General features: G+C 43.3%; 3 protein-coding genes across 3 annotated transcripts in view; all 3 read right to left on the bottom strand.

The window, feature by feature from the left end:
- The window catches only part of LOC145410602 (TWiK family of potassium channels protein 7-like), an 18,496-nt gene extending 10,934 nt beyond the window's left edge, over nucleotides 1–7,562 (bottom strand). Inside the window, exons 1-3 of the mRNA XM_080280717.1 lie at nucleotides 7,454–7,562; nucleotides 4,279–4,439; nucleotides 1,333–1,480 (exon numbers count right to left, since the gene is read on the bottom strand). Of these exons, the coding sequence (XP_080136843.1) occupies nucleotides 1,333–1,480; nucleotides 4,279–4,439; nucleotides 7,454–7,562 (418 nt within the window). The remainder of the gene's footprint in view (nucleotides 1–1,332; nucleotides 1,481–4,278; nucleotides 4,440–7,453) is intronic.
- Nucleotides 7,563–25,677: 18,115 nt separating this feature from the next.
- LOC145410601 (vitellogenin-like) lies at nucleotides 25,678–45,200 on the bottom strand. The gene is made up of 15 exons (XM_080280716.1): nucleotides 45,146–45,200; nucleotides 44,661–44,909; nucleotides 40,883–41,070; nucleotides 38,700–39,797; nucleotides 38,434–38,581; nucleotides 36,577–38,319; nucleotides 36,186–36,443; nucleotides 35,394–35,554; nucleotides 34,686–35,275; nucleotides 34,136–34,517; nucleotides 32,958–33,623; nucleotides 32,316–32,843; nucleotides 31,726–32,101; nucleotides 27,704–27,984; nucleotides 25,678–26,667 (listed from the first exon to the last, which is right to left on the bottom strand). Exons 1-15 carry the CDS (start codon nucleotides 45,198–45,200, stop codon nucleotides 25,678–25,680), a joined length of 7,713 nt encoding a protein of 2,570 aa, XP_080136842.1.
- Nucleotides 45,201–53,442: 8,242 nt separating this feature from the next.
- Nucleotides 53,443–67,406, bottom strand: LOC145410600 (vitellogenin-like). Its single transcript, XM_080280715.1, has 15 exons — nucleotides 67,352–67,406; nucleotides 66,889–67,116; nucleotides 66,273–66,466; nucleotides 64,063–65,176; nucleotides 63,813–63,953; nucleotides 61,954–63,696; nucleotides 61,563–61,820; nucleotides 60,116–60,276; nucleotides 59,274–59,863; nucleotides 58,724–59,105; nucleotides 57,546–58,211; nucleotides 56,904–57,431; nucleotides 56,260–56,677; nucleotides 55,201–55,481; nucleotides 53,443–54,432 (listed from the first exon to the last, which is right to left on the bottom strand). The coding sequence occupies exons 1-15, from the start codon at nucleotides 67,404–67,406 to the stop codon at nucleotides 53,443–53,445; spliced, it is 7,749 nt and encodes a 2,582-aa protein (XP_080136841.1).
- Between the last annotated feature and the right edge of the window lie 4,683 nt (nucleotides 67,407–72,089).

Here is a 72,089-nt window from a genome sequence, read left to right as displayed (position 1 = left end):
TCTGTTATACTCTAACCAACGCCAGAAGATTTTGTTAATTTACGAGTGAGTCACAGGGGCCGCGAATGTTAATACCGGTACCAATAACCATCACTTGATCAGGACTGTTATTGTTTTACACCAGCTAACGCCAAAGACTTTATTCAGGTGAGTGCGTCATAGGAGCTTGAGAATTGTATTAGGAGATGTAGCCCAAGGTCTGTCTGAAGCTTGATCCTAGTGAACTGCAGGCTGAAACTGTCCTCCTCCTGCATTCCACCATCCTTCTTTTGAGGGATAGGGAGGGAACAGAGGGACGTATATATAGCCAGGCAATCGAGTCACCCAGTTATATCGGTGCCACCACGTAAAGGCGTCCCTCTGAGGAAATTAACAGTGCCTTGTATGCTATCTGCTACGGTGCTGGAAACGTACTCTAGTGGCACCTTCACTACTCGGTTATACAAATGTCTCTCAACTCACTCCCCATCCCTATCCTCCGAAAGAAGGCTGGTGGACTGCAGGATAAGGGTAACGTCAGCCTGCAGTCCACTGGGTTCACGCTTGAGATGAACCTGTGGCCACAACAGGTGTATATAATTTAAAAAACAAACTGCAGAGAGTCCCGCAAGCCCACGCAGGTACATCTTTGCGAGTCCCATTTTAGTCGTATAGTGGTTTAAAAAGGTCCTGGGTGCTGGAGAGGGGTGCCTTCATGATTGCCGGGTGACTCAACTGCCCAGTTATAGAAACGTGCCTTCACTACTTCCCTATCCCCGGAAAGGTGGATGGTAGAGTGCAAGAGAAGAGCAACTTGGGCTGGGAGTTCACCGAGTTCACGTTTCAAATGAACCTTGAGCCACAACAAGGTCTCATCGTACTGAAAAGGTAAGTGGACATTGCTGTTAACCCCTTCACTACGAGAGTCCTTTCCTAAGGTGAGATAAAAATTATTTTGGGGGTTTAGGATAGGTAGGGTAGAACTGGATTAGGTAAGATTAGATCAGTTTAGGTTGGGTGGATTAAGTGAGGCTACCTTGGGTAAAGATATTGTTTATTGCTGATGAGCTGAATTAGGGGAAAAAAATGAAATAGGCGCGAACATACGGACGTAGTTGACTTATTCACCGTAATGACGTATTTTTCAGCTTATTCTTGCAACTTGCAGACACTTATATCTAACTTAAGAAAGGCCTCTCATACTGAAGGGGTAAATGCAGGCTATAATCTACCTCCTCCAGCTCGGAAAGTCACTCATATGCCGAAGAAAACTGGCGGTGTCAAGACTAAAACAGAATTTACATCACCGGACTGAAAGGAGTTACACTGGACTGAACTGGTGCGCGGCCTTACCAATGACTGCCATAGTGGTGACGGTGAAGAGCAGTGACTTAGGGAAGGTCCAGTCGTAGTCCCAGGTGTTGAGGTTGCCGTCGTACTTGATGTCACTCCTGGCCTTATCCACCACGAAGTCATGGAACACCTTTATATTCTTCATCACCTGCGGACAGACGTGAATTTTAACACCCTGAATTCAGTCACCTTGGGAAGCAAAAACAGAATAATATTGATGCCTACGTGTTGTAGGGGTTAAGCTAGGGGTATAAGCTACAAGTGGAGGGCTAGGAATGTTTGATTTTGTTTGGCTGGGTTGGGTTGGGTTAGGTTATTTGGGCTGGGGCAGATTAAACTGGAATAGGTGAGGTGAGGTTAGGTTGGATTGGGTTAAGATGGGTTGTATTTAGGTGGGGTTGCTTTGGATGTCGTTAGGGTAGGTTAGGATAGGACGTTTGAGTCATTTTAATCTTGGTTGGATTGGGTTGGTTGCTATGTTTTTGGTTGGGCTGGATTAGGATAGGTTAGGCTGGGTTAGGTTAGGTTAAATTGGATCAGGTTAGGTTAGATTGAGTGTCATTTGTGTGGGTCAGATTAAACTAAGTAAGGCTGGATTAGCAAAGGTTAGGTTGGGTTAGGATGAATTTGATTAGGCTGGGTTAGTTTAGATTTGATTAAGTCAGATTTGTGTCACCTTAGATATTAATAGGTTAGGTAAGGTTATGTTTGGCATAATTGTTTGAATCAAGTTGGGTTTGGGTGGATTAGGCTGAGTTAAAGTAGATTAGGGTTTATCAAGTTAGGCTAATAGAATGTTGATTTGATTGGCATTTGTCATGTAGAAACTAATCTTAGATGGTGCTAGTCTTGGTACGGTTAGGGCAGGCCAGACTACTGTAGGTTAGATTGAGTTGGGTTAGGTTTGGTTACATTAAGTTTGGTCGGGTTGTGTGGCTCTGTGTTGATAGGTTAGGACTAGAGTGATTAGGTTACGTTAGGTTAAATTTGGTGTGGTTAGGTTTGGCTTGGTTTGATTACGTAAGATGGGGCTTGTGTTGCCACATGTACACGACCATGACGCTGTTCAGGCTTTGTACTTTAACCAATTTTCAATATTGATGTCTTTTTACATTTCAGTCATCCCGAACGCTTTACTATTCTTAGGACTCTTAACACGAGATGTATTTTTTAGTTTAAGTAAAATCGTGTGGAGATTAATAATAAGAAAAGAAATAATTTTGTTCAAGAGGTTCTGTACGTTGACGCCTTTTGTACTTCATTCTTGCTCCCTCCAGAAGAGTTAGTTCAGTTTAGGAAAGGTCTCTCCTACGAAGGGGTTGACGGAGAATTTATAATCCCCACTGTACGAGAAGCCTGTCCTCAATTAAGTCCGTCTGGGGATAGGAAGACTAAACAAGAAGCGGCAGCCTGAGAGAGCAACACCCACGCTCACCAGTTTGGCCCGCACGATTGCTGTCAAACTCGAATTCCTTCATTTTTTTTTTTTTTTTCCACCGAGTTTAGCCCAGATCGGATTAAAACAGTTTGAGTTGACCTTGCCCTGTTGACTAGAATCGTTTGGTGGTAGATGGCTGTAAACTGCGCCACCTGAATGAGGAAGTAAATGGCTGTGTACTTAATCGTTTGGCTGCGAAATACCTGCTTTGGATGTTGACCCCGCTAAAAGTCAGGCGATTTATTTAAGATCAAGAGAATCACTGAACACTAAAAAGAGTAGAAACCATCACGATTATTATTTTTATTCTGTTTGTGAATGGGCGATAAGTTCCAAATTTCTTGACGATAAATTTCTGACGTAAGCGAGGAAGATGAACCGTGCCTGGCCTCTCTGTGTTGGTCATGATTTGCACCCCGTGAGAGGGATGCAGGCAAAAAATAAATAAATAAATAAATAAATAAATAAATCCACTAGCTCTCAGCATTCTGTAAAATGTCTATCATAAATTAGATGCTTCGTATTCCCTTGACCATTTTAACCCATGAATTCGGTGACGCCTTTATTTTTTTTTTCTTCTTATCCTCCTCCTCCTCCTCCTCCTCCTCATCATCATCATCATCATCATCATCATTACCCTTCTCTTCCTCCTCCTCCTCATCATCATCATTCTTCTTCTTCTAACCAGCTGTATCCCGCTTGGAGGACACTTTATATTATTTATAAATTGAAGGCGTAAGAAATAGCCTCATGACCCCCTCCACGCCAAAAGATCCTTCCCAAGACGCAATAAAGGAATAAACTAAGACATACGGCCAGAATTTTTACCGTCACTGGATTTATTTCTTCCGTAAGTAGCCCACAGGTGTTACGGTGCAGTACTTCTCCCTGCCTCATCCCCCCCTCTCATCTGTTACTCCCTCATTCATTTTCTCCCTTCCCCCACTTTCTCCTCCCCTCCATCCCTCTCTCCCTCCCCTTCACCTCTCATTAACCCTTCTCCTCTCCTTCTCAGTTCCCCTTCCTTTACCCCTCTCACTTTCCGTTCCCCTCTCACTCTCACTCCCCCCTACATTCTCGCTCTCACTGACCCATCCCTATTCCCTCTCATTCCCCTTTCGCCTTTCCCTCTCCTTCCCCCTCTTCCTCATCCCCTTTTCCCTCTCCTTCCCACTCTTCGTCTTCTTTTTCCCCTCTCCTTCCCCGTCCTTCCCTTCCCCTCATCTTCCCTCCAAACCCCTCCCAAAACACCTGGCTGACGAATGTAAATTGCAGTACCGTACCTTTGATATTTCACGACAGGTAACACCTGCTACCACCACCACCACCACCACACGTGTAAGCACTTGATGGATGGCAAAAGAGTGTCCCCATCGATCCATTTGGGTGTGTGGTGGTGATTAGCTTACGGTACCTGTGTCCAAGTTAACCTACCTATCTGAAGTTAATCTCTCTCTCTCTCTCTCTCTCTCTCTCTCTCTCTCTCTCTCTCTCTCTCTCTCTCTTGCCATGGTGTGATAGTCCTTCTTGGTCATCTCCTCATTGTTCTTGTACCACAGCAGGCCGATGATGTAGTTGAGGGAGTCGTTCACGTCTTTGGTCACGCGTCTCTTGGCTGCACGTTTGCTTTCCTCATAATCCTTCTCCAGCTCAATGAAGATGTAGGCACCTGGGGATGAGACGAGAGAGAGAGAGAGAGTGAGAGAGTAGTTATGGGGATCGGTTGGTAGATATGCAGATAAATATACTGTATTTGTGGATTGACATATAGAAGTGTAAATATGTAGGTATGGGCGATGGCTAAATCAGTAGGGAGGTGGCCTGCATTTCTAATAGACCCAGGTTCGCATCCCGGCTGGGGCAGGGAACAGTTTAAGGAACTGAATTTCATTAAAACAGAATTTACTGATATAAGACCCGCCGACGTAAAAATATCCCTTCTAGTACCAATACACCAGTCTTGCTTGATACAGCCCTAGCTTGTATTCAGTATGGACAGTGGGTGTTAGCGCCGAAGTGGTGACATAAGGAAGTGTATGGTATGTAGGAGGACTACGGCCCTTGGGAACGGGCTGTAAAGCTTATGCCCAGAGTTGGACACACAAAAAAGGTAGACAGGTAAATATATAAAATAGGTAGGTACTCAGGAAGACTGATATTAATCTATATAAGGACAGCTATGTAGATAAATGGAACTGCTAGGTAAATGGATCAATAAGGTAGGTAGGTAGATAGGAAGATAGATATATTAACAGAGATAGGCTATACAGAAAGGTAGATACAGTAAGAGCAGATAGTGAGACGGATGGAGTACGTTGGTAGACAGACAGACTTATTAATCCATTCAGCCCAAGGACGTCTTACTTCTTTAATTCAGGGTGGCATCAAGCGATCCTGTTTTTGGGTGAGGGAGAATCAGTGGTGGTGATGGGGTTAATTCTCTGTCACCTCCACCAGTCGGCTGAGTTGCCCTTCACGTGCATGTCATCGTGTGGGTAATAGCATGAATATGACGTCCCTGTGATGAAGGGGTGAATGGATAGTTAGGTAGGTAGATACATAAAGATAGATAGATAAACACATTGATAGACAGGTAGATAGATAAATGGTTCTACAAGAAGATGCACCTGGGGAATGCCACACCTGCGCCGTACAATCATTTTAAATGCCTAACCAGACGGTACGCGGACACCTGTAGTTTGGGTGTACTGTACGGTAAAAAAAAAAAAAAAAAGTAATAATAATATTGGAAAACCGCCATATATTGGTGATGACGCACCTCGCCCCCTCCTAATCCACTCTTTACAGCGTCCTTCACCACCATGCTTGGACACTGCTGACCACTATGCTTGGGAACTACAGGTGCCCAGTCATCGTAGTGGTCCTGTGCGTTTGACCTTGTACCAAAGTAGATAAGTTCAGGGATATTTCAGTCAGCTTAGTTCCCATCGAGTCACTTCAGGTTCCTGAGTTTGATATTGTTCAGTAAAGATTGATTCGGGTTATTCCTGTGAACACGTGTGCAGAAAATCATCCCTGTCAGTGCAGTGATTTATGAAATATGATGGTTCACGCATTTCAGGTCTTTTATGCTTTATTAAATCCGTCATATCGATTCAGATCAATACAGGCCGTTTCAGGTGATGCATGTAGCGGCGTGTGCCAGAGATCAGCACTGTCTTCCACTGTCCGTATTTCCCACAGCTATGACCTTCAGTCCTTCAAACGCAGTGTGTCCAGGCATCTCGAAATGAATAGATCTTGAGTTTGGCTGTCTGTTATAATTTTTATTTTTCTTTGAGGGAACAATCTTGCGGACCTCTGGCCTTTGGTACCTTCTTGCTTGCACAAAAGGGAAGATTGTTCTGAGAAGTTTTGATTTAGGTCCTTTAGGACTGGGTGGAATGGATAGGGTGGATGAAGACTAGTGGGTGGGTTGGGCCGAGGTGGTGGTGGGTGGTGGGTCTCGCTGAAAGAAGCATATTTTGTTAATATAGACGTTATAGGTAGGCGGGTAGTCGATGAAGTCATTTGTTATGATATACACCACATCATGAGTAAAGATGGGTGGGTGGGTGGACTGAAGTGGGCGTGATGGGCTAAGACTGGTGGGCGGTAGGACACACCGGGGGAACTGTGTGTTGTAAAGATGGTTGTTGTAGACAGGCTAGTAAAGTGGAAGTCAGTGGTAGGAGTGCAAAATATGGATGGAGTGGACGGAAAGGAGAGGGTGGGGTGGGCGGGACAGGGTAAGACAGTGGTGGGTGGTGGGGTAGGGTGGGAAGACTACATTGTGTTATGGCGGGCGATGTATTTGGGATGTCCTCACATAATGACGTATTATACATGGCCATTCCTTGAGGCCTATTAGTCCTCCTACCTGCCACACGCCTTCACATGTCGCCTCTTTGGTGCTAATACCCACTGAGAAGTAGTAGAAGAAGAAAGAGGACGCTGGGCTAAAAACAGACAAGGAAGAAGAAGCAAGAGCAGTATAATGAAAATGGCAAAATAATAGCAATGTTAAAAATAACTAGAATTCTGAAGTTGCTGAAGCAGTATTCAGAGAACTCCAGATTCCAGATGAAAATACTTTCATTATCATTGTAGACCTGATATTAAGGGACTTTTAGCATGAAAATTTTTTTACGGATTTTGAACTATGACCTTGAGATCAAGGTCAAGGTCATTCGTACTATGCAAATCATGTCACTCATGACCCACTACATTTCCACCGAGTTTGGTCAAAATCGGCCAAATACTTCCCGAGTTAGCTCCTTGAGGCATGAGGCGGCCATTTTGATTTTCCTTAATATCTAAAAAAGTATTTATTGGATCTCAGTATCAATACCCAGGTGCACTAGTGTATATTGACGACTACTCGTACATGCTGAAACATTCGCAAAGCAATCGATTCTGTAGCTTTTGCCGTGCTGGAGAACAAAAAATGAAAGAATGACATAGAAGTAGCTAGTGCGGCGCTAGTGCTAGGAAAAAAAAACGTTTGTGCCAAGAAAAGCCTGCAACCATGATTCATCACTCCTGAACATTTCATATCTCAATCTCGAGCGGTCTTGGAATACGAGCCTTCTAGATCCCCCCCCCAAAAAAAAAAAAAAAAATCATATCTACAATATCATTAAGAACTCCACAGAATGGAGAGTGCCTAATAACTTCCCTTACCTGCCACAGCGTAAATAGTGACCAAGAGAAAGAGTCCCACGTGTGAGAAGAGAAATCTGGCTATAGTCTTACAGCAGTTGCCGCTGCCAGCTGGCGCGTGCTGGGCCATCCTGGATTGCAGCGACCGGAATGCCTCTGTGGCAGGGGGGGAGGGTGATAATGATTTTAGGGAAATAATGGCGATTTTATATATATATATATATATATATATATATATATATATATATATATGGTATATAGACAGGTAGATAGATAGGTACATATATACATACATACTGCATACATGCATACATAAATACTACATACATACTTAGATACATACTTACATAGAGATACATAGATACAGCCGCGTAGATATTAACCCATTAGGTGACACACCCTCAGTATTTTTTTTTTTTTTTAGTCTGGCTACCCGCCAAGCGATTTACTTCAGTTGAGAAAAAGTGTTGACTGCTGGGACTTGGTTTTGCAATATAGCAAAGTCAGTTGATATTACCTAAAAGAAGCTAGGTATGTCAGTGCCAGAGAAATGGTTACTCGTGATAGGTTTTGAAGCCCTTGATAACCTAAAGTATTTGTCTTAGTAAAATAAAACCTTCTAGTATTAATGATGTACCCAAGTGCACCATCCGCAGCCAAAAGGTTGTAGGGCTTGGATATATCCATACCTACCTTGCTTTGCCAGAGATGTACCGTAATTCAAATAGTAATCAAAGGTTGCCAGCACTCCAGAAGGAATGCAGGATGGCCTCCACACAGCAGTAGGACACTGACGTACTTGTGTGGAAACTGCCATGATGACTGATGAACATACAAGAATACAGGATCCTAGAATCTGTGAGTGTATATGGTTTGAGATTTGACCTCATTAAACCCTTGAAAAGACCCCTCCCCCCTCAAAAAAAAACAAAAAGGGTATCTGTGCTGAGTTGTTCTGTGAACAGTTGTGCCAAGTTTGAAGCGAATCGGTGAAAAACAAGGATTAGAACCAAACTGAAAAGTTTGGGGGAGAAAGAAGAAAAAAGAAGGAAAAAGAAAATGTGGGAACACCTGAAGCTGGTCATTTGAAACTTGTAGAGTTCCGCAAGTAGAGAGGAGTTGTGAGCGTGAAAGTCGGCGCCACACAGATCACAACAGTGGCAGATTATCGTCACCACCTGTAAGCGGGTCTTAGAGATCAGTGATAAGCCATGCAGATCCAACCTAAACGACCTGACTCAACCGTGAAGCCAAGTTTCTGAGACCGAACTCTTGCAAACCTTTCCATTCCATATTTAACTTTTTATAAACAGTAACCATCCCTACTTACTCTGTGGCCCAGCCTAACCTAACCTAACCTAACCTAACCTGACCTACCATAGCCTTAAGAGAAAGATATTGCTCCCAACGCACTTACGACCTAACCCAACTGAAACCTTGAATTTAACATCAGCAGACCCTCACCCACCCCTGATGCAAGCGTGACCTAACCCTATTTACCTGGACATGGAGGTCAGTAGGTTGAACCTTCCTTGACACTAATCTGTATCTTACGTGTTGTGGAGACGGCTCAATCTGCGGGTGTGAGAGTGGATGTCACTGCCTTATGAAAGCAATAGACGTGAAAAAGTCGGAAATACAAAGAATGAAAAAAAAGAGCTGAGGGAAGTGGAGCTGTCGGAGGGTAGACATTGGTGGGGACGCTGGAGAGACGACATGAAAGGCATGACATAACACTAACAAGACATGAAAATGATATACAGGAAAATGTTGGAGAGGAAAATACACTGGGAAATGATAGACAAGATTATGGTTGAATGACACACCCTGGAATGTCAAACGAAACGCCAAGAATTCGGTTTCAGCGAGATTTGACAGTGTTGAGCTGTGGTCTGAAATACTTGAAAAACCACCATTCCACTTTTTGTTTTTATGCTTCCGAAACTGAGCTGGGCGCAGCGCGTTCACTGAGGCCCGAGTCTTTCTCAGTAACACACATTCGCAGTCTCCACTTTGGTGGTAACACCCACCGCTCGTATTGAATACAGTACGTGCTAGGGCTGTCTCATACAGGATTGGTGTATTAGTATTGGCGGAGGTGTTCTTACGACATGTTGATGGGTCTTATGATGGATCAGTAAAGTCTGTTTTATAGGAACTGTAATTCTTAAAATGTTCCTGCTCCTGCCGGGAATCGAACTCACGTCCATTAGGATAGTATACCACCTCTCTACCGACTCGGTCATCATCTCCCCTCCTCCAGTTTGCTTACAGTTTACTGAAGCAAAGAATAAAGGTGCAAAGCTGTGAGAAAGCATCTTCTCACACGTCAGAAAACAATGGCTGAATCGTGTGGGAGTCTAATGCTTGTCTTTGCCTCATAAAATGTGCAATAGACACTGCCCGGGATGTTACACGAATGCAGAGAGAAGACAGATAAGGACCAACTATGTTACCCCCTGGGGGTAGGGGGGTTTCAAGAATACTCCCCCAGTATCCCTGTCGTACGAGGCGACTAAAAGGTTTGTGGTGGGTTAGTGCCCCACCCCGTAAAAGGAACTTAACTAAACAAGAGAATAAAGCGCCTCGGACCAGGACGGACCATACGTTGACGACTAAGGAAAGGACAAAGGACATTCTGAGGATGGGAACGTGGAATGTGAGAGGAGTGAATGATGAAGTGAAAGAGAGAGAGATTGTTCAGGTGCTTGAGGATGCAAAAGTGGATAAATGTGGATTGACTGAAACTAAATGGAAAGGTGAAAGGGTGAGAGAATGGGAATATGGTTTAGGTATATGTGCGGGAGTTAATGAGAATGAGAGGGCAAGAGAGGGAGTATGTCTGATGATAAGCAAGAAGTGGAAGGAGAATATAAGAGAGTATGGAACAGTGGGTGCAAGGATTGTATGGGTGAGAATGAAAGTACTGTAGGTATACAAGCGTGGGCGATTGTATGTGTGTATGCTCCGACAGAGGACCAAGTGGCAAGAGTGAAAGATGAGTTTTGGGCGAGAGTAGAAGCATGTATGGACAAATTTGAGAGGAGCGAGAGAGTGCTTTTGATTGGAGACATGAATGGCAAAGTTGGGAATGTACGAGTGGATGGAGTGGTTGGTCAGTGGGGTGTGCCAGCTGACGTACATGGGAATGGTAGTGCTTTGGTGGACATCTGTGCTGGTAAGGGGTTGGCAATAGCCAGCACCTACTTTCGACATAAGATGATCCACCGGTATACATGTTTAGTAATGAGGAAGATGGATGGTGAACTTGTTGAACGAAAGGCAATGATAGACTACGTGTGTCTGGATGAGCGAATGAGAAGACAAGTGTTGGATGCAAGAGTGTGGAGAGGGTGGGGGAATTGAGTCTCGGACCATCACTTAGTGATGGCCAAGGTACCTCGTAAAGCTGCAAGGAAAATGGTTGAGGAGACGAAGGGGAAGACAGGAGGAAACAGCTCCTGTGAGAAGAGTGGAGAACTTGCAAGATAGTGAGAAAATGGCAGAGTATAAGAGCATAATGGAAGAAAGATTGGGAAGGAATGAGCTAGAGCAGATGGAAGGGGTGGAAGACGTATGTAAGATATTCACGGAAGAGATAGGTGCAGCGTGTGAGGTGGTTTGTGGAGTGAGGAGGAGATGCAAGAGTGTGCAAGGGATAGCATGGTGGAATGATGAGGTGAAACGAGCTGTGGAACAAAAGAAGAAGGCATATAGTGAAGGTTAGCGAGGAGAGGTAGGGGAGAAGATGAGAGAGAGAAGAGAGAGGTATATGTGAGCAGGAGAAGGGAGGTGAAGAGACTGGTGAAGGAGAGTAAGAAGAAAGTGGATGAAGAGTTTGGGAGGACTCTGAGTGTGAAATGGAGGGAGAGTAAGAAATTGATTTGGAAGGAGGTAAAGAAAGTAAGGCAATGTGAAAGGGGAAATAGTAGGGGAGTGAAAGATAGGAATAATAGATTGTTCGTGGAGAAGAGAGAGAAATTGAGGAGATGGAAGGAGCACTTTGAGAATTTGTTGAATGTAGAGAGTGAGAGCAGTGCGAGTATAAGTGGTTGGGGAATGGCTGGGAGAAGAAGAAGAGATGAGAGGAGGGAGGAAGAGATCAGTAGGGCGGAAGTAGTGGAAGCAATGAAGAACATCAAGTTGGGAAAGGCCTCAGGAATTGATGGAGTGTGTGGTGAAATGCTGAGGTATGGGGGTGAGATTGTTGTGGAGTGGATATGGAAGTTGTGTAGATTGGCTTGGGAAGAGGGAAGGGTTCCAGAGGACTGGAAATCAGGTATAATTGTTCCTTTATAAGGGGAGAGAGAAGTATGTGGTAACCATAGGGGTATTTGCCTTCTTAGTGTGACTGGTAAAATATATGGTAGAATACTCATTGATAGGGTAAGGCATATGACAGAGGAGCTAGTTGGAGAAGAACAAGGGGGATTTAGGAAAGGAAAAGGGTGTGTAGATCAGATATTTGTTCTTAGATGTTTAGTGGAGAAATATCTAGAGAAGGGAAAGAAAGTGTATGCTGCTTTCATGGACTTGGAGAAAGCTTATGACAGAATAGATAGGCAAGGTATGTGGAAGGTATTAAGAATATATGGAGTGGAGGGGAAATTGTTGAGTGCTGTGAAGAGTATGTACGAAAGAGCTAGGGCTACGGTGCGAGTGGATGGTGAGCTGAGTGAGTTCTTTGATCTCAATATGGGACTGAAACAGGGTTGTGTGATGTCTCCATGGCTGTTTAATGTATTCATGGATGGGGTTGTAAAGGAGGTGCAAGGTAGGGCAGTGGATTTTGGGGTGGCTCTAATGAATGAGGGTGAGATATGGAAGATTCCGGCGTTGCTGTTTGCTGATGATACAGTATTGTTGAGTGAAGATGAATGGGAGTTGCAAGGTTTGGTGAATGAATTTGGGACAGTGTGTAGGAGGAGGAAGTTGAAAGTTAACGTAAACAAAAGTAAACTTATGGTGTTTGAGAGGAATGAAGTCACAGAATGTACAGTGAGGTTGGATGGTGAGGATATGGAGAATGTGAGTGCATTCAAGTGCTTGGGTAGTGTGATGAGTAAGGATGGAACTTTGGGGGATGAAGTGCGTGAAAGGGTACAGCAGGGAAGGAAGGTTGTTGGTTCACTGAAAGCAGTGATGAGAAATAGGGAGGTGAGTATGGAAGTTAAGAAGTCACTGCATGATAGTATTGTGATCCCTACCCTGACGTATGGAAGCGAGGCGTGGACCTTGCAATAGGGGAACAAGTCAAGAGTGAAAGCAGTGGAAATGAGTTACTTGAGAGGAGCATGTAGAGTGATATGGAGGGACAGGTTGACGAATGAAGAAGTGAAGGAACGTTGTGGGGTGGATGTGGATGTGGTTGAGAAGATTAGGAGAAATACGCTGAGGTGGTTTGGACATGTGGAGAGAATGGAGAATGAAAGACTGACTAAGAGGGTGTATGTAGGTGAGGTGGAGGGAGGGAGGGAGGGGTAGACCGAGGATGAGGTGGAGGGGTGGAGTTGAGAGGTATATTAGGGAGTGGGGGGTGAGTTGGGGGGAGGGTAGTCAAATGGTGGGTGACAGAACGACTTGGAGGCGTTTTGTCTGCGGCCACCCTTTGCGGGATTAAGGCGTCGGGCTATACTGTAGTTAGATAGATAGATGTTTATCGTGTTATCAGCGATTAGAGTTTAAGACATACACCGCTACTCAGTTCCTCAGTACAGCTCAGCACAGTTTGGGCGTTACACAGTGTGGAGGATGAACCCAGTGATGATGCTGATTCTGTACCAGTTTAAGATGATGCCACTGACGCAACAGCACCAGCCACCTGACTCCACGGCAGTACAAGGATGTCACCACCAGGCAGTCAGGCAGCAAACGTGCCAGATTTTCTTAATTATACCTCAGGATCGGGTGTCAGCTGCGCCATGTGTACACGCCGAGTTTTGTTGTAAAATATCAACAGAAGCTAAGTACTGACGCCAGCGATCCATGTTCGATCTTCAGGTCTGATGTTAGTATGATGAAAAGAAAAAAAATCTGTGCCTGATATTACCCGCAGAAATATTGTTTTTGATTGGACTACAGTCATTCAGATTTTTCTCGCTCATGGTTTCCACACTGAAAATTAAGATTTAAAACTGAGTAACTCAGTTTTTTCACATACTTATCATATGTCAGTTAATACCATTGTTTTAAGCCACAACTAAATAAGTAAAATATTCATACAGTATATGTGTAGGTACGTAGTTGATGCTACCATCATAATTATTCTGTTTCTACTGTATTCCCAGGTTGTGTGACTTGACCAAAATCTTGTCATCCTTTCCAGTGTAAGTATTTTCCTAGCCATCATTTTCATGTCTGCCACTTTCCAGGTGTATTTGTCTCTTATTATCTGTTGGTGTGTAATTCGACTACAACCCAGTAATTCCAAATCGTATAAGGTGTGCGTTATTTTACACCGCCAAGCAGTCCCTTCATTTTGTTGTACTGGCATATTCCTGTTTATAATTTTCCAGTCCTGAGAGTACCATGTGCCAATTCATGTCGTGCCTCTTCGGGAATCCCACGCTGGTATCGCTGAGTGAGACGTCCACACAACACACGAAAATTCACCATGAGAGTGGCCAGGAGAGGAGCCATACAGTGTCCCGCGAGATTTTTTTTTTTAATGAACTTTTTGAGGTTATGGGCCAACTTTGAATTAAAAAAAAAATGCTTTATCAACATAAACCTCATTCGTTAAGGAGCTAATATTACTGATGACCGTATGGGTAAATTATGAGGGGGAGCTTTTTCACCCATAAGGTTTTCAGTATTTGTAACTCCGCAGCGGTTGAGAAATGGACCCTTGTTGAAGTATTTTCCCCTCAAAAATTAGCCCTAGAATAACCTCATGCAGTTAAAAAAATATATCAGTGTGGACACCGTGCGTATAGATCGCCTTGTATACACCACCACGTCACGTATTTCGCCGTATTATGAAGTGCCGTGTTCTCAGGGTTCTCTGCCGCCTCCCTTGGTACATTTCACTAAGTATGTTACTGGGACAGAGTGGGATAACAGCGTGGGACAGAAGGATGGAATAGAGAGAGAGAGAGAGAGAGTCCAGCGAGTAATTACTGTACAAGTTAAATACAGTACTTAATTTTTATCCGACGCCCCTGATAAATTAGACAGTCCGTTTCCGTGGCCCTGCAATCCTCCAATGCGCTACAGAAGGCCATGATCATCTTTAGATGTCACCGCTTGAGCACTAATACCTACCGTCCTTGCTGAATACATGCCAAGAGGACGTCATTCAGGAGAGATTGGATGGTGTTCTTATTCCGTTTTTCTGCAGGGCTGTTTGGATTGTTTTAGCGAAATTCAGGTCCCCAAACTACGGTATGTGTCCTCTGTTCTGGCCTGGGATCGATATGACGTTCTTCCCAACAGCAGTCCAGATATTTTTAGCATCGAGAGTATTCAGCATTCCTTCAGTCTCCTCTTGCAGACAAACACAACACTGATCTTTCTCTTTTGTTTTGGTAACTTTTAATATTTTTAGAAATTCTTTAAAAATATCCAATTAACAACAAGCATTAATTTAGGGATCTCTCTGAAATATAACCCAAGTTGTGATCTGTGTGGCGGGCAAGATGGCGACACACAAACTTGTAAACAACGTGCGTAGGGGCAAAGTTCTTCGCGGTAGTATGAACGAAAGATGGTAAGAAAAGTGCAGATTAATTACACTGGTGAAAATAAGGTGGCCATACATCTGTAGTAAGCCGCACATACCGTCACGTAGAAATCCATACACTCACACGTTCATATACCTCACACACAAAAAAAAAACAAACAAACAAATTGCTCACACGTATACTGTACACGCACCGCTGAGCACATGCACATACTGTACATAATTACAAACATTCCCCAACCTTGCTCACTTGTGAATACGCACAGGTAGCTTTGTTTACCCTCAAATCCTTGAGATAGAATTTGTACAGCTAGGGACAAAAAATCATCTACTTTTTCGCCTTTTTCTCCTTACTTTCCTTTGCTGGTATGGACTCCTGCGCTGTAGAGAGGCTTGGTATGTCTCTGCCCATAGATTATTTTTCTCTCATATGATGCGTCAGGGAGAAAAGTGAAGGACGTGGGATATACCTTTAGTGTGTTGTAAATATGGTGAAATATGAGGCAAACGTTTTGCATATAATCATTTCACGTATTTAGGATAGGTGGTGGCTGTCATCATCCACTGCTGCCTACTTCTTCCTTCACCTTTACCATTCTTTTCCTGTGTCTTCCCTCCTCCTCTCTTCACATTTCTCCAGTCTTTCATGTCACTTTTTATTACTCTTCTTTCCATTTTTCAGATGGCATTACATTGAGTGACAAGTCTAATGGTTTCCTGTGTCAGGAAGCCATTTACAAGGATGGGTGGGAACCATATAGCCAGCACATACGTGTTCCCTACGGTATGTTAACAAGTGGTGCGTCTGACATTAGACAAATTGATAGATAGGTAGACATTTAGGGTTCCAAACTGTATCTTTAATTTTGTTGATTAGTTTACAAGATATAGTTGGGTTTTGAAAGTTGCCTGGCAGAATAAGAAAACTACCTATTGACCCAAACTGCAAAGAAACAACCGTCTATCCAATTCTGTACGAAGCATATATAAAACTGGCGAAAAACAACCAGAATCTATCTCTGCTAATGCCTGCCTCAGATGATTCGATTTTTCCACTTATGTATTCGTTACACCTCGGGAAGATCGTTATTTTTGTGGCTGTACACTAACCAAAAAGTTCTCGAAGCTCGGGCCACGATGGATGTGAAAATGAACGAAACATAGCTAGTCATCTCGGGATGGTTGGTATGCCTAATTCTGATGACGCACTTCCAAGCCATTGCAGTGATGTCTAGTGCATATCAATGTATTAATCACGTCTGACGAAGTAAACTGTTTCGCAATATACTCCTGAAACCGAAAGACGTATTTCTGTGTCATAGTATACCACTGATGCTCCCAATATTACTATTAATCTATGAAAAAGAAGGGTTTACAAATGAATGAGCTATCACAGGGAGGTAAGGTGCCACTTGCGGATATCAGGCCTCTATGAAGCAACCGCTGTATATAATACACGCTTCGAGACGATGCTTTTATAGCGTTGCATCAGAGTAGATGAGCTGCTCTAACAGACTACACACCACACCTATATCATTAGCCATTCCCATAAGCCGACGTCGTAATGTAATTTAATCATCATGATACATAAGTAACATCACCTCGGCTGACGCCAGACCATTTTATCCAGCTGAAGGGAAAAAACGTGCTGAGGTAATATATTCCCGTCAAATACAACCAACTAGTTATACTACGGTGGAATAATCAGAGTATTTATTACTGCGATACTTAATATTTCATTACAATGGCTATAATATTTCATTACAGTGGCTATGGATTCAGACTGTCGAGCGACAAAGACAAAACAGTGTTATGAGCACATACAGGCATGGAATATGAGCCACTGGCAACTCTTTTATTCACCTAGAGAATGGTTAATCGGGGCTGCCACCTGCTACACATATTGAGACTGTTGCTAATCTCTTCTCTCCTATTTCTCAGAATACATGGTGCTTACAGGCTTCGAGAACCTTTTGGTGAGAGTGTACATCCCTTACTCAATATATACGGATCTCATGACCCCCCTTCCCTGTCCCGGATTCACGAACAGTCTTACGATCAATTGCCTCTCGTAACTAAGATTATTATTTTTAATCTGTTTATATTATCTTCACTATTTATTTATTTATCAATATTTAGGAAGAACAAGAGACGTGGGAAGTTTCTGCTGTCTTCTTTCCTTACCCTTTTCGCCAGAACAAGTGCCATTGACGAGATGCAGCTGATTCCATGTTTACCTTTGAATACAGGCCCGTACATAGTGGATAATACGTTTACAAATATTCTCCACTGATTCGTTTTCTGTGTGGATGCCGGCTGTCCCCATAAATACAGCATACACAATTCATCATACAAAATTTATTATGTACTCAAAATCTTTATAGTGACTGTTGAACTTTCGTCTTTCTGAGTGATCATACTTTTCTAGGTGACTGCATTCACCTGCTCTGCCGCTCATTATACATATACACTTTCGGCCGTGCGTAATACGCGTACACATACACACATCCAGTCGCGCATAATATACAATCATACACATCCTAAAGTAAATCAGTAATTCATTTTAACGTACAAATATGTTATGCTTCATCACCTCTTACGTGTACGTCATTACAGCGACGGACACCCTTATGTAAACAATCTTGCAGAACAATCAACACGTAACCACACACGCAGTAAAAAAAGAAATTATTTAAGCACAAAAACATAGAAATTATTTCAGCACAAAAAGTATGGAAATTATTTAGACACAAAAAAAAAATATTGGAATTATTTAAGCACTCCATTTTATTTAGCAAGTCCACACAAACAGTAATCAAATAAGTCTTACTGGGAGGCGGCATTTTGAAGGCTGTGAGGTGGTGGCCGCCAATATGAAAACCTGTAATTAAGTGTGGAAGAGCATTTTATTTATTAAGAGCCAGGGAATTATTTAAAGTTGGCATTTTAGGATTATATGGGAGTGGACATTACCGGAAAATAACGTATGGAGTTAATTTGAAAATATACTTGTACGAGGAGATGATTGTTTATGTTTTACGTCACGATAGTATTCAAATGAGTGTATAATATACCTGAGAGTGTCAGTACCATGACGATTAACTCCCATGGTCGAGACAACTCTAGCACTGCATTCCAGATAGCGCCAGACGATTTTACGTAGATGAGAGTGAGTGTTAAATATTCAGATTACGAACACACATAATGTAGCCCTTTTCGGAATCGTGGCAGAGAAGACAGGGAAAGGTTTGGGTTTACGACAGACGATTTCATTCAGCTTAGGAAAGACGTCATCATACTGAATGAAAGTAATGTACTCTTTTCACTTTAACCTGGCCCAGAATTGTGTCCTTTTGTAACTTATTTCATGTAGCTTAGGGCTACAAAGACAATACTACGACCCTACATTTATTCCATGGCACTGCTTCGTGACAAGCATCATATTCTAGTATTAATCTATAGCCATAATTCAGTATTCTAGAATGAGAGAGAACAATATTAGACCATGACTCAGTAAGAAGACTCTAGTTCTCCAACGTTCGGGAACCTTATCTACCCTTCTGATGGTGGGTAGGATGATGGTAATGATGATGATACAGCCAGCCCTATTTAAATCAGTACGATGCAAGGATAGGATGGTGTGCTGATGATGACAGTGACAGAGATGATGATGAAGAGAATACATAATATACAGTTATACATATACGAGACATATATATATATATATATTGTTACATAGCCTATGATTTCATCATCCTTTGTGTAATTTTAACGCACAGTATGCTGCATGTTTGATCACGAGCGTGTTCTGCCTCAGTCCCCCCCTTCTACCGTTATAGTAGAGTAAGTCGTCCTTTCTGTTATTCAGTGCGGGATTGTCAACTGTTTGTCCCCATCGCTTCATTTGCGCGTCCTTCTTACAAGTTGTATCAAGCTCTGCCGGCCCCTATATAATGAGCTCAGTCTCTGCATCTTTGCCACTTAGATCTGCTCCTCATTTTGTTCACTTCTCTGTCCTCCCCTGTACAGATATTATTATTGTGAGTGCTCAAGAAATCTCCAAACATCTAGCAGCTGTGTGTAATTTGAGTATAAGTTTTATTGCATTTTTTCTTGTACTGTGTAGCATAAGGTTAATTCTTAGGCCTAGTGAAGTGTTTTTGATTAATGTTGGGTTTTATGTCAGTCATTTTTGATACTAGTTTGGATCTGTAATAATTTATCTGGCATTCACTGAGTATTATCTGGTATCTCATTTTATCAGGGCTGACTTAGATAAATTTACTCTTGCTAATTTCGTGTTAATAGAGGCTATTGCAGTTAACCATATATTTAACCTGTTTATTTGCCATTACATTATCCTTATGAGTCCTGAATGTATTGTTGTTAGTTTGAGCATTAAACTTTAACTTGTAATTTTACCTAACTCTTTTGTTTTGAACCTGGAACTTTACGGGACAGTAGTGACTCTTAGCATTCTCACTTTAAAGTGTACGTTATCTTTCTCTGTTCCGTAACAATATATATATATATATATATATATATATATATATATATATATATATGGGTGTGTGTGTGAGAGAGAGAGAGAGAGAGAGAGAGTACCCTTGCACCTTAGAGACGACCGCGGTGTGTTGGTGTGATTTGTGTCTCCAGGGTTGCACCTCACAACACTCCACCTCTCTCTCTCTCTCTCTCTCTCTCTCTCTCTCTGCAGGCTGGAGTTGAAATTAATTTATTTATTCACCTGATTTAACACCTGATTATTCACACTCCTTACTATCCACACACCTGGTTATCCACACACCTGGCTACAGTATCCACAAATCTGACTAATTACACACCTGACTATCCACACATTTCCACAGCTGACTGTCCTCACACCTGACTATCCACACACCTGATTATCCACACACCCTGACTATCCACAAATCTGACTGTCCACACACACCTGACTATCCAGACACCTAATTGTTCACACACCTGACTATCCACACTCTTAATTATCCATACACCTGACTATTCACACACCTGACTATTCACACACCTGATTATCCACACACCTGACTATCCACACACTTAATTATCCACACACCTGAGCATCCACACACCTGACTATTCACACACCTGATTATCCACACACCTGACAATCCACAAATGTGACTATCCACACACCTGATTATCCATACACGCAATTATCCACACACGACTATCCACACACCTGACTATCCACACACCTGATTATCCACACACCTGATTGTCCACACACCTGATTATCCACACACCTGACTCTCCACACATCTGACTATCCACACACCTGACTGTCCACACACCTGACTGTCCACACACCTAACTCTTCACACACCTGACTATCCACACACCTAATTATCCACACACCTGATTATTTATAGACCTGATTATCCACACATCTAATTATCCACACACCTGACTATCCACACACCTGATTGTCCACACACCTGACTATCCACATGCCAGAATTAACCCTTGCAGGAAGTGTGGCGTTTTAACTGTTTCATTGTTGCTACTGATAGACTGTTTTATCCAGGCAAGGAATGACTTTTTGCCCTCTGAGGATTATTATTATTATTATTATTATTATTATTATTATTATTATTATGCCCGCGTTCCCCAAGTGAGAGCTGGTGTTATGTTTTGCTCGAAGTGTGTGTGTGTGTGTGTGTGTGTGTGTACTTATTTGTATTTACCTCTTTGTAGTATACAAGAATTGAGCTAAGCTCGTGTTGTCCTGTCTCCATATCTACATTTATCTAGTCTACTTTTAAACACATGAATGTTTTTTGCCTGCACCACCTCTTCGTCTAAGTCGTTCCAAATATTTATGCTTCTGTCTGGGAAACTGAACCTTTTAAGATCATTAAGACATCACTTTTCCTCAGTTTAAAGTCATGACCTCTTGTTCTTCCATCATCCAGCACAAAATGATCCTCTCTCCAATTCTCGTACATTTCTAAATATCGTGTGTGTGTGTGCGTGCGTGTGTGTGTGTGTGTGTGTGTGTGTGTGTGTGTGTGTGTGTGTGTGTGTGTGTGTGACTAGATTTTCGCCCTTTCGCAGCTGTCTATTAGCTCAGTGGCAGAATAAGGCAATACAAAGGCTTTACATTTTTTACATAGCGCTTCTTCGTGACGAACACCATAGCCATTCCGATTACGCATTTACCTATATTTCTGCATCCTCTAGTCTCTGGATGGGGCTGTTCTACTTAGATTTTTCGAACTTGAAGGATTAGCTACAGCGTTCATTATCTCCTTCGCTAGTCAAGAGTTTGCAAGACCAATATGAAAACTAAGCCCTCGGGTTGAAGGGTTTAATTTCTTGTTACAACTCAGTGTTCAGGTTGGAGGGAGGGCAGTTTTAGGCCAGGTTGAAGTGGACAGAGTTTAATGGTCACCGGAATTCTGAAGTACTACAAACTGAATGGTGTAAGATGAGAAGAGTGAAGATGGAACGTTTAAATTAACTTGTAGATAGAGATTATAATAATTTGAGAAGAGCTGCAGGAGAGGGACGGGTATTACAAACTGAATGGTGTATGATAAGAAGAGTGAAGATGGAACGTTTAAACTGACTTTCAGATATTGTAATAATTTGAGAAGAGGTGCAGGAGAGGGACGCCTTCATGTGGTGGCACTGATATAACCGGGCGGCTCAAGTGCTTGGTCATACAAACGTTCCTCAGCTACGGATGGTGGACTGAAGGAGAACTACAACTTAAGCCTGCAGTCCATCGGGTTCACGTTTCAAATGAACCAGGGACCACAACAACAACAACAACAACAATGATAACTATTGAAGGAGTAAAGATTTCCATATTAAATGTAACTGTAATTAACCAGGATAAATATTACACTGTGACACCAATCCAGGATGCATTGTTGATCGAGATGGACTTAACCCTTTGAGTATCAGATTCCCCCCCCCCCCAGGCTATTTGCAGTCGTCTGGTGCTAGTCAGAATGAAGTGTTAGACAGCGACTCCAGTGTTTAATGCCTCAAGAACCATTTTGGGAATAATTTCGGAATTGCAGTGTAAATTTGATCTGTATTTTGGAGATGGTTCGAGTAATTTCCCACATTCATTTTTATTTACCTTATTTACTCATGTACCTATTTATTTATTTATTTATTAAGCAAGATTTTCCAATATTTCAATAAAAAGTTTGATTTCACCTCGTACAAATGTGTGGTATCATCACAGAGATTGAATGTTATATGGTTATTTATGCACATTATGCTTGATTATAAAGTAAAAGCACATATTTAATGGTAACTCATGTGAATCACCCTTAACATAATATTACACATTTATTTATGAACGCTGTTAAACTCCTGCATAGATTTCACGGTGTGGCGAATCATCATGGCGGTTTAAAAGAATTGGCGCGGGTGTTATTTTTGCCTATATGCTGTTTTTTGGGGCACGATACACATATAGATCAAGGCTGTTGTTCTTGAGACACCCTGACACCTGTTCCTTAGCGATTTGTTTACTATATTTCTCATTATTCTTCTTGTATGTCGTTTGTATCGTCTTACTATGTGCAGCAGTTTAAATCCGACTGTTACAGATTATTAAAACGAATGAAGGACACCCGTAACCAGGTGTATGAATCAAAGATAAGACAAATTACTTAAAGGTATCTCCAGTTCTGGTTTCTGTGAGCAAGGCCAGGGTTGTACTGCCGTTATTATACACGAATGTTCACGTAGACACGAAGCTTACGGGAAATTGCCTCAGACGAAGAGAACCCTTTATAATACATCAGAAATATGGGAGAATTTATTGGTGTATTGTCGTATTAACCTGTATGTAGCCAGGACATGGTTAGGAAAGGCTTCAGTTGCGTAAAAATGCCTTGAAAATATCAGAAAGAAAGCGAAAGAGTTATCAAATAAAGCGTGATACTTAAGCAACATTACGACAATTTTCCGATACACTGATTTAATGCGTACGTAAGAAGGCGTCAGATGCGTAAGATGATATTAATTTTAGGGGAGAACTCAAGACCGGTGAGTGCAAAGAATACAAGAGTAGTGAGTACAACCTGAGTGGATGTGTGTCGCTGAGTGTGGTGGTGGTGGTGAAGGTGTGTGTTGTGTTGTGGTGCTATGGTGATTGTGACGTACATATTCCCCCGCACACACGCATACACATACATACATAGGTACATACACACTACAGTTACCCACATACCGGTATATATATCCATTCATATTATTATTATACTTAGAGGCTTGCTTGCACATAATGAATACATATGCTCGTATTTATATGCATACATTCATACAGACACACAAAACCTGCTTCGTGCCCGCCTGCCTGTCTGTCACACACACACACACACACACACACACACACCTTCAGTACGATGACTCCCCGTTGTGTCGTTTCTCGCTCCTGGCAAATGGTGGTGTTATTCACAGTGCCTTGAGAGAGAGAGAGAGAGAGAGAGAGAGAGAGAGAGAGAGAGAGAGAGAGAGAGAGAGAGAGAGAGAACGTTTTATTCTTCTCGACCATCCCAGAGGAAATTAGTCAGCTTGAAGACCACTTGTAGTGAAGGGGCTAAAGTGAAAAATTCTGCCATCATTCGTGTTTAATTCTCTCTCTCTCTCACGCCGAATTTTCAGTGTTCGTCGCTTACCTTTCGTCTGGAACTCTGCATCTCCTATTGTATTTTTTTTTTTTTTTTTTTTTATCGCATCATCTTGTTTCGGGTCATGCTCTTGTCATTTTCAGTCAATTATTACCCACTCTGTTGCTCTCCTTGTCCATCCGTTCTCGTGTCTTCTCTAAGCATGGCCCCCTCACTGCCATTTCTTCCTTTTTTACTGATTTTATTACATCTACCCCAGTATGTTTCCTAATTCAAGTACATTTTTTTTCCTGTCTTAAAATGATCCCTCCCATCGATCTTTCCATACCTCTCTGGGCACCTCTCTTTCCAGTCTTCATGTCTCTGAGCCACAAGTCATTATAGGGAGTAGCAACCCATAACTTTTCGCTTTAAAGACAATGGTAAAACATCCTGCAGTATGCTACACTGTCGACCATACGCGATGCAACCCAGCTGTATGCAGTACGTCTACGTATTTCAGGTTCGAATAATGGGTTAGTCAGTACAAGCCCCTAGGTATATACGGTAGATTCATCAATTAATTCCAAAGCTTCATATTGCAATCTTATACCCGGATTTTGAGTCTGGGTATTAAACAAGACTTCTGTATTTCTCTTATTCACCTTCAGTTCTACGTAAAGGATGTTTAAGTCATCTAGCTGTTCGCTAAATAAATCGATTGGAGGCAAACCGAAGTTGCCCAGATATTCTGTTTGCATCCCTTTATTACGGCAGTTAAGCTTCCTATACTTCTTCCAAACATGCAGTAAATACTTGTGGTGAGACAGTATCGCCCTGTTTTACACTTTGGGGGTCTATCTATCTGTTTATCTATCTATCTCTGTCTATCTATCTATCTATCTATCTGTGTGTGTGTGTGTGTGTGTGTGTGTGTGTGTGTGTGTGCGCGCGTGTTGGAGAAACACATTACACGTGCGTACAAGGGGAAAGTTTATATATATATATATATATATATATATATATATATATATATATATATATATATATATATATATATATATATCGATGTCTGGGACAAAAAGTCAAAAGCTTTTTGGGTCTGGTCCTTTTAACCCATCCATTATGAGAATCTGGTGGTAATCTACAGCTGAGGCTACTACAGCACTCATAAAGATAGAGTAGCAAGAGGTTTTACATATCCACATTTGTCATAGAAAAGACGTCTGATCCCACAGCCCGTGTTGGTTCGCAGGTGACGGGGATTATTTGTCAGCTTCCTGGCAGTGTATTCGAAGCTGTAAGCAGGCTACGATATGTGAGTTTCTTGTGAATCCCATGATTACAATAAATCATATGTGCCTTATCTTCATTCTTCTCAATGGTTTGGGTAACATGAACCTCATGTAATGTTCACAGCTGTTCCCTATGTTTACATACTCTTTCCCATTCTCATTTTGAAGAATGTAGCCACACGAGACCGTCAGACACATATACACACACATCCTATATAGTGAATAATATTGGGAGGAATGGACAACAAAACACAACTGTTGCTGCTTGTACATGTGTATTTTACCAGTAAACATCTCAGTCTACATGTACACACACACACACACACACACACACACACACACACACACACACACACACACACACACACACACACACCCACACCCACACACACACACACATCTATCTATCTATCTATCTATCTATATCTGTCTATCTGTCTATCCATATCTGTCTGTCTATCTGTCTATATCTATCTATCTGTTTAACCTCCACACAGTATAAATATCTATATCTATCTGTCTGTCTATCAGTCTCTCTATCTATCTGTCTGTTTATATATATTCAAAATTTTATAATGCTAAGGTTACAAAGAAAAGTGGTCATTATCAGTTGAGTGTTTGTATAGGATCGAGGCTGTGGGAGGAAATACAGGGTTAGTTCATGAAGCAGAGGCCAGGGACGGGGGACACGTATCCCTGGGCGGCGCAGACCTCTTGGTAGGCTCTGACGCTGGTGCAGGCGTTGTCACTTTGATAGCACTCCGCCAGGAAGGGTTCTGGGTTCACCAATGGCTTGCAACCTTTCTTCAGGAAGAAGAGAAGCCTACACTGGATGTAGTGCTTCATGGCCACTCTGTCCAGGTTGATGGGTCCAATGTCAGGGGTGGGACAGCTGGATTGGTCTTGCCAGGACTTCACCAGTTCCTGCAGACTGGATGCATTTCTTCCATCGCGCAGGAGCCAGTCGTTGGCCTTTTCCCCGTCGTAAGAGCCGAGCAGACCGCGAGTGTGGTTGAAGGCCCACCCAGATACGTCCACCATCATCACACGTTCATCCTTCAGCATATGAAGACCGAGCAGGGGAGACATGACCTTCACGTCACGGGGAGTGACCCAGACAGTGACGGGAGGCACTGTCCGTTCTACGTTCACTGGCTGTCCGTTCAATTTGACAGTGAAGTCAGGACTGATGGAGGCAAGGACGTGGCCAGCCTGGAAGGTGACCTCTGGTGTAGATGCGGACTGCGGATGTGACATGTGGATGTCAGCGACCTCAGGGATGGAAGTGAGCAGGATCTTGCAGGTGGTCGCAGGTGCGCGCAGTGCGGCACCATCGAAGGTGAAAATTTCTGTGCCATTAACAACGATGGCTGTGGCGTTGAAGGGTGGCAGCATCTGACGTGATGTCATCCATGTGAAGTAAGTGTCAGTCAGGGAGGTGTAAGGAATGTCTCCAGGAATGGCACCCATTGCCATCTTCAGTGGTTCCATCACCATTTCCTTAAGGACCTGAGTCAACGAGTAAAGTGGGCGGTACAAAGGAACTATCAGAGTCAACATGTGATCGGTGGCTTCCATACCAACGCCCATTTTCATCAGCTGGGATGTTATGTTACGTGCCAGCTGCCTGGTCAGTTCACCCTCCTGTTGGATAATAACGATGGGATTAGTACAACAACTTCCTGTGTTTGAATGGCTGGTAGTAGCTGCAATGAAAAAATAATTAGGAAGTTTATAATGCAGACGAGAACTGCTTATAGTTTTGCTGTGTGTGTGTGTTTTTTTTTTTTTTATAACAATATTGTTTAAAAACCCACGTTAGTGTTGGTGTTGCTTAATGATGTGTTGACATCAGTGACGTATAAGGTAGTACCATATATTAGTAAAGGTGTTGGTACACAGGAGCACTGATAACATTACATTAAATATTTAGTTATGTGTAGGCGACAGTATTGATGATGGTTGTGACGGTGTTGTTACATTGGTCCATTATTAACAATGTATTTAACAATAAATTACTTTGGTTACAGTGTCAATGATGGACGTGGTGACAGTGTTGTTATGTAGGCGTGTTACTAACAATATACAAAATAGTAACTTACGTTGATGACAGTGTTGATGATGGACGTGGTGACAGTGTTGTTATGTAGGCGTGTAACTAACAATATACAAAATAATAACTTACGTTGGTGACAGTGTTGATGATGGATGTGGTGACAGTGTTGTTATGTAGGTGTGTTACTAACAGTCTACAAAATAGTAACTTACGTTGATGACAGTGTTGATGATGGAAGTAGTGACAGTGTTGATGAGGGACGTGGTGACAGTGTTGATGATGGAAGTAGTGACAGTGTTGATGATGGAGCTGGTGACAGTGCTGTTATGTAGGTGCGTTAGTACAGAATAATAACTTACGTCAGTGACAGTGTTGATGATGGATGTGGTGACAGTGTTGTTATGTAGGTGTGTAACTAACAATATACAAAATAATAACTTACGTTGGTGACAGTGTTGATGATGGACGTGGTGACAGTGTTGTTATGTAGGTGCGTTACTAACAGTCTACAAAATAGTAACTTACGTTGGTGACAGTGTTGATGATGGAAGTAGTGACAGTGTTGTTGATGGAGCTGGTGACAGTGCTGTTATGTAGGTGCGTTAGTACAGAATAATAACTTACGTCAGTGACAGTGTTGATGATGGATGTGGTGATGGTTTTGGTGACAGGGATGTTGATAAGGTACTGGCGAATCTTCTCCATGTCTCGGATAAATTCATCTTCAAACTGTCGCAGGACCTGTAGGGCGGCCCTGTACTCCTTCGGGTACTTGGAGCGCATGGGCTCCACCAGCGCCTCGTCCATTGTCTCTACAAGGCTGCTCTCCTTCAGCTCCCGCCAGAGGCGATCCAGTAGCTCTGACCTGTGACCTGTCTGCACCCACTGGGCTGCCTGGGTCACGGCTGAGGACCAGAAAGTCAAGTCACCATGTGATCAGTACAACCGACACTGGGTAAATTGTGGATATGGCACCGGCAAGACGAACCTAACATCATTGTATTCTTGAGGCAGATAAGCCAGTACTGCCAGTATAGCACTGCTATGACTAGCACTGCTATCCCGCCTTTATGGCACTATTGGCACCGACAAGAGTATCCTGCCAGTATGGCATTGTTGTCACAGGCAGTACTATTTTGACGTCATAATATCACTGAAACTGGCAGTATTATCCTGACATCATATACTGATACTGAGAAGACTATCCTAGCATCGTGGAACTGTTGACAATGGCATCCTGATGTCATGGTATTGTTTTGCACTGGCAAGACCTACTCGATATTATGGCACCAGTAGCAAGCCTTTGCTGACATTATGGTAACAGTGACATTTAACAGACTTCTTTCACCATGGTATCACACGGGTACTGGTAACCAGCTTTCTGTATCTAAACAATACGAAACAATCATATGATAACCGATGTCACAGAAATTGTAGTACTGTACTGAAATCATCATTAACCTAAGAGTTTCTTGGATATTGCTGTTACTATGGCCCCCGGGTCTGTATTTATAAAAAGCCATAGTGCCATGAATTTGTCATAAACCTGCAGAGTAACAGACTTTGCCATAAATCCTTAGGAATCCAATCTTTCTTCTCTAGTGATCCCAATTCTACCCAGTCCCACATTTGTGACTTAATACTAGCTGGTATGGATTTATTCATACCAATCAACAGTTCACTAAAAGATCAAACTCTCCAAAATGGTTTGATGGCAACTGTGCCAGAGCAACAGCCCAAAAGTCATTAGTATATAACACTTACTTAAAATCAAAAACATCTGAATCACTCTCCCAATTTAAAATTGCTAGAAATCATGCAAAAGCTGTATTAAATCTATCTAAATCAAACTTTCTTCAAAAGCAAGCATCAAAACTACTTAACAACCCTAATGACAATAGAATATTCTGGTCAACTCTTAATTCTTTCAATAATAACTTTAACAAGTCATCTTCCATTCCCCCACTAAAATCTTCAGATGGCAACATTACAAATGACCCGCGTGGGAAAGCAGATATCTTTGCCAGTGCCTTTGCCAGAAACTCTACCATAGACGATACCAGCCATAATATCCCAGTATTGGAACTTGATTCTCCCGAAATTGACCCACTTAAAATACAGACAAGATACGTAAAATCCATCCTAGACAATTTACCTACCAACAAAGCTCCAGGCCCAGATGGAATTCCGCCAATTGTTTTGAAAAAGTGTTCCCCTGAACTTGCCTCTGTCCTAGCTAAATTATTCAGACTATGCATACGTACTTCTTTATTCCCAAATTCATGGAAAGAAGCCAATATCCACCCAATTCCGAAGAAAGGAAGTTCGTCTGACCCCTCTGATTACAGTCCAATAGCTGTCACATCTTCTCTTGGTAAGGTATTTGAAACTTTAATTGATAAGCACATTGTTAAACATCTTGAATCCAACAACTTAATTAGTGATAGATAATATGGTTTTCGTCACGAAAGATCCACCATTGACATAATCTCTTAACTCATACCATCCATCAATCAATTGATCTTTTTGGAGAAACTCATGCAGTAGCTCTTGATATCCCTAAAGCTTTCGACAGAGTATGGCACCGTTCCATGCTGTCCAAACTCCCTTGCTATGGACTAACGTCTTTTGTTCCTTTGATTTCTTCATATCTTAGTGACAGGAAAATAAGAGTAAAAGTAGAAGATGTATATTCCAATTTCCACTCAATTAACGCTGGCGTGCCGCAGGGATCAGTTCTGGCGCCAACCCTATTTCTGGTTTATATTAATGATTTCTTATCTGAATGAATGTGTTTGAATGGATGAGTAAATGGGGAGTGTGTCGTCCTGTCTCGGCTACCTCCCTTTCCTTGGGGGAAGCAGCCTAGGTATATAGATAGATAGATAGATTATCTTTCACCCACAATCCCATTCACTCATATGCAGATGACTCAACACTACATAGTTCATTCACACTCAGACACCCATTTACAAAGTCTAATATCTCTACCTCTCAATTCAGTACAGCCATCTCCATAAATCAAGATGTATCTACAGTCAGTGAATGGGGACAAAACAACCTTGTCTCTTTTAATGCTAATAAAACTAAATATATACAGTTTACTAATAGACAGATATTGCCAGATTTGTACATTACCTTCAGTGCTACTAATATTCCCATCTCCAAAAGTATTGAAATTCTTGGCGTCTCACTTAACAGTGCCCTCAGCTGGGCCTCTCATGTCAGATCACTTGCTAAAACCGCCTCAAAGAAACTTGGATTATTGTACAGAGTCCGTAACTTCTTCGCCAATGAGCAGTTAGCTATAATTTATAAGAGTTATGTGTGCTCTCAGCTTGAATGTTGCTCACCCTTGTGGAATGGTTGTGGAAAGGTTGCATTAAGACAACTAGACATAATTCAGAATAAAGCTGTTAGAATCATTAACAACCCTGTCATTACATATAAACTACCTCCTCTGCAAGTAAGAAGGAATGTTGCCTCCCTTTCATTATTTTACAGATATTTTTTTGGTAAATGCTCAGACGAAGTTGCGTTCATGATGCCACCTCTCCATGCCTTCCCTCGTGCTACACGGGCATCTGGTAGCTCTCAAGACTGGAATGTCACTCAGCCATATTGCAGAACTTCTGCCTATCAGAATTCTTTCATTCCCCGAACTGCATCTCTCTGGAATTCGCTTCCCCAGCGCTGTTTCCCTCCAAATTTCAACCCACAGCTGTTCATGTCTAACTGTTACAGATATTTTGTGAACGGAGGACGCCAATAATCTGGTGTATGGATTGTTTTTTTTTTTTTACTCATTTGTTTTTCCTTCCTTCGTTCTGTTATTTATATAAAAGAAAAAATCATAAGTTATCATGATTTGCCCTAAGTGCTTATATGGCTCGCCGTAAGTTCGTGACGTAGCTAGACCTAGTGGTGGAGATGTCTTATGGGTTATGAGTGGGCGTATGACTAATCATAACAATCAGCATTGCTGAACCATAACATCATCCCCTGCATCAGCCAAAATGTCTTCGTAAAAAAAAAAAAAAAAAAAAAAAAATGTTCGCAGTGAGTTTATAATTTCGACAATGTGTATGACAGAAAGTTATGACTTTTCATAGCTATGGGAACTTTACGTGCAGCTGTTATAACTGTTTATAAATACAGGCCCAGGCTCCTTTGGACATGTACCCAGTGTACTACAGGAAAGCTACCACATCAAGTGGCCGGTACCATATGTCATTTAAGCCAATGCAGAAATTTTTTGTATTTTAAGAATGAAGTGCATTAGGCGAGCAAGTGTGCGATAGTATGAGGGGGATGCACTACAGCAAGGACAAAGTGCATTACTTCTGAGTTGTGTGTTATGTTGATAGAGAAAGGTTTGACATTTATCTCAGGTCGCCCTGGCCCTGGGAAGGTTTGACCATTCTAGCTCTTGTCACTTTGGGATGGGCAGTTTCTGTGGAATAGCACTCCGGTGTGGGATAATAATTATGTACTGTTTGCTGTTTAGCTGAAGACTTCCACCAGTCATTGGTCCCACAGTCTCAACACTATACAGCTATATTTATCACATCACAATAAAGGCTCACACCATCACCACTTCTGATCCTCACTAATATCCCCAAGACGGGCCTAATTGCAGCACTGACCTTGAGTAAGGAAGTTTTTGATGTCACTAAATTCTTGCATCCAACCCTCTGTGACCTGCTGAATGCTGGTAGTGTAGGCGTCCCGTGTGCAGATGAAGCCTGACCATACCCATAGGACCACTCGCTTGATCTCGGTGGCTGATGGAGACTGGAAGAGGCTTTTGATGGCCTCCAACCATGGACGCACCACCTCATCCGTCACCTCACTTTTTATTTGAGTCAACTCCCTGTTGATTTCTGACATCACCTTTGTAAGTTCCGGGGAAGGGAAGGGGATGCCTTTTTGTCGAGCTTCTTCTTTCAACTGCTGGTACACTTCACGGGCCCAAGACTTGAGTGACTTCATCACACGTTCAGCCTTACACTGCACAAACTCCTTTACCAATTAGTAAAAGCACAAGTTAGTGATTCTTCTACATCTCAAACACACTTCCACATTCAGTAAACATCTGAGTCAATATTATCATCAGTAACCACAACAGTCAACTTTATTCTCAATGGACACAAGTCAGCAGTATGTAAATGTCTCCTGTCAAAAATGTTGGGAGAACTTTAAATGTAATACACAGTACAAATTTTCAGTCCCTGACCTTGATCATTCTGGCCTCGTCAGTGTTGCCGCCGATTTTCATCTTGAGGCGGGTGGGGGAAGCCAGTTCCATTCCAAGCATGGAAATGGGACGCTTGTTAAAGCCAAATCTGTCGGCTTCAGTTATGCTGAGTTCTGCTGCGTGAGGTAGCTGTATGCCAAGTTTGCTGATGTAGATGTGGTTGGCCTGTTGTCTCTTGGTGATCAACTTGATGAAGGCAGGCTTACACATTTCAGACAGGATGTCAAAGTCATCGATGACGGAAGTGCGAATAGTTGCACTGAGCTTGAATCCATTACAGTGAGGAAGCAACTCACGTGTAACCACTCCGGCAAAGTCCACCACACTCCTCTCGGGATTCATCACAAGTGCTGACAATGAGGCTTCTCGTGCAGTGATCTGGTTGTACTTGACGGCCACTGTGAGGGACGATGGTAACGATCGAGTCTTGTGGAACTTGAAGTCAAAGGCTTTGGTGCGTGGGGACCATGATGCCTCCAAGCTCATTCGATGATAGAACCGGAAGATCTACAATATATGGAAATCCATCAGGCTGAGGAAGGGCCAGAAACAGAGTTTGTGATTTACAACACTTAGCACAACCTACTACAGTAATTATAGATAACACTGGTAGCAACTTACCCTAGCCTGTAAGTCGACCTCAATCCTGACAGTGTTGTTGGCAGTGGCAGTGGATTGGATGGTGCCGGTGACCTTATCGGCAGTGTCAGGGAAGATGTCCAGCTCAAAGGAACCCTGTTGGCTAGTGCCATAGGAGGCTAGTTCGATGCGTGCCATTATGTCCTTGCTAAGATCTGGGTGGCTAACACGAGCTTCATGACTAGACCCCATGTAACTGAAGGAGGACCTGGCAGACACTTCATACTTGGCCTCGCCCTCGTGTCTGTTGGGGTACAACTCAAAGCTGACCTCTGTGGGTGAGTACTTGACCGTACCCTCAACGGACTGGGCTGGGGTCCGAATTAGGACTGTGTGGGTGCTAGCGTCAGGTCTGTGGTAGCGAGACTGGAAGACTTTGGGACGGTTGCCGGTGACCATACTGATGCCGGTAACTTCGAATCCTGTCAGCTGCGAGACTGCTTGCAGTAGATCACGAATGGCACTCACATCAATGGCTGTGTCAAAGGTCTTTACTCCACCCTCAGGGAAAGTCTCCAAGTGCCAGTTGAACATGGTGGCTGGCCGACTGACATCCGCATCTACCTTGATCTTATATGAGTATTCTTCATTGGTCATCCTCATTTCTGTCTCCAGTGGCTTGCTTAGGCTGGGAGTCTTGGCTGTGGCCTGGTGAGCAGAAGAGAAAGTCGAATATAAATCAGAAAAAACTAATGCAGCAGAAGTCGATCAGGAATGATACGGACTTATACCAGGATTTATACGCACATTTCCATCTTATTTTAATCTGTTCTGTCTGAAGTTTTGAGTGCACCACCCTTTATATAATAGAATGTTGCTTTAAATTTCATTTGAAGTGATTTTGTTGTAGTAGATTAATTTCTATGATTATTTAACGATACAAAGTTGCATTGTGCATACATGAAAGGAGTTAGTAGTCACGTGGTAATATATTTGGTAATGTTAAAGTCAGAGCAACTGTTCATAAAAAAATAAAACTCTTTCTTTGATCTTGCTAATGAAGACTCGTGTAAGGGCATTTTGTTTAATATTTTTGACCAGCTTATGCCCAAGGTCTCTAACAGTTAACACTAATTGAAGTCATTCAGGTTTATTACTGAACCATATTCAATTTTACTAGAGAAAATACTTGATGTTCGAAGCTTTTCTGAACCCTGTACCTTGAATTCGATTGCACGCTGTTGTGCAGAACTCTGATGGCTGGCCTGAATGGTGAATGACTTTTTCTGTCCCTCAGGTGGTGTGTATTCCAGCTGAGAGTCCATCTTGAAGCCATAGGGTCCTGTCGCCTTTTCCCAGTTGATCCTGTTTGTCACCACGTACTCCTTGCTTGCTGAGTTCTTGTAAGTGCCATGAGACTCCACCCTGATCTGGATGGGTTGCTGCTGGAAGTTGATCTGTGTGTGGAGGGAGTGCGTCTGGTGGGTGGGTGTTGTCACTTCCACTTGGAAGATGCTTGGGCCTTCAGATGGAGTTATAAGACTGCCCGGCTTAAGGTTCATCTTCATCCCGTAGTTCTGTCCAATCCAAACTACCTCACTCCTGAAGGTAAACATGGTTCAGCAATATTTTAGTGGTAGCAGAGTAGCTTTACCAATTGAATATCAATCAATTTTCCCAGAAGAAGAAAAACAAAAGCATTCACATTAGAAATAGGTTTAGCTCTTGCATATTCCAACTTTTACAATACCTATGAATGTGAAAACTTACTGCACACTGGCCTGTAGTGGTCTCCTGGAGAAACTGATGACCTGAGCCTGCACTGAAACTTTCTTGTTGCGATCACGGTCAGCATCCCATGCAAGGTCCGCCTGCCACTGCTGGCTGTCCAGGTTGAGGTCAGTGAAGGCCTTGATCCGGCGGGCCATGTCAGTGTTGGGAAGCAGGAGCATGTTGCCACTGGCGTGAAGGACACTCGGTTTCAGCACCAAGTCCATGCTGGTGTCAAATATCCCTTGCACCAACATTTTTGCACTGACTGTAGCACCTCGAGATAATTCACTCTCGGTATTCCACTCCACAGTTAGGAGAGGCTGGTGGTTCTTCTCCAGGTGGATAGTTGCCACCAGTTTGTTGTGCTGAGTGATGAAATTTGTGGCAAAACGCATATCATTGTTGATGGTCAGGTCAGTCTGGATTTGAATGACTTGCGGCATGATGATGGCTGTCACAGGTCCCTGGATGAGGATCAGATCACGACCGCCATGATTCAGGTCCATCTTCACCTCATACTTCTCTGGACTGTGCTCTGCTGCCTTTGCCTCAAACCTCATGCCATCTGCTACCACTTGAGACTCCACCTGAAGCCACGACAATGGTTCTCAGTCATTTTCAACATATGTAATGAGAGTCTGATATTTTTGTGTCATCATAATTTGAACAAATAAGAAACGGGAACAGCTGTCATGATGTGCTTACCACGAATTGGACAGTGAACGGTTGTGACTCCTGGAACACCGTGTTAAGGTCCAAAATCTTCTTGCTATCTCTGGTACGAAGAATCTGCATGGATGCGGTCTTCTTGGAATGGGTAAGCTCAACCTTATAGTTGGCCTTGTATTCTGCTCTACCCATCTTCCCTGTAAAACCATAGGAACGTAAACATGGGAAGACAGCCATAATAGACTGGTGGTCCTATTATAGGGCAACACCTGTTCAGTACCGTGACTGTGCAAGGAAAAAAACAGGGATAGGAAAGACAGTTTATCAATCAGTTTCTTCTACTGATACTAACAAATTAAATATGAAAAGAAACACAACGTACTTGAGAAAACTGGTGCGAAAATGTATGGGAAAGGATGAAATTAATCATTCATTATACAACCACAATAGAGAGAGAAATTCAGTGACTTGAATAATTTGTTTTTCAGATATATATTACTCCAGTCATTTCCAGTAATTTATAATCCATAGACAAGTACTCAGTACTAAGAATAGTATATTAAACACCAGCAATTTATCAGAGGGAACACTGTTTATAACACCAACCATGCAAGCCAGTAAAGTGTAACAGATACTTGTTGTGTTCAGGCTTATAATACCTTCATGAATGCAACCAAACATGTAAAACAACAATGGGACGACAGAATCATTATTACTATCGTCAGTAAGTGTCACTATTGATACCATAAATAACAGCAACAGCAAGACTGAGTCAGTCAGGATATCTTAACTGTCATTACGAGCATGAGTCACTTGATTGGTCCTTACCAGTGGCTGAGGAAGAAATAACCCAGGTCTGGCCTGGCTCGCCTTCAATGTCTTGAGTTGCCTGAACTGACACAAAGTCTTGGGTCCCACGACTGATTTTAAAGCTGGAGGAATACTTGACTCTCTCGCCTGACTCCTGTGTCTGTCGTACAAAGGAATTAATCTTCCAGCCACCTGTACCCACATGGAACTCCATTTTCTTCAGCTTGGTAGGAACTGGTATGTGGTGTGACGTCATGAATTTCACATCACCTTCAACTGCAAAAGTAAAAAAATGGATAAATATATGAGTAATTACTTGGGAATTATTACTGAAAACTGAATCATTGTCCATTATGATAAAGTCACTGATATTTTTCTCATAAAAAATTACATTGTACAGACGACTCACGTTGGTAGTCGAAGGGGATGTATTCCCTGAGAGCATTCTTTGTGGCGGCCATGACTTCCAGCTCCAGCTTTGGGTCTTTGTCCGACTGCTTATACTTTGTCTCAAGAATGACTGACTGTGGTGAGAACTGTTGAGAATTGGTCACTAATACTTTCAGGTCATACTCTCTGCCATATCCACTAGACGAGCTTCTCCTAAAGTCAATTTTGGCGGCCTTGGCCAGCAGCATATCACCTGTCCGCAGTTCGGTATAGGTCTCGATGACCTTCTGGCTGTCCTGATTCAAAATACGGCCTTCAAGTTTCGCAGTGAGGACAGAAGACTGGAGTTTCACAGCGGCAGTGTACTGATCTTGTTCCGTCTTGTACTCAGCCGCCACATCCACTTCTTTTGGAGTTGATGATCCTTTTGTTGAGAACTTACCAGAGAACTTTTTGCCAGTAGCTTCATGCTGGACAGCGAGTGCTACTTTGTATCCCCTCATATCTGGCACAGTTTTTACCAGTCGAATCTTTGCACTAACTGGTCGAGACACCAAAGGCAGGGAGTTGCTTCGGATGACATTTGGCACATCAAGATCATAGCACAACCTAAGGCCAAAGGGATGCTCGAATTTTTTGATGCAATCCTTCTTTGTGATTCTGACGTCCCTCATGGAAGATGGGGTTATTTTGGTCTCTGGTTCACCTCTGTGGTGAATCATGAGGTAAGTGTCACTTTCCACATGAATTAAGTCCATGTTGCCAGGGATGTCTAGCTCCACCTGCAAGTCATTGTCGCTAGAAGAACTGACCAGGATGGAAACACCATTAGCACTGGATATTGTGTTGTTGGTCTTCAGGCCTGTTCTCTTGATACTGGCATCATAGCCGATAAAGCCGTCTGTCTGAAGTGAGAAGCTTGGTTCAATGATCATTCTGTTCTGTCCGTGTGGCCATTCAGAGAAGAGAGATGGGATATTTGATTGCACCTTGAGACCAGCCACGAGAGTTGTGTTCAGTTTCAGCTTCAGAGGCGTGCCTTGGATGGTGGGTAAGTCGTAATCCAGGTTGATGTATGCCACACGGCCGGTGTCCATCGTCATGTTGTTTAGGCTGGGCAACTTCTCCCATACATTTTCCAGCAGATCTTTAATAAAAGTCGCCACGTCAAATTGTTTCAGGTCTCCAGCCAAAGAAACAAAGGCCAGCTCCTGGCCCATGAAACGAGCAAAGAAATCTGCCTGAGCCGGCATAGGTTGGTCACCATAAATGTTGTTCAGGAAGGTGGATATGAGGGAGTAGTCAACGGATCTCCTGTGTCGGAGGTTTTCAAACTCCTGCTGGATTTTTTGCCAGTTCTTTTGGATGAATTTAGCTGCATCCTGGAGAATTTTCTCATAGCTAGATTTTCGGAGATAGCCATCGGGACCAAAGGCTTTTGCAATGACTGGTTCAAGACCTTGGATGCGAGCACCAAGTTCAGCAATGTTGAGAGGAGTTCCACCCAAGGCTGTTGTTAGGTTGAGGTCGAGGGAGCTAGGCATGAAGGAGCCGGGGGCGTAGATGACGTTGGACTCCAATCCAGCACCAACACCAAGCCATGGTACCCAGTAGGACAGGTCGATGTTGCGTGAGTACCTTCTCATATCGGCTTCAAAGTCTTTGGGAATGACAATGTTGGTGAGATTGTAACGCAGAAGCTGCTTCTCTGGTGCATCAGACTGCTGAAGGTTGAGCAAGTGGCTCAGGATGAAGCCACGAACTGAAATAACGAAGTAATAGACATTGTTATAGCATAATGATACAGTAAGAAACGTGTCTCATTTTGATGTAACAACAAGAGTGCGACTAGAAATGCGAATGTGACGTTAATAACCTTGTGTGTTAAGCTGTGATGAAATAGTTTCCACGATTCTCTCCAGGTCCTTCTGCTCAGCACAACGGACTGCTGCCAGGTACGCTGAAATGCGTACCTCTGTGTTCTTGGCGGGGTTCAGGGCAAAGTTGATCAGACGTTCTGTTGTCTGTTGGAGACAAAATGAAGCATCTGATAATAGTGAGCCAGGAGTAAAATGAGTTCGTATTTGATTGTTAGATGAGCGAGGAATGAAGAGGGACAGGGAGACTGAAAATACGACTTACCTCGCTTTGGCATCGAGCTAGTCTAAAGGCCTGTGCTGCTGCCACTTGGACGTTGATGTTGGGCGTCTCAGTCTCCATGCAAGTAATGACAGCGCTGGCTGCTTCTGGGCTGATGACACCAATGTTAGCCAGTACCTTAAGGTCAGTCTGGGCGAGTTCTGGGGTGGTGGATGAAGAGGAACACTGAGAACGAATCTTGTTGGCTACTGCCTGAATAATTCCTTGCACTGGAGCTTCTTCGTTACACTGAGGTTTGTGGCGGCAGTAGAGATTGACAATAGAGGCAGCAGCAAGTTTGGTCGGTGCAGGTGGTCGGTCTGACTCAAACAGAGGCTTCAGTGCATCAACAACGTGGATGCAGGGACGAGGAAGGAGGTAGAATGCGGCAGTGTAGAGGGCTGTGCGACCTCCACTCACTCGACCATTCACTATCTCATCAACCATGATCTTGACGGACCCTGCCTCATGTGCAAAGGCAATCGAATCCAGAAAGATGCTCTCCATCTTTTTGTTATCGGGACAAAACTGTTTGGATCGAATCTTTTGCAAAATCTGTGGAAGAGTCTGGTGAGGTACACGGCGCATGAGTCGCACAGCATTGGCCATGAGAGTTGCTGCGTCATGCTCAACCACATCCTTCGTGCTGTTGCAGACGAGGGTGAGAACTTGTTCCAGCTGTGCCACCAAAGTCTGATTATTCTTGGGTTCATTCCTGTGGTAGTCGTAGACCAAAGATCTCTTATCTAGGGTTACACCAGAGAGTTTTGCTATGGCACTTGGATGAGTGTTGGTGGTAGTCTCATAACGCATTGTGGACACCTGTTTGCCCTTGACATACTTGTATGAACCATACATGGGTTTGATCACATTAACATCCTCACAGGTGATGGACTTAAAGATGCCGATGTTGACCACCTGGGTGCATTTGGACCAAGATTCTTGGACTGGTAGTGGAGCTTTAAGCCAGGGCAATTTGGTCTCTGAGGGAGTGTAGTGACGTTCATTGCAGAAGCGGTGGTTCTTTTCCTTGGTCACCACAGCCATAATGACTTTTCTTTCCACATGGTACTGGGTCGGGCACCTTCCTACCACGTCCGTCTGTCAACAAACACAGTAGGGTAAAGAATGTAAAGAACGACATTTATGGTGTCAGTTATGAGAAATCATCATCTGATAACTGTTTAGCTTTTACCAGTCTGAATGGCAAATATCAAGTAAGTCATTCCCAATATCAGACTCGTCCGTTGTATGTTGTTGGAACTGCGATGATGCTTGTATATCTAAGCGTAAAATAAGTTTTGTTGATGTTGTTACGGCTTTACCCGGAGTCCAAACAGACCCGTCAGTCGCAGATAAGCAACCACCCTAGTTGGGTTATCCCATAGATTCTCTACACCATTGATGTTTAGTCTGTGTCTTACATCTGCATGTGCTGTGCAGTGCTCCATTATGTGTTGTGTTTTGTGTTGACTTGTTTTACAAGCAGGACACGTGTCGTTTGTGCTTCGCTTCAACCCAGATCTAAGGTGAAGAGGAGGGCAGGGTGATGGCCTGATCTAAGCCCAGCTACATGAAGTACGTTAGTTCTGCTAAGGATGCCTCTGATGGGTTGGCACTGGGAGGAAAGGCTTATACTGTAAAAGTGTTCTGATGGCAGTGTCATATTGCCTTTCACCTGAGGTGAATACGTTCGTGTTCACTGTTAATATTGAAATGTCTGGAGGTGAGATGCTGTTGAAAAGGGTCTAGTAATGGTTGTGTAAGGGTTACTTATGTGCATGGCTATATATGTTTTTGTCGTATAATAAGTGGATTATTGAGTGTTAGTACAGGCTGCTGTGTAGAACTGTGTGCCTCTCATGTCGAGATGATCTCTAACAGGGAGGACTTCAGTTTTAGGGTAAGTGAGCTGTGGTTACAGTGTTGTTGCATCCAGTGATGATACACATCTTATTGGTCTGTGTAGTCTGCAAGGTGTTGTAGTGGATGTTAGATGCTGGTGTGGCATAGGAAATTGCTGATCTGATATGTTGTTCATAGTGTAGGGGGAAAGCTTGTTTTGTTGCCCGAAGTTTGCCCTGGAAATGCTTTAAGCGCATGTAGGAGTTCATCTCCTCTTTGTGTTTTGTATGTGCTCCTTGAATGAGTGTCCATTGTTGTAGTAGTAAATACATATTGCTGACCTCAATAAAGTTGCTGAATGACCTGGATGTGGAGAAGGATGGAAGGGAATTCTGGAAGGCCGATGCGATTCCCTTTTTGATGTTGATGGCCCAAGGCTCGTCATCAGGATGACTGCACACGTGCTGAACCCGACCGTCGCTGACCGCAGCAACCAAGGGGAACTTTTTCAGAAAGTCCATGCCTTCCGCTCTGTCTGTTAAAGTAGTTCGCATTAGTGGGGTAAATTTTAAGGAATGTGTAGTTTTCTGAGGCCATGTTAGGTGTTGACGTAGTAGTTTGACAGTACGGGGGTGGTTTGCATTCAGTTGGTGTGTGTGTGTGTGTGTGTGTGTGTGTGTGTGTGTGTGTGTGTGTGTGTGTGTGTAATTCACCGGGTTGGTCAGGATCACGTGATGGTCGCGATCGTTAGCCTTTTACCCTCCTGGAAGAGAGCTGAGAGCTCATATAGTCCGATCTATGGCAAAGCCTTGACCTTCACGCATGTACACACCCATCCCCTTGCTTGAGGGGGACAATACCCACCTGCTTCATCAGTGAAACTTTTTGCATCCCGAGCAAGGCACGAACCCGTCTTAGCAGATGCTAGGCGAGAGCATTACCACTGAGCTGGCGAGTGGTGTGTGTGTGTGTGTGTGTTTGTGTTTGTGTTTGTGTGTGTGTGTGTGTGTGTGTGTGTGTGTGTGTGTGTGTGTGTGTGTGTGTGTGTGTGTGTGTGTTAGGAGGGAGACGATGTGTGTGTGAGAGAGGGTGATGTGAGGTAGAGTAAAGTAAGGCGAGCATATCTAAAGGAATAGTAACAAGTATACATGAATGGACTTGTCTTGGTGATAGGCTTGGTCATTCTTTCTTCAAGGGTGGGCAGCTGCGCCACTCTCTATAGCGTCGTATGGTGGCAGTTATTATGAGAAGTATAGTGATGGTACGTTTAATTTTGTGTTCACTTGCCCAGAGCATTTACCAGCCTAGCATTTTTTCCAGTTGATGACTGCCCTCCATGTGTTGTTATCTTTAGCGGTTTCCCTACTGACTCCCGTTCCAGGCTTTCTTCCTTCCACATGCACAGCTTGGACTCTTTGGAGCCAGAACCCCCCCCACCCCTTCTGTCTCCATGTCCACACTGTCTCAGCCTGCCTGTTCCCATCACTTTTTAAATATTTCTTATGCAAAATTTCTCGCAGCACAGATTTCTCTCGTCTCTCACTGAGTGAGATCTTACTCATCCATCTCAACATTCCCATTGCTGTGCGTTCCAGTCTGCATCTATCCCCTTCTCTCATGGGCTGAGTCTCACTGTCATACAGGATAACACTTCTTACACCTGGTTTGTTGAGAGTTCCCCTGCACGAAAGGAGAGCCCCATCATAGTCAGGCAAAGGAATATTTCTCTGTACAGTACTTACACCATTCGCTTCTCATTCTAGCTGTGGAACTAACTTCCGCTCTTACTCCCACACTTAGCATGCCTCACTTTCTATTTATAGTTCTCGGCCTGGATGCTTCCATATAATTCACACTGAATATTTCTCACATCCTGCAGTCTGCCTCTGACATCACTACATCTCTCGTCGACCGATCTATTACATGATGTATACAAGACAGTATAAGTCCCAACTACCTCCTTTTTTTATTATTTATTTATTTTCTTTTTACACATCGTAGGCTCACGCACTTTGTTCCAAAATGCAGCCTCCCTCACACCTACTACCCATGACCCTTATTTTATTAGTATTATCATTCAGTTCCTTTTTGCCATCCCATCCCTCCATCTCCCGAACTTCTCTCTAGCTTCCTGCATAGTTCCAGCAGTCGGCACTACATCATTAGCATATAACAGCTCTCAATGTACAATCAGAGATAAACGTCGTGTCCCGAAATTTGGTTAAAACATTTGGTGAAAGGCTTAAGTTTAGGTGCGCGCCTCTTTGTGTCATACGGACGGTTGGTAGCATGACATGTAATGCCTTTTGCCTCTGCTGATGAACCTGTGGATCCGAGCATAAGCGAAACACATATAACTATATATTGTGTTTTTCCTGCTGCCATCTTTACTGGATATATATGAACGTTTCTCATCTGTTGGCTTTTGTACTGTCGTGTCAGCAACACTCCAATTCAGTTAGCTAAAGAACTCTCCTGAAATCAAGTTTCCTTCATTAATTTTGCTTCTACTTAGTTTAAGTTGATAATTATGAGCTGTGACCATCATTATCTGTCAGTGTTATCACACAGAGTTGTCCAAACTGTTCTACATATGAACACAGTAGTACTGTATAATGATAATCGAATGTTTTTTTAGAGTGGCGAAAATAATCCCACAGGATGCAGTTCGAACACAGTCCAGAAGATCGAAGTCTACGCACAACTATTCGTATGCTTTATTCAGGTGCAAATCGTATCTTACGAAGTAACACTGCTTGCAGGTGCTGCCTTCCATCGTTATGATTATTTTCTGGTCCTGTAGTGGTGTGGTATCACGAGGGCGACCTGAACGATGACCGTTCTCCACTGCGCTTTCCTGCTGAAATCGCCTAATCCACCCTTCTACGGTTCTGTTTGCATCAAATGTTTGCGCTATCTGTTAGGGATTCTCTCTTCCGAAATTAAGGTGGATCCTGTCCTTTCTCATCTCCCAAGTAGTTGGATGGTTGCAGGTTGCTTTCTTTCTCCATGCCAAGGTAAATGCCAGGTTTGCTTGACGTTCTGTGGTTAGATGTAAAGGTCAGGCGATCATCGCCTGATCTGTTCCAATATGGTTCACATCTCGTCTCTCGGGCGCAACAGTTTTCGCGAATTGATGTTATGGCTTCGGAATTTCCTGAGTTCATTCTTACTGTCATCCCAGCAGCGGCAGACACGCAGCTTGAAGTCAGACTAGTCAACCACGAAGTAACTGACAGAACTATCGTATCAAGTGTTACACTTAATTTTCTGACAAAAAAGCGACACAACTTTTGACTTTCACGGTACCGTATTTCCAAACTCTCTCCGACAATGCTTCAAGTGACGAGTTGAACAGCAAAGGACTCGCTGACGAACCCTGATGCACACAACATTAGCTGAGAATTCCTCGCTCAAGTCCTTCTGTTTGTCACAGACGTCGTTGTTCCTTCCTACAATTTCATTTCATTCATCAACACATGTCTTTCTCATATCCCAACTTGATGCCGTCCTCTGGACTTTATCAAACGCGTTCTTCAGATCTACAAAACACGTTACATATTTTTAATTTTTTTTCCAAGATATTTCTGTTACAGCTATCGATCAAAGAATGTAGCATCAGTCATGCTGTTTCCTGGCATAAAAGCAAAACTCATTTTCAATTAGACCCTTTCCCATTATTATGGTGTGAGACATTTCTCCATAACCCTTATTGTCCTGTCCAACAGCTTCAGTCTTCTGTAGTTACCTCTTTTCCTCTGCAATTACCTCTTTATGTCCATTCACACTAACACTGTTCAGCCAGTGTTCAGACACTGCATCTTCCCTGGCAAGTGTATTAATCAACTAACAATTACACACCTAAATTACCAGAAGCTCTTGGCATCTCAGCCACTGTTCCGGCGTACGTGCCAGTTTACTCATGTCCATCCTTACAACTACTTTTCCAACTGCCTCCTCCATAATCTACTATAATCTCGGGTGGTGGGTCCTGTAGTGCTTCAGCAGTGTTAACCCCTTCCCTGCCCTAATCATTCAGCAGAAAGCTCTAGAGTTTGTGCCGTGCTTTTTTGAAATCTTCATTTGCAACAGCTAAATCCTGCATCACGCCCCACTAACCACTCTCTGATATTCCCATACCTCGGGTTTCGGTGATGGTGATGGCCACGTCGCAGGGGCTGAACCATGTAAGTGCCACCTTTTTCGACCAAGTGGATTCCGCCACGCCGCCCTTCACGCCCTTCAGCTCCACGCTGGACTTGCCATTGTACGCGTAGACATAGGTCTTGTTGGGGATGTAGAAGAATTTTGGTGCGGCGATGGAGCATTCGGTGGAGCAGCGGGGATTGTTGCTTCCTTCCCACGACGCTGATGGTATAACAACAGTGGTATTAATACTGAGCTATAACCATTGTAATGCTATGGATCTTTATGAAACTAATAATGGCTGACTCCAGTAGTGCCATATTTACAGGCTGAAAAAGAAGTATTAGTTAGCAAGAGGCCTTGCGGCCATTTTCCTGTACAGTGTTGAGAACTGATAGCGAGTGCGACTGATGTTCCATGGTTGTATCAGCAGCCAGTGAGGATGAGATTGTTCATACCTGCACCAGCAGCCGCCACGAGAGCGAGGCAGAGTAGAGCCGTGGACGTGGTCATGGCGCCACAGTGCAACTGCTGTCCTCACCTTCCATCACACGTCTTATATACCCAAGTTTCACACTTTGACCCGTACACATTATCTGCACATGTTGCTGAGGCGCATATTTTCAAGGACAAGGTGATAAGGAGGCCCGAGTCTACAGATAACAAGAAAGTGGTAACGATCTGCTTGACTAGATAGTTTTTTTTTATCTTACTCTTCGATAGACATATGATAACATCTGGGTGGAAGACAGACCCGGACATGTGAACTGTGCTTCTTAACAGGTGCGATTAAAGTCCTTCATCCGTTAGCGACAGCGTCTGTTTGAAATTAAAGTATCAAAACTCTTATAAGCTAATTAACAACGGGAACTGCTGACATACAGTATATATATATATATATATATATATATATATATATATATATATATATATATATATATATATATATATATACTGTATGTCAACAAAAATAAAAAGTTAATAGAAGATAACTGCACAAAGCTGAAGGTAACTGAATACTCTTGTGCAATAAAGTACTGATCAGCTTGTTTATTTTGAAGGATTTGAACCATCTATTTATTATGATTATTTTTGGCCTTAACAAAAGGATTAAAAGCAAGGTGTTCTGATACTCTCTTCCTGAATTATATAACGGACCACGTCCCTCGGTCTTCCAAAAGCTCCGTGTCCAGGCATCTCGAAAATTAGGGAAAATGTTGACCCACATTTACACATATCTATAGAAATTACTGGACGGTTTTCAGTCTTTGGTTCTTTGTTTCTACATTAATGGGAAAAGTGTTTACTAATGCGACTGAAAATTTTAAGTATGGAATTACCAGCAAAAAGGATGAATGTTGTCGATAGCAAAAGCCCTGTCAATTCTCCTGCTTTATCCTCCACTTTGATGCATTCTGAAGCACGGTGCAACGAAAGAACGTTTCTGGCCTCTCGTTATCATTGTAGGGTGCAATTAAAGTGGAATGGAGGCTGATCACATTTGATAACCAGTTGCGTTCCTCAACTGACTGTCAACAGCTGTGGACCTGTTGTCCACGTTGTAGTGAACGCTATACGCATATGGCTGTACGATTCATCCCATTAACTGCTATGGCATGTTTCATATTTTATACCCACTCTCTCCAGACAAAACCCACCTTTACCCCAATCCACACGCATCTCCCTTAACCATAGTCCCAATCCCCCCCTTCACACTCTGTATTATCCCAGTTCACCCCACCATACCCCACCCAATTCCGCTCTGCCCATGTTCAACCCAGTAAGCCTCACCATCACCCCCGTCCACCCACCACACCCCGCAATCACCAGAATCCACCCCAACCAACCCCATTATACCCAGTCCACACAACAAACCCAGCCATTTGCCCAATCCACCCCAACAAACTCCAACATTACTTTAGTCCACCACAACAATCGCCGCTGTTACCCAACCACCACACCAAACCCCACCATTACCCCACTCGACCATACCAAACCCTACCATTACCACAAACCCTGCCATTACCCCAGTCCATTCACTCAAACCAACCACATGACAAAAATCCCACCATTACCATAATTCACCCAAACCAAAGCCGCTTGACTCCCAATCCACCCCACCAAACCCCTCAATCAACTCAGTCCACCCAACCAAAACTCCGCGAAACCTTGACAAGACCTCAGTTCACCCCACCAAACCTCTAGTAATATTCCAGCCTATCCTCAGTTCACCCCACCAAACCCCTAGTATTATTCCAGCCTGTCCAAACAGACCCCACCATTACCCCATTTCACCCCACTAAACCCTGCCATTAGCTAAACCCACCCCATCAAGTCACCCCAACACTCCAGTCAACCCCAACACTCCAGTCAACCCCAACACAAAAAAAGTAAGAACGCCAGTACACCAGAACACCCAGACAGTTCCCAGAATTGCCCCAGTCCACTCCAACGAACCCCGCCATTACACCAATCCACCACTTAAAAAAAAAAACAAAAAAAAAAAAAAGCACCCTATCTTAACAAAAGCCTCCATTACAGCCATATACCATACCAAACCCAACTATTATTTCATTCTCACAAGTCCTGCAATCACCTCAGTCCACCCAGCATATTACCCCAGTACCCTAACCCATCTCACTCACCATTACGCTAGGTCACCCCCCTCTCTCTCTCTCTCTCTCGTACACCACGAATAAATGGTCTCCACAGAACATCATTAAATAGCGCAGAGAAGAATTATTGGTGCCCATTGCGTGACTCTTCTCAAAATTTGTAAACATCCTGCCAAAAAAAAAAAAAAAAAAAAAAAAAAAAAAGGCGCCAAAATGAGCACGAACATTGAGTCCAGCATGTAACTTGTCAAAAGGGTTCGAATTCCCTGAGTTAACAGTACACACATTCTGAATTAAGATGGACCATTTAAACTCTGCGTTGATATCAGACAAGTGGAGTGGAACATGTTTGCCAAATTAACAGCACTAGGAAGCATACTCGCCCAAACACGATTCACACTTTCAAGCGCCTTTCATTTCAGTTGGATAAAATTACAAAAAGGTTGAAAGAAGCCATCCCACTTCACGGTTTGTTAGGATCTTTACACGCCCTGATGTTCAAGGACGATATGCTTATACCGGTTACGTCACGCGAGGTTTATGAAAGAAAGCTGGTCCTCGTTGGTCGTCTTGCAGTAACGCAAGGAGTAGGAAAGAAATATCAAAGAAGAGAAATTTTGTTTATTTAGTAAGAGTGTAGACGCTTAACCTCCATGAACTGTTTAAGGTTGTGCAGTACGCTACTTCGTTCAGTACTTGCATTTGGGTGTGTGGCTCAAGGACGACGGAAGGCCCTGCTCTGCCTTCGCGCCGCATCAGCCACCTAAGCAGGATATAGCTAATAAGTCTGCCATATTTTGTGCTGTAAGCAGAGAGATGACATTTCAGTGCATGTTAAATAGTATAGGAGCAGCACTGACACATTCATTGGGTTATGGCTTACTTTCTACTATATGTTGTTATTGAAATATATAGCCAGCTTGTGAAGTGCATTATTGATGTTATACTAGCACAGCTTCCATGTTGTAGAAACAGGTTTTCAAGCAAAACAGTTTTTAAGAGAGAAAAGACGAAAATTTCGTGGTCGGAATTTTTAAAACGAGATATGGAATGGCCGTACCAAACAGTATATGATATGTGCAAAGCAACCTGACGACTGTGTTACATATTTATGGAAAAAGCACCGGGGTTTGATGTGAAGGCTGATCCAGTAAAACCTTTTGTAACCCAAATTAGGAATGAAAGGCAGAGAACTCGAGCCCCGAACTATCGACGCAAAACGTCACACGGTATGTCTCCGCCAAGCCTTGTGCACGGACTAACTATACTGCTTGTACAACCTCCATCACTGGGTTCATTGTAGGTTGAAATGAGACTAAATATAATCTAAGTCGACCTCATACGACCTTGACTTTTGACTCGTGACCTCGCTGACCTAATCAGTTCATCGTCTCTTCGTACTGTATCACTGACAAAAGTTTGGTTGACATCTGTCGAGGGGTTCAGGAGATATCGCGCCCACACCCATATGACCTTGACTTTTGACCCTCTAACCTTTGTAACCTAATTCATTGTCCCTTCATACTGTGTCACTGACAAAAATTTGGTCGAGATCCGTCGAGGAGTTCAGGAGATATCGCGCCCACAAGGATAAACTAAGTCGACCCCATATGACCTTGACCTTTGATCCCTTGACCTAGATGATCTAAATAGTTCATCATCTCCTCATACTGTATCACTGACAAAAGTTTGGTGGAAATCCGTCTATGGGTTCAGGAGATATCGCGGCCAGAAGTGTTACGGACGCTCGCACGCACCCAGGGACAGACAGATCAATCACTTAATGCCCCCACCACCGTAGCTGGGCGGAGTCATAATCAATATTTACATGCTGTACTTCAAATCCATAAGTAAGCTAAACATGGTGAGTATTTTGCTACTTGCAAATTCAGTTAATGTATATTTAGTTCTATTTTTTTAATTGGGAAAATTTAGCAGTTGTATAGTAGCCTACTTGTTTGTATTAAAAATTGTATTCTGTTTGTCGATAAGCAAACTAACGAATGAACTGTCATTTGTTGTAACGTCGTCCATACACTGATATTACATCGGCTGGAATATTTTAACAACCATATACAATTTACTGTTATGTCGTTCATTAGTGAAATAACAGGCGAAAGTTATTTTCGCCAGGCGATGAGAAGAGGATATCGCCAATTTCACCAACATGGGAAATTAGTGGCAAGTTAAAGCAGTTCTTACCTGTTGGTGAGAATAATCAGGCCACTGCCAGCAAGTTCTTAGCCCCAACCTGTGAGAATGGCAATATCCCTAATTCCCCTACCCTCGGTCACCACCTGTCACTACCAACGCTGTTTGACGATTGTCACCAGTGAGTCAGATTTTGAACATGACAGTAACACACTTGATAGATTGACTCAAGATCCTCCACTGACTGAAGAGGAAATGAGGAAATCAAATATACATTTAGCCCAGTATAAAGTGTCGTAGTCACGCTAAACACAGCCGAATACCGGGTGACTACAACAGCACACAGGGGAAGCTTAATACCACAGCTCTTGTGGCAGGCAGTTTAAAGAATTAATTATCTTTCTAAGAAGCAACCACGGGTTGATCGCTGGTGATGATTATGAATGAGCAGATACAAGATGAGGCAGCACATTTTACAGTTGTCTTAGAAAGATACACCTCAAAAAGTGAACCGGGATACACTGACAAAGTGGACAGAGTGACTCTACTGGATGTTTGTGTTCTTGTATTGGGCTTTAAGGATCTTTGTCGTCTTTGTTACCAAGATGGGTCAGTGTCGGTGATATAATTGAGGTTTATTTTTATTGCCGTTTCCTTCCAGTTAATTTTTTTTTGGGGGGGAGGGGGAAGTGTGAAGCCTGGAGTTGCCAATTTTTTTTTTTAATACTATCTCCGGGTTGTGGTTTGATGTGACCATTATCTTTGTTATTACATTAATCATTTGTTCATTTTTAATAAGCCATGGTGGGTGACCGGCCATACATCACCCTCACTGTGCAACATTTAGTTAAAAGTCTGTGATTGCGACCATGTACTGCTTCATTCAAGTTTTTTGCAAAGACATGTTGTGTAGATGCCCTGCTTGGAAATTTTTGTCCTCATACGCCCATCTACTTTCCTATAGCGATACTCTCGTCGGGAGGCCTTCAGCCCCTCGGGCACTGAAGGCTGGGTTTGGTTCTAGTCTTATAGGCTAAAAAGTGAGGTGTCCAAACACTGTTAAACTTCAATGCGGCTGAAAATAAAAAACACAGGTATCGCTATGATCTGTGACTGGGTAAATGTTGTACCACAGATACTACTAAGAGTATAGGAATAGGCTGCCTCAAAAGGTGTGACAGCAAGTAAAAATTGTACCACAGCAGATATCAAGCCCAGGTTAGGTATAAAATAGTGGCTGTAAATAAAAACTATACTACAGCCACCACTAGGAACTGGTTGTGTAAAAAAGTGTGACTATGATTGATAATATGGCACAGATAGCATTAAGACCAGTTTGCCTCTAAAACTGTGACAAAGTAAAATTGTACCACCGTTACCCCCAAGGAACAGGGTGCATAAAAAATGTATTTGCAGGCAAAATGGGTATGGAAGCACCCATGACAAAAGAAAAAAAAAAAAGTATCGTCCCCAGAGGCTGTAGCAAGATTGGGAAAAAACTTGGTCTCGTAGTTTATATACCACTAATAATCAGTACCATTCAACAGAGATTGAGACATTACGTGAATACAGTCCCTTTTAACCTTTTCATGGTAAGGGACGTCTCTAGTACATTTTTTCAGCTAACATGAACAAAATGTATTCTCCTGAAAGTAAGGAAAGGAGCCTGAGTGCAAATGTGGTCACCATAACTCTTGGATGAACATTTCAAGACCTGTTTTCCCACCTTGCATCAAAGATTGTTATCGACTTGAGATTGAGTCATAGCAGCCGCAATGTTAAGTAAAACATACACATCAGGGCAGAAGCTTAGACCTCCCTCTGGCCATTTCTTGCTATCTTCAGACGACTTTCAGCATTTCTGGAGCGAGATTTCGAGTGAAGGGTTTATATACAGCCATAATTAACCCAGCCAGTACGAGAAGGTTTTCCTCAGCTGCATGAAAAACAACTGAAGGTGAATAAATACCATAGGTCGGGAGGCTTCAGTGGTTCAGAGGATTTGAAGCAGGATGAACTCTGGGAGGGAGAGTTCTAACAGCTGATATCAACACCCTCACTACAATTATTTGTTTTTACATTATTTTGCCATCTCGAAGCGATATTTTGAGCTGCATGGATTGGGTAAAGTCTTCATATCCCCTGAAACATGAGGCCTTTCCTAACTGAAATAGAATTGTCTCGGTGAATTCGGCATAGGAAAGTTTGAACAACGGATATTTACACCACTACAGTTTCTTTCCCTTATATCATATTCTTGATTCTCCATATTATTTACACAGACCAGGAAAGATATTTCGAACTGGACGGGTCAGGTGATATTTATAGCCTTCATTAACACAAATCCGAGAGGACTTTCTTAAAAGGCATTCAGTCATCTGGAGGCAAAAACGGTACATAGGCGCCCACGTTTGGAAAATTATCATCCCAAATAAATTCAGGTGGTGGTGGAATCAGTGGTAGTTATTATCATGATTTGGTGAAAATAATGACATAATTATTCTCACTGTTTTTTAATATAATTACTCTGGAAACATTCCTTAACTAACCTGAATATTTCGATAGCATTATATCATGTACTGTTATGTTGTTCAGTAAAGTAATATTGCATCACCCAGAGCATTTCGTTACTCAGAGTTACCAAGCATACTAATTCATGTGCAGCAATATTGTCCAGGTAGTTTCATCAAAGCAAGGGTCTTAATAGTTTTGTTGACTGTCCAACTGCCATCAGGAAACCTTTATACATCTGAGGTTCAAAATATTGAGACGAGGTTCAGCCCTTCAAAGCCATCTGAGCCATACTGGAAATTTTAGCAAGATATTAATTTCTAGCACGGTGTCATGCTATCGCAGCTGCAACATGTTCAGAGAAATACAAGTGTTGGATGATGGGCATACTGTATATTGTATAATGTTGTTAAATGTGGTAATCACCCTCGGCTTAAAAATAACTAAAACGCAGGAAGGTACACAATTCAGTTGCTATCCATATACTTAAACTTTTAGCCCATATTCATAGATACTTCAGTACTGTTATGTTATTTATAGTTTGTTGTTATTGCCATCAGTTTTTATTCAGCATACATGATACGTGCCCAGGCTGAGAGGGATTCGTTGCCAGTTTCGGAACAAGGACGAGTTATAATTTAATCCTGCTACCGCCAGACAGTATAATACAGATTAGGAGACACTTCCACTGAGTGAAGAGGTTAAAAGTAAGATCAAGATGTGTAAAACAAGACACTAATTCTGAAGTCGTTGGTAATAGTTACGTGAGAATGAAGCATGGTTAACTGCTACTAAACCTGCTCTGTAACGTGGCATGCAGGCTAACAGCATCATGTTTTCAGACATATCCCCAAAACAGTCACAAACATTTTTTTCGGCTTCACTTTCGTCTTACCAGTGTTAGCCCATTCCCTACGAGATACTTTTATTTCCTTGATCTTCTGAAGGTGAACCAAGTACTGTACGGAAAATAACGAATAATTTTTTAACCACATTCATATGAAAGACGCTTGATCCAACAACTCATGTTGCACCCGAAGTGAGAGAAATAATCTCTCATCTTCATTACAGTCAACAAGCTCTAACCCCTGAGTCATTTGTGAAACGCATGATCAGAGTAAATCATAGCTGGCATCTGTTCATGCCTGTTGAATGCTTTGTACAACATGACCTGTCGGGTATTATATAATGCGCACAGCTCTTCCTTAACTGACTCTCGGAAATGTGGAGCTTCCATCCTCTTTTCACTACGGTTTTCAGAATGTGGCCATAAAGACCATCAGGCACACCTACAAACATTTTGTAATGAACACAATGGACAGGGAAACACAATTGTTGCTACTTGTACTTGTCTTATGTATGTTTATTTTATTTTATTTTTATTTTATTTTATAATGGTCAGGTTACAAATAATCGAAGAGTGGTCATTATCAGTTGAGTGTTTGTATAGGATCGAGGCTGTGGGAGGAAATACAGGGTTAGTTCATGAAGCAGAGGCCAGGGACGGGGGACACGTATCCCTGGGCGGCGCAGACCTCTTGGTAGGCTCTGACGCTGGTGCAGGCGTTGTCACTTTGATAGCACTCCGCCAGGAAGGGTTCTGGGTTCACCAATGGCTTGCAACCTTTCTTCAGGAAGAAGAGAAGCCTACACTGGATGTAGTGCTTCATGGCCACTCTGTCCAGGTTGATGGGTCCAATGTCAGGGGTGGGACAGCTGGATTGGTCTTGCCAGGACTTCACCAGTTCCTGCAGACTGGATGCATTTCTTCCATCGCGCAGGAGCCAGTCGTTGGCCTTTTCCCCGTCGTAAGAGCCGAGCAGACCGCGAGTGTGGTTGAAGGCCCACCCAGATACGTCCACCATCATCACACGTTCATCCTTCAGCATATGAAGACCGAGCAGGGGAGACATGACCTTCACGTCACGGGGAGTGACCCAGACAGTGACGGGAGGCACTGTCCGTTCTACGTTCACTGGCTGTCCGTTCAATTTGACAGTGAAGTCAGGACTGATGGAGGCAAGGACGTGGCCAGCCTGGAAGGTGACCTCTGGTGTAGATGCGGACTGCGGATGTGACATGTGGATGTCAGCGACCTCAGGGATGGAAGTGAGCAGGATCTTGCAGGTGGTCGCAGGTGCGCGCAGTGCGGCACCATCGAAGGTGAAAATTTCTGTGCCATTAACAACGATGGCTGTGGCGTTGAAGGGTGGCAGCATCTGACGTGATGTCATCCATGTGAAGTAAGTGTCAGTCAGGGAGGTGTAAGGAATGTCTCCAGGAATGGCACCCATTGCCATCTTCAGTGGTTCCATCACCATTTCCTTAAGGACCTGAGTCAACGAGTAAAGTGGGCGGTACAAAGGAACTATCAGAGTCAACATGTGATCGGTGGCTTCCATACCAACGCCCATTTTCATCAGCTGGGATGTTATGTTACGTGCCAGCTGCCTGGTCAGTTCACCCTCCTGTTGGATAATAACGATGGGATTAGTACAACAACTTCCTGTGTTTGAATGGCTGGTAGTAGCTGCAATGAAAAAATAATTAGGAAGTTTATAATGCAGACGAGAACTGCTTATAGTTTTGCTGTGTTTTTTTTTTTTTTTTTTAATAACAATATTGTTTAAAAACCCACGTTAGTGTTGGTGTTGCTTAATGATGTGTTGACATCAGTGACGTATAAGGTAGTACCATATATTAGTAAAGGTGTTGGTACACAGGAGCACTGATAACATTACATTAAATATTTAGTTATGTGTAGGCGACAGTATTGATGATGGTTGTGACGGTGTTGTTACATTGGTCCATTATTAACAATGTATTTAACAATAAATTACTTTGGTTACAGTGTCAATGATGGACGTTGTGACAGTGTTGTTATGTAGGCGTGTTACTAACAATATACAAAATAGTAACTTACGTTGATGACAGTGTTGATGATGGACGTGGTGACAGTGTTGTTATGTAGGCGTGTAACTAACAATATACAAAATAATAACTTACGTTGGTGACAGTGTTGATGATGGATGTGGTGACAGTGTTGTTATGTAGGTGTGTTACTAACAGTCTACAAAATAGTAACTTACGTTGATGACAGTGTTGATGATGGAAGTAGTGACAGTGTTGATGAGGGACGTGGTGACAGTGTTGATGATGGAAGTAGTGACAGTGTTGATGATGGAGCTGGTGACAGTGCTGTTATGTAGGTGCGTTAGTACAGAATAATAACTTACGTCAGTGACAGTGTTGATGATGGATGTGGTGATGGTTTTGGTGACAGGGATGTTGATAAGGTACTGGCGAATCTTCTCCATGTCTCGGATAAATTCATCTTCAAACTGTCGCAGGACCTGTAGGGCGGCCCTGTACTCCTTCGGGTACTTGGAGCGCATGGGCTCCACCAGCGCCTCGTCCATTGTCTCTACAAGGCTGCTCTCCTTCAGCTCCCGCCAAAGGCGATCCAGTAGCTCTGACCTGTGACCTGTCTGCACCCACTGGGCTGCCTGGGTCACGGCTGAGGACCAGAAAGTCATGTCACCATGTGATCAGTGCAACTGGCACTGGGTAAGTTGTGGATATGGCACCGGCAAGACGACCCACATCATGGTTCTGTTGAGATTGGAGAGACTATCATGCAAGTGTGATACTGTTGTTGCTGGCACGACTACCCTGGCACCGTGATATTGCTGACAGTGGCAGCACTATCCTGACATCATGAAAAGCTGATAGTGAGACAACTATCCTGGAACTGCTAACAGTGACATTACTGTCCTGACGTCTTGGTATTATGAACATTGACAGTAATATTGTGGCATTATGGCACCTCTGACACTGACCTGACTATCCTAACATGTTGGCACCACCGACACAGGAACGACGGACATTTCATCACGACATATCACTGATATTACTAATTTCAACTTTCTGTCTTGTCACTGTGGAAAATTTAAATAATGATTCATGTCACAGTGAATTTTAGTACTGAAACTGTCATCTCTGACAGTTTTTTGGCTGTTGCTGTTATGGCCCGACTCGCTTGGATGGATTACAATAAAGACAAAGTGTATAGTTTGTCAGCTGAAATTTGGATTGATAGTGATGTAGAAAAAAGCTTTGCTCTGTGAACTTCTCAGAAGATGGCAGTGTATGAGGAATGAATGTCTAGTTTAGGTCATATGATTATGTTCTTTGGTTGAAAGATTTGATCAGCCAATGATCCCTCTGTCTCAGTACTATACAGCTACATTAATCACATCACAGTAAAAGCTCTCACCATCATCACCACTTCTGACATTCACTGGTGTCCCCACGACGGGCATAGTTCCAGCACTGACCTTGAGTAAGGAAGCTTTTGATGTCACTAAACTCGTGCATCCATCCCTCTATGACCCGCTGAATGCTGATGGTGTAGGCGTCCCGTGTGCGGATAAAACCTGACCATACCCACAAGACCACTCGCTTGATCTCGGTGGCAGATGGAGACTGGAAGAAGCAGTTGATGGCCTCCCGCCATGGACGCACCACCTCATCCTCCACCTCATTTTTGATCTGAGTCAACACCCTGTTGATTTCTGACATCACCTTCACAAGTTCAGGGGAAGGGAAGGGGATGCCTTTTTGTTGAGCTTCTTCTTCTAGTTGCTGGTACACTTCACGGGCCCAAAATTTGAGTGACTGTATCACACGTTCAGCCTCAAGTTGCACAAACTCCTGTACCAATTGGTAAAAGCACCAGTTAGTGATTCCTCTAACACCGGACATTACATCTTAAACACATCTCCACATTTAGTAAACATCATTATTATCATCAGTAACCACCACAGTCAGCTATATACTCATTGAACATTAGTCAGCAGCATGTAATTGTATCCTGTGCCAAAACTATTGGGAGAACTTTATTTGATGTGATACACAATACAAATTGTCAGTCCCTGACCTTGATTATTCTGGGCTCTTCAGTGTTGCCGCCGATTTTCATCTTGAGGCGGGTGGGGGAAGCCAGTTCCATTCCAAGCATGGAAATGGGACGTTTGTTAAAGCCAAATCTATCGGCTTCAGTTATGCTGAGTTCTGCTGTGTGAGGTAGCTGTATGCCAAGTTTGCTGATGTAGATGTGGTTGGCTTGTGATCTCTTGGTGATCAGCTTGACGAAGGCAGGCTTGCACATTTCAGAAAGGATGTCAAAGTCACCAATGACAGAAGTGCGAATAGTTGCATTGAGTTTGAGTCCATTACAGTGAGGAAGCAACTCACGTGTCACCACTCCGGCAAAGTCCACCACTTTCCTCTCGTAATTCATCACAAGTGCTGACAATGAGGCTTCTCGTGCAGTGATCTGGTCATGCTTGACGGCCACTGTGACGGACGATGGTGTGGCTGGAGTCTTGTGGAACCTGAAGCCAAAGGCTTTAGTGCGTGGGGACCAGGATGCCTCCAAGCTCATTCGATGACTCACCCGGAAGATCTACAATATATGGAAATCCATCAGAATGAGGAAGGGCCAGAAACAGAGTTTGTGATTTACAACACTTAGCACAACCTACTACAGTAATTATAGATAACACTGGTAGCAATTTACCCTAGCCTGTAAGTCGACCTCAATCCTGACAGTGTTGTTGGCAGTGGCAGTGGATTGGATGATGCCGGTGACCTTATCGGCAGTGTCAGGGAAGATGTCCAGCTCAAAGGAACCCTGTTGGCTAGTGCCATAGGAGGCTAGTTCGATGCGTGCCATTATGTCCTTGCTAAGATCTGGGTGGCTGACACGAGCTTCATGACTAGACCCCATGTAACTGAAGGAGGACCTGGCAGACACTTCATACTTGGCCTCGCCCTCGTGTCTGTTGGGGTACAACTCAAAGCTGACCTCTGTGGGTGAGTACTTGACCGTACCCTCAACGGACTGGGCTGGGGTCCGAATCAGGACTGTGTGGGTGCTAGCGTCAGGTCTGTGGTAGCGAGACTGGAAGACTTTGAGACGGTTGCCAGTGACCACATTGATGCCGGTAACTTCGAATCCTGTCAGCTGCGAGACTGCTTGCAGTAGATCACGAATGGCACTCGCATCAATGGCTGTGTCAAAGGTCTTTACTCCACCTTCAGGGAAAGTCTCCAAGTGCCAGTTGAACATGGTGGCTGGCCGACTGACATCCACATCTACCTTGATCTTGTATGAGTATTCTTCATTGGTCATCCTCATTTCTGTCTCCAGTGGCTTGCTTAGGCTGGGAGTCTTGGCTGTGGCCTGGGGAGCAGAAGAGAAAGTCGAATATAAATCAGAAAAATCTAATGCAGCAGAAGCCGATCAGGAATGATACGGACTTATACCAGGATTTATACGCACATTTCCATCTTATTTTAATCTGTTCTGTCTGAAGTTTTGAGTGCACCACCCTTTATATAATAGAATGTTGCTTTAAATTTCATTTGAAGTTATTTTGTTGTAGTAGATTCATTACTATGATTATTTAACGATACAAAGTTGCATTGTGCATACATGAAAGGAGTTAGTAGTCACATAGTAATATATCTGGTAATGTTAAAGTCCGAACAACTGTTCATAAAAAAATAAAACTCTTTCTTTGATCATGCTAATGAAGACTCGAGTAAGGGCATTTTCTTTAATATTTTTGACCAGCTTATGCCCAAGGTCTCTAACAATTAACACTAATTGAAGTCATTCAGGTTTATTACTGAACCATATTCAATTTTACTAGAGAAAATACTTGATGTTCGAAGCTTTTCTGAACCCTGTACCTTGAATTCGATTGCACGCTGTTGTGCAGAACTCTGATGGCTGGCCTGAATGGTGAATGACTTTTTCTGTCCCTCAGGTGGTGTGTATTCCAGCTGAGAGTCCATCTTGAAGCCGTAGGATCCTGTCGCCTTCTCCCAGTTGATCCTGTTTGTCACCACGTACTCCTTGCTTGCTGAGTTCTTGTAAGTGCCATGAGACTCCACCCTGATCTGGATGGGTTGCTGCTGGAAGTTGATCTGTGTGTGGAGGGAGTGCGTCTGGTGGGTGGGTGTTGTCACTTCCACTTGGAAGATGCTTGGACCTTCAGATGGAGTTATAAGACTGCCCGGCTTAAGGTTCATCTTCATCCCGTAGTTCTGTCCAATCCAAACTACCTCACTCCTGAAGGTAAACATGGTTCAGCAATATTTTAGTGGTGGCAGAGTAGCTTAACCAATTGAATATCAATCAATTTTCCCAGAAGAAGAAAAACAAAAGCATTCACATTAGAAATAGGTTTAGCTCTTGAATATTCCAACTTTTACAATACCTATGAATGTGAAAACTTACTGCACACTGGCCTGTAGTGGTCTCCTGGAGAAACTGATGACCTGAGCCTGCACTGAAACTTTCTTGTTGCGATCACGGTCAGCATCCCATGCAAGGTCCGCCTGCCACTGCTGGCTGTCCAGGTTGAGGTCAGTGAAGGCCTTGATCCGGCGGGCCATGTCAGTGTTGGGAAGCAGGAGCATGTTGCCACTGGCGTGAAGGACACTCGGTTTCAGCACCAAGTCCATGCTGGTGTCAAACATCCCTTGCACCAACATTTTTGCGCTGACTGTGGCACCCCGAGATGATTCACTCTCAGTATTCCACTCCACAATTAAGAGAGACAGTTGGTTCTTCTCCAGACGGATGGCTGCCTCCAGTTTGTTGTGCTGAGAGATCAACTTTGTGGTTAAACGCTTGTCATTGTTGATCGTTAGATCAGTCTGGATTTGAGTGACTTGCGGCATGATAATGGCTGTCACAGGTCCCTGGATGAGGATCAGGTCCTGGCTGCCACGACTCAAGGCCATCTTCACCTCATACTTCTCTGGACTGTGCTCTGCTGCCTTTGCCTCAAACTTCATGCCATCTGCTACCACTTGAGACTCCACCTGAAGCCACGGCAATGGTTGTCAGTCATTTTCAACATATGAGAGTTTGATATTTTTTTGTCATCATAGTTTGAATAAATGATGGGGGTGTGAGTTGGAAGCAGGTCAGTGAAATGGCGGGGGACAGGGCGACTTAGAGGCGATTTGTTTGTGGCCACCCCAAACGGAATTGAGGCGTCTGGCAATAGATAGATAGATAGATAGATAGTTTGAATACATAAGAATGGGGAACATATGTCATGATGTGCTTACCATGAACTGGACAGTGAATGGCTGTGACACCAGGAACACCGTGTTAAGATCCAAAATCTTTTTGCTGTCACTGCTACGGAGAATCTGCATGGACACGGTCTTCTTGGAGCGGGTAAGCTCAACCTTATAGTTGGCCTTGTATTCTGCTCTACCCACCTTCCCTGTAAAACCAGAGGAACGTAAGAAAACCAAAACAGATAAAAGCCAAAGCATTTGCCCGCAAATACGTTTCATCCACCACCACTAAAATAACTATGTCAGCAATCGTTTGGGAATTGGAGGCATATCACTGCAGCTTCGTGAAAACTGAAAAAAATTCTTACAAGTTTTCTGTTTACTCCTACTAGGTTAAATATCACGCCAGCACTGAGAGGCCTGAAGTCAGGGATATTGTGTTAGTGAAGGTCATTGTGTATAAAAAGCCTCTGAAAACTTTCTAATAGTTACTCTTTAAATCGCTGTTCTCTTTGTTGAGGTTTTGACAGAAAATGGTGAAAAATGAGAAGCTAAAAGAAAAAGTTAGAGCATATCCTCTTGCAAATGTTTGTGACAATCGGAGGCATATCATTGCAGCTTTGCCAAACTTACTAACCATTGAGCCTCATTTCCAGGGATAGTGTCCACAAAGTTAGGATACAATTTGCCCATTTGATTTTGAAATATTTTGGGAAAACACACACATACACACACACACACACACACACACACACACACACACACACACACACACACACACACACACACACACACACACACACACACACATATGCATGCGCAGATGAAAACATTACCGTCCCACTTGGCTGGCAATAAAGAGTATCACTTTGGTAGACTGATGGGTCCATAATTGACTGCTCCTGTGCAAGAATATGATTGCGACGATAGTAAGATGATAAGGCAATTAAAGGTTTGTGTATGCCCACCAAACTCTTCATCTGACACAAAAAGAAAAAGTAGGAAGGAACATAAAGCAGTATGCAATATTTGCACGGATGATTCTAGGAATGGAGGAACAAACCATTATATAACGACATTCGAAACGGTAGAATATCTTTAGAAAATCTCTTTTAGCATTTAATGATTTAAACCAGTCTTTGTAGACATTTTCTGGTACTCATATTCCAGTAACCAATGAATAACACCTAGGCTGTCAGTACTGAGCACTAACAACAATATACTGAACACCAACAGTTTTGTAAATTGCAACACTATTCATAACACTAACCATGCTAGCAAAAAAAAAAAAAAAAAAAAAAAAAAAAAAGTCCAAGTCAAAAGATCTTTATTAACATCATTGGACATGTAAGAACATCGGAATTATAGAACCATTATATATGTCGTCAGTAAGTGCCACTGTTGACACCATAAATACCAGCAACAGCAAGACTGAGTCAGTCAGGATATCCTAACTGTCATTACGAGCATGAGTCACTTGATTGGTCCTTACCAGTGGCTGAGGAAGAAGCAACCCAGGTCTGGCCTGGCTCGCCTTCGATGTCCTGAGTTGCCTGAACTGACACAAAGTCTTGGGTCCCACAACTGATCTTAAAGCTGGAGGAATACTTGACTCTCTCGCCTGACTCCTCTGTCTGTCGTACAAAGGAATTAATCTTCCAGCCACCTGCACCCACATGGAACTCCATTTTCTTCAGCTTGGTAGGAACTGGTATGTGGTGTGACGTCATGAATTTCACATCACCTTCAACTGCAAAAGTAAAAAAATGGATAAATATATGAGTAATTACTTGGGAATTATTACTGAAAACTGAATCATTGTCCATTATGATAAAGTCACTGATATTTTTCTCATAAAAAATTACATTGTACAGACGACTCACGTTGGTAGTCGAAGGGGATGTATTCCCTGAGAGCATTCTTTGTGGCAGCCATGACTTCCAGCTCCAGCTTTGGGTCTTTGTCCGACTGCTTATACTTTGTCTCAAGAATGACTGACTGTGGTGAGAACTGTTGAGAATTGGTCTCTAATACTTTCAGGTCATACTCTCTGCCATATCCACTAGACGAGCTTCTCCTAAAGTCAATTTTGGCGGCCTTGGCCAGCAGCATATCACCTGTCCGCAGTTCGGTATAGGTCTCGATGACCTTCTGGCTGTCCTGATTCAAAATACGGCCTTCAAGTTTCGCAGTGAGGACAGAAGACTGGAGTTTCACAGCGGCAGTGTACTGATCTTGTTCTGTCTTGTACTCAGCCGCCACATCCACTTCCTTTGGAGTTGATGATCCTTTTGTTGAGAACTTACCAGAGAACTTTTTGCCAGTAGCTTCATGCTGGACAGCGAGTGCTACTTTGTATCCCCTCATATCTGGCACAGTTTTTACCAGTCGAATCTTTGCACTAACTGGTCGAGACACCAAAGGCAGGGAGTTGCTGTGGATGACATTTGGCACATCGAGATCATAGCACAACCTAAGGCCAAAGGGATGCTCGAATTTTTTGATGCAATCCTTCTTTGTGATTCTGACGTCCCTCATGGAAGATGGTATTATTCTGGTCTCTGGTTCACCTCTGTGGTGAATCATGAGGTAAGTGTCACTTTCCACAAGAATTAAGTCCATGTCGCCAGGGATGTCTAGCTCCACCTGCAAGTCATTGTCGCTAGAAGAACTGACCAGGATGGAAACATCATTAGCACTGCATATTGTGTTGTTGGTCTTCAGGCCTGTTCTCTTGATACTGGCATCATAGCCGATAAAGCCGTCTGTCTGAAGTGAGAAGCTTGGTTCAATGATCATTCTGTTCTGTCCGTGTGGCCATTCAGAGAAGAGAGATGGGATATTTGATTGCACCTTGAGACCAGCCACGAGAGTTGTTTTCAGTTTCAGCTTCAGAGGCGTGCCTTGGATGGTGGGTAAGTCGTAATCCAGGTTGATGTGTGCCACACGGCCGGTGTCCATCGTCATGTTGTTTAGGCTGGGCAACTTCTCCCATACATTTTCCAGCAGATCTTTAATAAAAGTCGCCACGTCAAATTGTTTCAGGTCTCCAGCCAAAGAAACAAAGGCCAGCTCCTGGCCCATGAAACGAGCAAAGAAATCTGCCTGAGCCGGCATAGGTTGGTCACCATAAATGTTGTTCAGGAAGGTGGATATGAGGGAGTAGTCAACGGATCTTCTGTGTCGGAGGTTTTCAAACTCCTGCTGGATTTTTTGCCAGTTCTTTTGGATGAATTTAGCTGCATCCTGGAGAATTTTCTCATAGCTAGATTTTCGGAAGTAGCCATCGGGACCAAAGGCTTTTGCAATGACTGGTTCAAGACCTTGCATACGAGCACCAAGTTCAGCAATGTTGAGAGGAGTTCCACCCAAGGCTGTTGTTAGGTTGAGGTCGAGGGAGCTAGGCATGAAGGAGCCGGGGGCGTAGATGACGTTGGACTCCAATCCGGCACCAACACCAAGCCATGGTACCCAGTAGGACAGGTCGATGTTGCGTGAGTACCTTCTCATATCGGCTTCAAAGTCTTTGGGAATGACAATGTTGGTGAGGTTGTAACGCAGAAGCTGCTTCTCTGGTGCATCAGACTGCTGAAGGTTGAGCAAGTGGCTCAGGATGAAGCCACGAACTGAAATAACGAAGTAATAGACATTGTTATAGCATAATGATACAGTAAGAAACGTGTCTCATTTTGATGTGACAACAAGAATGCGACTAGAAATGTGAATGTGAAGAGTTAATAACCTTGTGTGTTAAGCTGTGATGAAATAGTTTCCACAATTCTCTCCAGGTCCTTCTGCTCAGCACAACGGACTGCTGCCAGGTACGCTGAAATGCGTACCTCTGTGTTCTTGGCGGGGTTCAGGGCAAAGTTGATCAGACGTTCTGTTGTCTGTTGGAGACAAAATGAAGCATCTGATAATAGTGAACCAGGAGTAAAATGAGTTCGTATTTGATTGTTAGATGAGCGAGGAATGAAGAGGGACAGGGAGACTGAAAATACGACTTACCGCGCTTTGGCATCGAGCTAGTCTAAAGGCCTGTGCTGCTGCCACTTGGACGTTGATGTTGGGCGTCTCAGTCTCCATGCAAGTAATGACAGCGCTGGCTGCTTCTGGGCTGATGACACCAATGTTAGCCAGTACCTTAAGGTCAGTCTGGGCGAGTTCTGGGGTGGTGGATGAAGAGGAACACTGAGAACGAATCTTGTTGGCTACTGCCTGAATAATTCCTTGCACTGGAGCTTCTTCGTTACACTGAGGTTTGTGGCGGCAGTAGAGATTGACAATAGAGGCAGCAGCAAGTTTGGTCGGTGCAGGTGGTCGGTCTGACTCAAACAGAGGCTTCAGTGCATCAACAACGTGGATGCAGGGACGAGGAAGGAGGTAGAATGCGGCAGTGTAGAGGGCTGTGCGACCTCCACTCACTCGACCATTCACTATCTCATCAACCATGATCTTGACGGACCCTGCCTCATGTGCAAAGGCAATCGAATCCAGAAAGATGCTCTCCATCTTTTTGTTATCGGGACAAAACTGTTTGGATCGAAGCTTTTGCAAAATCTGTGGAAGAGTCTGGTGAGGTACACGGCGCATGAGTCGCACAGCATTGGCCATGAGAGTTGCTGCGTCATGCTTAACCACATCCTTCGTGCTGTTGCAGACGAGGGTGAGAACTTGTTCCAGCTGTGCCACCAAAGTCTGGTTATTCTTGGGTTCATTCCTGTGGTAGTCGTAGACCAAAGATCTCTTATCTAGGGTTACACCAGAGAGTTTTGCTATGGCACTTGGATGAGTGTTGGTGGTAGTCTCATAACGCATTGTGGACTCCTGTTTGCCCTTGACATACTTGTATGAACCATACATGGGTTTGATCACATTAACATCCTCACAGGTGATGGACTTAAAGATGCCGATGTTGACCACCTGGGTGCATTTGGACCAAGATTCTTGGACTGGTAGTGGAGCTTTAAGCCAGGGCAATTGGGTTTCTGAGGGAGTGTAGTGACGTTCATTGCAGAAGCGGTGGTTCTTTTCCTTGGTCACCACAGCCTGGTTGCCCTCACCCTCTACACGGTACTGGGTCGGGCACCTTCCTACCACGTCCGTCTGTCAACAAACACAGTAGGGTAAAGAATGTAAAGAACGACATTTATAATGTCAGTGATGAGAAAGTCATCATCATCATCATATAATAGCTGTTCAGGTTTTACGAGTTTGAATGGCATATATTAAATAAATCATTCCCAATATCAGACTCGTCCGTTATATGTTGTTGGAACTGCGATGATGCTTGTATATCTAAGCGCAAAATAAGTTTTGTTGATGTTGTTACGGCTTTACCCGGAGTCCAAACAGACCCGTCAGTCGCAGATAAGCAACCACCCTAGTTGGGTTATCCCATAGATTCTCTACACCATTGATGTTTAGTCTGTGTCTTACATCTGCATGTGCTGTGCAGTGCTCCATTATGTGTTGTGTTTTGTGTTGACTTGTTTTACAAGCAGGACACGTGTCGTTTGTGCTTCCCTTCAACCCAGATCTAAGGTGAAGAGGAGGGCAGGGTGATGGCCTGATCTAAGCCCAGCTACATGAAGTACGTTAGTTCTGTTAAGGATGCCTCTGATGGGTTGGCACTGGGAGGAAAGGCTTATACTGTAAAAGTGTTCTGATGGCAGTGTCATATTGCCTTTCACCTGAGGTGAATACGTTCGTGTTCACTGTTAATATTGAAATGTCTGGAGGTGAGATGCTGTTGAAAAGGGTCTAGTAATGGTTGTGTAAGGGTTACTTATGTGCATGGCTATATATGTTTTTGTCGTATAATAAGTGGATTATTGAGTGTTAGTACAGGCTGCTGTGTAGAACTGTGTGCCTCTCATGTCGAGATAATCTCTAACAGGGAGGACTTCAGTTTTAGGGTGTAAGTGAGCTGTGGTTACAGTGTTGATGCATCCAGTGATGATACACATCTTATTGGTCTGTGTAGTCTGCAAGGTGTTGTAGTGGATGTTAGATGCTGGTGTGGCATAGGAAATTGCTGATCTGATATGTTGTTTATAGAGTAGGGAGAAAGTTTGTTTTGTTGCCCGAAATTTGTCCCTGCAAAAGCAGTATCCGTGTGTGAAAACGCATCTCCTCTGTGTTTTGTATGTGCTCCTTGAATGAGTGTCCAGTGTTGTAGTAGTAAATACATATTGCTGACCTCAGTTAAGTTGTTGAACGACCTGGATGTGTTGAAGGATGGAAGGGAATTTTGGAAGGCCGATGCGATTCCCTTTTTGATGTTGATGGCCCAAGGCTCGTCATCAGGATGACTGCACACGTGCTGAACCCGACCGTCGCTGACCGCAGCAACCAAAGGGTACTTCTTCAGAAGGTCTATTCCTTCCATGTTCTCTGTTAAACCAATTCGTCTTAGTGTGGTAATATGTGAGGAATGTGTACTTTTCTGAGGCCATGTGGTGTGCTGATGTAATTTGTGAAGACAGTGGTGCTGGGTGTTCACCTGATGTTTGTGTGTGTGTGTGTGTGTGTGTGTGTGTGTGGGTGTGGGTGTGGGTGTGGGTGTGTGTGTGTTTGAGGGAAGGAGAGTGGATGTGTGTGTGGGAGGGTGTGGTGTGAGGTGTAGTGAGGCAGTGGTAGCGGGTATAAAAGAACAGTAACATGTACACATGAATGGACATGTTTTCGTGACCGGCATATACAGTATATTCCTCCTTCAGGGGCAGGAAACTTAGCCACTCTTACTACAGTGTTCTCTGGTGACATTTTGGGGATGTATTGCAAAGTATAACGAAGATATGGTGAAATATACAGACCACGGGCCTCAGTGATTGTGATGGCCACGTCGCAAGGAGTGAGCCATGTCAATGCCACTTTGTTCAACCAAGTGGACTCCGCCATGCCGCCCTCCACGCCCTTCAGCTCCACGCTGGACTTGCCATTGTACGCGTAGACATAGGTCTTGTTGGGGATGTAGAAGAGTTTTGGTGCGGCGATGGAGCATTCGGTGGAGCAGCGGGGGTTGTTGCTTCCTTCCCACGACGCTGATGGTATAACAACAGTGGTATTAATACTGAGCTATAACCATTGTAATGCTATGGATCTTTTTGAAACTAATAATGGCTGACTCCAGTAGTGCCATATTTACAGGCTGAAAAAGAAGTATTAGTTAGCAAGAGGCCTTGCGGCCATTTTCCTGTACAGTGTTGAGAACTGATAGCGAGTGCGACTGTGTTCCATGGTTGTATCAGCAGCCAGTGAGGATGAGATTGTTCATACCTGCACCAGCAGCCGCCACGAGGGCCAGGCAGAGTAGAGCCGTGGACGTGGTCATGGCGCCACAGTGCAACTGCTGTCCTCACCTTCCATCACACGTCTTATATACCCAAGTTTCACACTTTGACCCGTACACATTATCTGCACATGTTGCTGAGGCGCATATTTTCAACGGCAAAGTGATAAGGGGGCCCGAGTATTTAGATATATGTTGTCGTTCTTGTTGCAGCCCCAGGTTCATCTCGATGTGAACCAACTGGCCCAAAAGAAACCAGCTGGTTCTACCAGTCACTTGCAGAGGTCTTTTCCTGTGACTGTTCTGGAGGACTGTCTGTGTTGTAATAGAAGGGTGTGAGATGAGAAAGCATATTTTGGTGTGTTGGGATGCATATCAACATGGCAACAGTGGATTGTTTATGAGTTGTTTTTTGTGCTGGTAATAAAGCAGGAATTGGTGGAGTGAGTGGTTAAATGTTGAAACACAAGGGAAAGTTAGTGAGAGAATGGATATGGATGATATGCAGATTGGCGTGGGAGGAAGGTAGGGTCCTGGAGGATTGAAAGTCAAGGATCATTGTTCCCCTATGCAAATGAAAACGGGAAAGAGTAACGGTGTTTGTCTTCTCACTGTAATGGGAAAAGTATGTCGTGGGATACTTATCAATAGAGTTAGGACAACTTTGGAATTATCTGGAAAGAATGTTTTTTTCTTTCGTTTTTTTTTTTTTTTTTTTTTTTTTTTGAAAGGAAGGGGTTGCGTATATCAGATGTAAGATATTTTATGGGACTTATCTAGAGAAGGGAAGGAAGTTGTATGCTGCCTTCATGGATCTAGAGATGAAAATGACATAGTGGACAGACAGGGTACGTGGAAGGTACTAAAAATATATGATTTAAATGGGATGTTGCTGAATGTTGTGAAGGAAGAGTGGGTGTGAGGGAGCTAGGGTTGCTGTGCATGTGTGTAGATAGTGAATAAAGTGAATTCTTTGATCTGAATGTTGCACTGAAGCAGCTGTGTGTCATGTTTCCGTGGCTGTTCAGTTTGTATATGGATGAATTAATAAAAGAGACACTAGACAGGGCAGTGGATTTTGGAGTGTCTCTAATGAGAGAGGGGAAGGTGTGGAAACTTCCTGTATTGTTGTTTGCTGATGATACTGTATTGTTAGTAAAGATAACTGTGAACAGCAAGGTCTGGTGAATGACTGGGCGTGTAGGAAACAGAATCTAAAAGTGAATGTAGATAAAAGTAATGTTATGGACTTTGAGAGAAATGAAGTCACAGCATGCACAGTGAGACTGGAAAGTAAGGAAATGATGTGAGTGCATTCAGGTACTTAGGTAATGTAATGAGTAAGGATGGAAGTTTAGAAGGGCAAGTGCTTGAAAGGGTACAAAAAGGTAGAAAGGTTGCTGATTCATTGAAACCCGTGATAAGAAATAGGGAAGTGAGTCTGGAAGTAAAAAAAAAGTTCTGCATGACAGTATTGCCCGCTACTCTAATGTTTGGAAGTGAAATTTGGCCCCTGTTGAAGGGACACAAGTCTAGAGTGAGAGCAGTGAAAATGAGTTATTTGAGAGGAGTATGTTGGGTCACACAGAGAGACACACAGACTAATGAAAGAGTGGAAGAGCGTTATGCTGTTCATGCGGATGTGACTCGAACCGTTAAGAGAAATACTTTGAGATAGTTTGGACGTGGAAAGGATGAGGAATAAGAGACAGCTTAGCAGAGGGATTGTGAGTGAGGTGAAGGGGGAGAGGAGGAGGGAGAGACCAAGGATGAGATGATGGAGTGGAGAGATATACGAGAAAGGTGTGTGTGAGTTGAAGGGAAGGCAGTCAAATGACTGAGGAGAGAGCGACGTAGAGGCGATTTGTTTGTGGCCACCCTTTACGAGTTTAAGACGCCAGGCAGTAGATAGGTAGATAGGTGTTGATATAGTTAGAGGTGACGGCCGCATTGAAGTCTGGTTAGTTGGACTCATATCTCCCTCTGTACTGGGGTGGTGGTGGTTTATGAAGGATGCATTTTTGATGGAGGTTTTAGATGACCATGTGTAGTGTGCGTTTAGGAATGTGTTTGTGAAGTGTACCGTTGGATGGAGGAGGAATGGTGATATTGAGGCACACTGTGTAATGATGGACAATTCATTTCTCTTTGTGGATGAAGATGATGACGCATAAATTACAAGGGTAGGATGGATGTTGAACTGAAACGATAAATTTAGTGCCTCTTATAATAATATGATCCGTGATTGGAAGTATTTCTGTTTCCTGATATATGAGATCTGCATTTGTGGTCTTAGTGCAGCCAGTGATTATTCGAAATGCATTGTTTTATGTTCTTTGACGCAATACATGTTTGTGACTGTTGTTGTGGGGGCTCTTGATGGGCTGGTGTATTTTATTGTCGATCTGATCAATTGCATATAGGATGTTTCCAGATATTCTTTAAGCTGTTCCAAAGTAATGTCTGTAAGTGTCTAAGGCGTTCAGTTGACGAGATGCCTTTGCAGTGGTGTTTTGAATATGCTGAGAATAGGTCCTGTGTACATCCAAGTAAGTCCTGGGAATTTGTGGTGTCTTTATAATGGGGGCGTTTGATTTATTGTTCGTGTAGTGCCACTCAGGCGAAAGTGAGGCTGATCACTGTTGACTTTAATGATCGGGACTGAGCAGCCTAGCCCCGGGCCCTTATGCTCCTGTGTATATGGGGCAAAATAGGACCAATGATGGTGATGAATTGTTTTTTGTTGATTGAGAGGCAGAGGATCCCGAACGTTCACCATTTTGGAAAGTGAAATAGACAACTCATCAAAAACTTTCACGTCTAAGTTCCTGCAAGAAACAAATAACATCAACGGCATAATGAAAGGCACCAAGAATAAAGCCAAATGAAAGGCGTAGAATGATTGCAGGAATGAAGCAAAATAACTTTATATAAAATTAAATATTAAATAAGCCCGTCTCTTACCACTGGGGTTGTTTGTCATCCAGTGATGACAGAAGTTGGCTGGTCGCTGCCGACTCACTTGGGTTGGGTTGGCTTTCAGAAACGGTGGGTATTGGTTAGTTAGTTAGTCCAGGTTCCCTCTTTCCACAACGCGAAGTGTCAGTATCACTCACCTCAGTTCCGCCCAGTGTCCTACCCAACCATTGAGACACACCTGTACCCATGACGTCATACCCGCTGGTGCCTTTCACTCTGTGGTCAGTCAAGGGGAGGCGCCCACCACTTACCTAAGCTCCACCAGCAGGACAGCTCAGCACGTCCCCACAAAGAGAGGGTGGGGGCGGGGGCACAGCAGTTTGATACTACGAAAGACGTTCTCGACACTACCAGCTATAATACAGGTTTGATTACTGGTTTGTTGTGGTCCCAGACTCATCTGAACGTGAACCTGACGAAATGCAGTCCACCTTCTTCCTTTCGGGGGATAGGGAAGATGAGCAACGTTTATAATGACGCCCGGTGCCACCACGAGAAGGCGTCCCTCTCGTAATAAAGGGGTTAATTCGGCGGCATGGTGCCGGAGTGAGATGCTGGAAAACGTGAGGTCCTGCGATCAATTTTGTCCACTTTCACAAAGTGGAACGAGATGGATTCTCTTCTGATTAACCGCAACTTACATATATACATATACTGTATGCATACATTTATACAACACGTGCGCTTCCCATATATTCATGCTTACTATATGCAACAAGTGTGGATTTGGCGTGGTGGTGCGATGTGTGTGTTTGTGTTACATAGACCAGGCCTGCAGGTGGCCAAACTCTATTGAGAAGAAGATGAGGGTACTGAGAGACAGACAGTTGACTCATGAGTGTCTTGGTGTTGAAGGTGGGTGAGTGTGATCTAGTGCATTGTCAGCGTCTGGTGGGGTGTGTGTCCATGCTGACTCCTCTGTTGCCACTCTGATAACGCCACGCATAGCACTGTAGTCAGACGCACGGATGGGCCGTCATTAGTGGCGGGAAGTGGTCTGGGGCGTCATTCACAAACATATCTACATTCGATTCTATGCCCTGACATAAATATGGTTTTGCAGGAAGTACTACAAACACGAGAATTTTCTGCACTCCTCTTTCCTTTTATTTCCTGCGAGAACAAAACATAATTACGACAGGGAACTAATTGATCGTAATTTTGTTGTAATTCCAGGCCCTGGAGCACTCGTTGAGGCGAAGCTTTAAATGGCCAAGAAGTGACAGGATTTTTTTTTTTTTTTTAACATGGTTGTCGATGATTTAGGCTATGGTAGCCTAACTTTAGGCTTCTACACCTTGAAATATCGCAGGCAAATTGACGGACAACAGTTATATGGAGGATAAGTGGTCTGAAGCACGGGTTGAGGTGAAAGGTCGAATGAAAAAGAAGTGACATTTTTTTTTTCTTAATCACCAGTGCCGTTAGGGGCACACCCTGACTACGGCAGCCTAACTTCGGGCCTCTATGCATCACAGGGCTGCATAGGTTGTTTAGGGAAGCACAGATGAGAGACATGAAGCTCATTGTCTAAGGCTTCAACCGGAGACCATGTGTTTGGAACGTCAGAGAATAAGCTCCACGTCTCTGCATGCCCTGTATTTCCCTAGCCATCCTATGTAATCCAGTTATCATTCTGGAACATTTACATCACAGGATTGCTGGGCGCAGTGACGCAGAATGGGTAATGAAGGCCTAATAGTCTAGAATGCCTGGTGGGGTGAAGGTTAAAATCGCCAACAGGTG

The sequence above is a fragment of the Coenobita brevimanus genome, chromosome 86 (assembly GCF_032717465.1).
Source record: "Coenobita brevimanus isolate Jiangsu-jjx chromosome 86, ASM3271746v2, whole genome shotgun sequence".
NCBI classification, from domain to species: Eukaryota; Metazoa; Arthropoda; class Malacostraca; order Decapoda; family Coenobitidae; genus Coenobita; species Coenobita brevimanus.
This window is presented reverse-complemented; position numbering and strand designations above follow the sequence as displayed.

Bases quoted from the DNA above. Each gene is read 5' to 3' on its own strand.
- LOC145410600 (XM_080280715.1), bottom strand. From the start codon at position 67,406: ATGACCACGTCCACGGCTCTACTCTGCCTGGCCCTCGTGGCGGCTGCT. The intron at 65,177-66,272 runs GTCAGCAATATG...GTTTGTTGACAG, and splicing joins CGTTCAACAACTTAACTGAG to ACGGACGTGGTAGGAAGGTG. The intron at 54,433-55,200 runs GTAAGTTATTAT...ATTATCCAACAG, and splicing joins TCATCAACACTGTCACTGAC to GAGGGTGAACTGACCAGGCA.
- LOC145410601 (XM_080280716.1), bottom strand. From the start codon at position 45,200: ATGACCACGTCCACGGCTCTACTCTGCCTCGCTCTCGTGGCGGCTGCT. The intron at 39,798-40,882 runs GTCAGCAATATG...GTTTGTTGACAG, and splicing joins CATTCAGCAACTTTATTGAG to ACGGACGTGGTAGGAAGGTG. The intron at 38,320-38,433 runs GTTATTAACGTC...TCGTTATTTCAG, and splicing joins ATCACAGCTTAACACACAAG to TTCGTGGCTTCATCCTGAGC.